The following is a 69,857-nucleotide window of genomic DNA, read 5'->3' as shown; positions in this document are numbered from 1 at the left end:
GTTGGATAAGCCAGTCATGGCCAAGGAAAAGTTCCTTGGTTCCAAGGTCTGTTACGGCCAAGTCGATCCTCTTGGAATGATCCCCGATGGTTAGTTGGAGTTCGATGTATTCCGTGATTGATCCGGCTTGGTTTTTTGTTCCGTCGGCATTGTATACCGGAATGGGTGCAGCGGTGGATCTGGTGGGCAGGTGGTGCTGTTGGACGAAAGTCCGGTTGATGGAGCTGCCGGTACATCCGCTGTCGATCAGGGCTGTTACCGAGTATTTTGACCGATTGGTCAAGGTCTCAATTTGGGCTTTGGTGGTTAAATCCTGGCCAGGGGTTTTGGTCCGTTGGACGAACTTTTGTGGTCCTTTTAGCTCGTCTAACCATTTCAAGGCCTGGCTCTGCTCGGCCTTTTGTAGTCTCTGAACGATGTCTATGGTGGCTTCTCCTGTTCTGGTCTGATGTATCCAGCTTTTCAATGTGGCTTTAGCTGCTTCCTCGCTTCCTGCTTCTTTGATGGTCTGCCAGGTCCACTCGGTTTCGAATGGTTTGAGCCAAGCTTTGGGGCTCTCTGCCCCTGTTCAGCCCATAGGCGTTTGAGTTTTTATTTTCGACTCTCTCGGGTGTGCATTACTAATTGTGGGTATATTCAAATGCGTTTTCGATACTACAGAGGCATTATGAGTCTGTACAATGGTTGAGTCCTGCACACCGTAAAGTCCTTTGGCCGATCCAGTGGAGTCGTTCACTGGTCGGCCCCCTCTTTTACCTCCTCGATCTTCGTTTCCTTTCCGAGCTCCTCGTCTTCCTTCTGAAGCTCGGCTATCTGCACCCTGATGTCTTCGCGCGTTCGTTTCTTTTTTGGGCAATCCTTGGCCATGTGGCCTTTGAGCCCGCAATTGAAACACTTCCCTTCTTTCTTCATTCGGTCAATGTCCATAGGTTTGCCAGTCCCGGTATAAGTTGTTCCTGTTCCTGTCTTCTGGCTCCCGTAGCTGGGTGTCTGAGTGGATCCCGATGATTTCCCGGCAGTTTGCCCCGGCTTGTTCAGGGTTGGCGGGGTTGGTTTTTTGGAGTACTCCTGTAGAGTGGATGCCTCTGCTTTCTGCCTTTGTCGCTCCTTGTACATCTCGACGATCCTTTCTTTCCATTCGTCATAGCCGACGGGCATCAGCATTTTGACGCCCATGGCCGAGATCATCGTGAGGTACGAGGAGGGGACCCCTCGCTTAAGCGCTTCTACCATTCTTCCATCATTTGCTGTGTCGTCCCGTATTCCTGCGAGTTTGGCGAGTCTCTCCAGCTCGTCGAAGTAGTCCATTGCCGCCTTATCTCCCATCTTGTATTCCTTGATCTTCTGCTTATGTACTTCTTGTACCGCAGGATCAATGAATTTGTCATTTAGCATTCGTTTGAACACCGGCCACGAGGGATATTGGTAGTGTTCCCTGCTGGTGGACCGGAAGTTCGGGGAGATCAGGATCCACCAAGTCTTGGCCTTGTCTTCTAGGTAGGAGGTGGCGAATGCGACTTTATTCATGTCGGTCCCAATATATCCAATGTATACCTCGAAGTATTGTTCACAATCGACGAGGAAGCGGTCGATGTCATCTGAAACCCCTTTAAAGGGGCGGGGCTTTCGGAGGAGGTCGGGATGGCATTGCAGGACATTGGCGTTGTGGGGCAATGCGCCCATCGGGTTGGGCCATCTATCGAATGGCGGTTGTTTCCATTCTGCTGGTGGTCCTGGGAATGAGTGTAACGATTGGTCGTCAGCGACCGGACTCCCTTTTGGAGCTTCGATGCAGACAATGATGCTATCCCGCACTGTAAACCCAAGGCGGACCGCCTCGGGGTCGTCTCGAATGGGCTCCTTCCTGCTTGATTCGGCTTGGTCCAGGGGTGGTTGTCCCCTGAGGAGCCAGCTTTCCTTGCCGGTCCAGGGGTTTCGGGTTTCGGTGGCTGAGAATGCCGGGCGGTTCCTTGACCGGAGGAGCCGAGAGGCCGTGCTTCGGGTTGAGAGGCTCTCATCGGCCCGTTGCTGAATTGAAGGGGCGACATAGATGGCTCGTCTTGGTGGGACAGGGGGGGTGTGTGGCATTGGTGCCGGTAGTTTCGGCTTGTTTAAGTTTTGATATGGGGGTATCGGCGTGAGTGGGTCTTCTGAGTGCCACCGGCTATACTCCTTCCATGCGTATTCGGTCGCGGCGTACTGCAAGATTTTTTCTTTTTCAGTTTTTTCTGCGTACCGATATTCCAGTCCCAGGGATGTCGCTTGCCAGTGCACGTCCCACCATAAAAAGTTCCTCCCCTGCTTGTACAGCTCTTGATACTCTTTGTTCCTCGCCCTCTCCAGTTCCTCTCTCAATGCTTCTTCGTCTGTGTCTTCTCCTGCTCATTCTAGTCGTCGTTGGTAGGGGTCATCACTGTCCTCGTCGTCCTCGTCGTCGCCCTCGTCCCCACTGTCCCCTTCCCCGAGGAGGGAACTGACGGGCGGGTCGTAAATGGATGGCACGACTGGACGAAGGGTCGTCAGGGACCCTTCCATTGATCTGAGTACTGGGCCCGGCGGCTTCTCGGTCATTGGTTCAGATGATGGAGGGATTTCGGAGCCGGCTATAGTGCATTCCTCCTCGCACTCTCGTCTCCTCCAGTTCTTGGCTATAGCTGCTGAAGTTTCACTGAAACTCGGGATTGAGGAACTGTCGAGCGACCCTGCTGCCCAGGAATCGCTGGAGGGCCCGGTCGGAGACGTGGGCATTGTCGGGTACTCGGAGCCCGTAGGCTCCGAGTACGGAGTCGGCGTCTGAGGAGATGGTATCAGTGCAGGCAGGATATTCGAGGACGACGGGTCGGGGTTCCGCTGCCCTTCCTCGTCTAATGGCCTCATCCCAGCTGATGATGCTGGCGGGTCCTGTCCATGGGTCGTCTTCCAAGTCGGGCTCCCTGAAGGGAGATCCTTCCTCGGTGCGGGGTGCGTATTCTCTGGGGGAGGCTGACCCCATTCTTTCGATCTCCTCCCTTCTTCTTCGGGCTCTCCCTTGTCTGTCGTATTCTGCGGCTTTGTACTGCTCTCGGGCCTCTTCTCAGACGAAATCAGCGAGCTCTTCCTGGGTTTGCCTAATCTCCTCCTGCTGGGCTTGGTTCTGCTGCTGCTGCTGTACTGCCTTGTTGTAATCAAAGGGGACCGTGAGGTCCCAATCTGGGAATATGCAGTGAATAATTCTGTCTCGGGCTGCCCTCCCTCGCTCGCTGGCCGTCCCGACCTCGGGCTCGCTGCCCACATGGAGATGTCGATAGGGGTCCCCAGCTGCGGAGATGGCAATCTCCGTGTTTGCGTAGTCGGAGTGGATGGTCCTTCCGTGTGGGTCCTCGACCCCCATCCTACTGATGGACCGGCTGGAGCCGGAGTTGGGCTCGGTGGGGGTCGCGGGGGGGTTCTGGGGGGAGTTATGGCTTTGGCGGGATCTCGTAGCCATCTGAGTGGCATCAAGGGAGTCCCGAGCACGGTTTCCAATCCCTGAGGGAATTGGGGAGGTGGAATGCTTGGGGGAACCTGCTGGAGTGACATAGTTGGAGACCTCTGCGGGCTCCTGAGCGACGTTCGTCGTCCACAGGTTCCGGAATCCTGTGAACACAGAGTGGTGGTCTCTGCCGTCTCGTCGAGGGGGGTACTGGGGTCCTTCTTCCTCATGAAGGCTCCTCATATCCGAGTCGTTATTCCAGGTTTCTGATAAGGGTCGCCCTTGCGGGAAGAAGGACGTTCTGACAGAGGGGGGGATGTCATGGAAGGGGAGGTCAGGGATTATGTTTCGTAGAATTCTTTGTACCTGCTGGAAGGCTTGGTAGTGCCTGACTATCCAAGCTGTTACTGATTGTCGTCCGCGGCAAAGGGTGATGATGGCTAGAAGACCGAGTAATGTTCCGATGATGGAAGCTATCAACTCGAAGAAGTCGTGATTTAGGTCTGCGGTTGTTGCTGGCGGCATTCGGTTTCTCAGCACAATTGGGCTTGAGAAAGGGAAGGTGAGAGCTTCGAGCTAATTGTTAAGCCCAAGCGACACGTGACAAGACAACACGTGATAGACAGGTGTCCCTTCACACTTCGAGGGATCACCTGAATCCACTTATGATGTTATCGACTCGGTGTGTCACAAGGCCACGAAGTGGCTCGAGAGTAGAATGGTATGAATATAAACTTTAGCTCGAAGCTGGGGTTTCTCCAGCAAGAGCACTACTCCTTAAATACTGTGCTATCGTTCCTAATTATATCGCTACCTATTATGCGTGTCTGTGTCCATGGTGCCCGTTGTCCTTGAGCATCGTTACCATACATAAAAGGGCGATTGTGTGTTTCTGATCTTTGTTTATTGGGCGGCGGGTTATTGTGGCCATGCCTTCCCATGGTCTTGTGTCTTTATGACTAAGCATAAATAGGGGGAATAAGGGAGAAAGAAGGAAAAATCGTAACAGGCACTGGACTCAGCATCCATAGTCTGAGGGTTGCACCATACTTCAGCTGATAGGTCAGCAATGCCATCATCTGGTGTCCTAAATATCTTTTATTATAAATAAAAATGGCCTGCTCAGTGGCTGCATATTGTAAAATTTTAGCATGCTTGATATGATTGGCAGTGGTATGCCTTCATCCCAGCAACACCAACCAGGTGTCATCTGTCTATAACCTAGCTGTATCATCCTAGTACAATTCTAAAAAGTCCTTCTGGTGTGCTTCCCATGCCTGCTCCTTTGTCCTTTCTTCATGAATGTGTATGTTCCATGAACTGACCCAGTCAGTTGGAGGATCCTTGACTTCCTCATCAAGATCCTCTTCCTCCTTGTCATCTGCATTGTTGATGGTCTCGCTCACATTCCCCTCAAGGAGGGAACTGTCACACAGGTTGCAAACCTCCAGGATGACTGTGCTGGGGCTGGGTACTGGGTCCAGCATCATCAGGTCCAAGTCGAGAAGTAGGCTCCTGCTCTTGCTGCTGCTATTGCTCTGCAATACCAGTGGAAGTTTCAATAGAACTGAGGGTTGAGGAAGAGGGCAGCAAATTTTCTATTGAGAAACCTTCTAATGTTGCAGATGGAGTTGATATTCTCATCATCCCCCCTGATTTCCCCTTGGTCAGCTGGTATACCATCTCCCTAGATGGGGATATCAATAGTTTCTGTGATGGTATCAGTCCTATAGGATATTGGGCAGTTGTCACTGGGGTCAGATGGATCTGCCCAGGGATCAGGCTTGGTGGAGGGAGTGCTAGGTTCCTGGAACAGAGTGTTGGGTATGCTGTTGGTGGTAGTACCAATGAGTGTACTGGTTTGGAGGCTTTCAGAGTCTCTCCCCCTCTCTGCCTCTCTTGCTCAGAGATACTGCCCAAAGAGGGTGTTCTCTCTCATGATTTCATTGTTGATCTATGCCTGCTCCTAGATGTACTTGGCAATGGTGTTGGCACATCGAATTTGGTCCTCTTGGGAGAGGACTGGGTCGATGTTATTGGCTGGTTGTGCTATCATTGGAACTGCTCATATACTCTCTGCTCAGCTAGTATTACTGCTAGCTGTGCAGTGCTCCAGCTGGTCAGCCTCTCTGGCAGCAGCTTGCCAGTACTGGTGCTCATCACTGTCATCATTGAAATAGAGGTCACTGCTGACCCCTGTCCTATTGTTAGTGCTCCTGCTTCATGCTGACATAACATATCAGGATCCTCATGTGTTGGTATTTCTGGTCCCTCGAGCCATTCATGTGGTATTAAGAGAGTTTCTAGCATGGTGCCCAAGGCCAGTGCTAGGGATGGGGATTGTTGTCCTCATTGCAATACTGTGGTCTGAGCACTTGGGGGACAAGATGGGGGTGTTGGGTCTGGGTCATCAAAATCCTGTAGGCCAAGGGTTTCCAGGATTCTGAACAACTGCTGTCAGAGGTCATGATGGGTATTGGTGCTGCTGCTCTTCTTCTTCCCTAGTACTCTCTTCAGCCAGGCTCCCAGAGTCAGCTTCAGGTATGGGTCCTTCCATGGGCTGGAAGGACTGTTGGGCAGTGGCAGAGATGTTGTGGAGGGGGAGGTCTGGTGTGATATTGCAGAGGATAATTCTGATACATTGGAATTCTTGATAATAATGAATGGCCCAGGCAATAATTGATTAGAATCCACAGCACAGCTGTATGATCACCAATAAGCCTATCAAAGTTCCAATGATCAAAGTAAGGAGTTTAAAGAACTCATAAGTAAAGTTGAGTTAAGGGCAGGGGGCATTCAGTTCCTCAGCACAATTGGGCTTGAGGAAGGGAAGCTAGAAGCTTTGAGCTAATTGTTAAGCCCAAATTCCATGTGACCAATAGCATGTGATAAACTAACAGAACCTTGCACCTCAGGTTATACTGTTAGAGTTCACTGATGCACTATCAGAGTTGTGTGATCAAGGCAGTTGCAAGTTGCTTGAGAGTAGATGGTGAAGAATAAACTTTAGCTTGAAGCTAGAGTTACTACAGCAAGAGCTATGCTACTTAAATACTAATTCCTTATCATTCTATAAATATAACTATCTAATTGTCTTTGCTGGTGCTGTGTAGCATTTGTTCAGCATCATCTAGATACCTTCAAAAAGTATTGTCCTGCTGTTGTGCTGTTACTGCTGTTACTGCTGTGCAAAGATAAGAGAGACTTCTCTGTTATTGTGCTGTTGCGTGACTTCACAGCAGCAACCAGGATTGGGGCAATGCTTGTTCCCATGATCTTAAGCACTGGATTTAGGCACTCTGACTAAGCAGAAATAGGGGTCAATCCCAAATAAATCAAGAAGAAAGGAAAGAAAAATAAGAAAAATCATAACAAGTCATACCTGATGCAGACAGATATGAAATGATTGTTTCACTCAGACTTCTGTGCACTATCTCTATTGCCTCCTTACACTTATCACATAGTGCTTTCAACAATGATAAAAAGACTCAGACAACAACACCATCAACAACAAGAACAATACTGGCAGTGATAATAATGATAGTAGCAGTTCATAATAATGACAATGGCAGGAGTGGCAATAATAACAACAATGACAATGACAATAGCAGTAATAGCAGCAGCAGCAGCAACAGCAACAACTATGGTGATAGTGGCAGCAGCAATAATGACAGCAAAATGATGTATGTACAATGGCAGAACAATGATAATGCTAGAACAATAATAGTAACAGTGGTGCATTATTGTCTCTCTACATTAGAATAAGCTGCTAACTCCAAGATCACAAGAATAGTGTCACAATAGACTTGACATGGTCTGGACTATTGACACTGCCTCTATGGTCACACCTCTTTCCATCCTGTTGCTTGGTACAGGTCTACTATCTTGTCTGATCCTGACTGCATGTTATATCACTTCTCTTTTCAGTATTAGCATCAATACATGGCTAGACAGCTGGAATATCTCAGTTTTGTATTGTATCACATACTCTCTATCTCTCAATTAAGTGTTTTCAGTTGTGCTAATACAATCTTATTGTTGTTCATTATTATAAATAATATCCTTCTTTGTTTTAGATTTTTTCACTATTTAATATAAGTCTCTCCAGTGCAAAAATATCTACATTAGTTGCTCTACTTTTAAGATATATTCTAAGTCACCTTATAAGCCACTGGATCTAATTTGATTCACCAGCTCATATTTGCTGGAAATTTGGTCAGAGGTCACTTATTTAGACAATATGAGTGTCTTATTATATTACTATTATTAATCTATTCTTATAAGACATTTTACAACTTTCTGGTATAATGCACAGCACAATAGTTACCAATCCTGATGGCAAGTCTAGCAAGTGTGGTGCTTGTGATAATTGACACCAAAAATAGCATAAACACCTACAGTCAACTCTCTAATAACTCATAGTGGTCAGTGGACTCTCAGAGCTATAAGATATGAGAGAGTATGAGGTTGGAGAGAGGATATTATAGATCAACTTCAAGGCCCCCATAGAGGCTTATATTTTGTTAATAGGCCTATAATATAACTTGCTTGCTATTTAAAAGTGAAGTAGCTTATAATCTGGCTGTCCTGAAGTGAATTAGCCTCATCAAGTCTTTTTTTTATCTAAACAAAGTCAAGATACTTTCCAAGTTCCAAGCAAATGGATCATTCATGATCTCAATGTACTTTTGAAGAGTTCTGATAGCTCAAAGAGCCTTATGCTACTTAGGATGAGATTCTAACACTGAATCATCATCACCATCAACATCATCTCTGAATCCATTCTCATCCATGCCTTCTTCTGCACTCTGTGATGCTATCACTGCATCAAAGATATCTTTGTCTGTTATCTCTTCCATGTCTATGTTCTCTATCTTTAGATTCAGCAAGGATTTGATATCCATATAATTATAGCATTGCAATACATCTGTGTCTTGGAGATCATTGAGGAATTCCTCCAGCTGCTTTTCTATGTCTGTGATAGAATTCTGACCAAGCAAAGTAATAGGAATTGATATTGACACAATAGGAGCAAGAGAAGTATCAGGTAAGATTTCAGCTTTCTGCTAACAGTGCTTTATTGTGAAAGTATCCACTGATTTACATGTGGCATCAGCAAGCCACATAACCTTGAGTTGATTGATATCATAGATTCCAGCAGGAGAGATATCACTATCATAGCAATCAAAAGCCTGCCAGATGTAGCTTCATCAGTAATAGGCTTTAAAGCAGTGAATGATGCCAGCATCAAGTGGCTGGATATGCAAGATCATGTTAGACTTGAAATTCTCAACAGTTATGCACTGCAGATCATCTTCAGGAACAATGTGTGCTGAGAAATTGTCTTGTAACAGCAAGATATTTCTTTTGTTCATCTATAGCTCTGCATCCCATTCCAATATCTATTCCTTATAAAGAGCTATTGTCATTCAGACTTTTGCATTATTACAGTAGTAGAAGCCCAGCTGCATGTCTGACTTCTTTTGAAAAGGATGAGGTTTATAGGCTTTTCTGATGATGAAAGGCTCTTTCTTGTCAGAGCCATTGGCATTTACAGTAAATGCATATGTCAAGCAAACTTTGCTTCTCTTGACACTGGAATGCTTTTTGTCAGCAAGGCCATGATCAGAAGGCATACTGTGTTTTGTTTCAGTCAGATATTTTTGCAAAGCCAGTGCACTTACCTATAGAACAAGCCTGTTTCATCCATGTTATAAATATTGCAGAGCTTGTATTTAGCTAGGATTGTCTTAATGTGCTCTTATTCTACATCTATCTCAGTGAGATCAGCAGATCCAGTTTCACCATGTCACTTGAATTCCTTTAAATTGGTCTGCTTCTTGAATTTTAACAGCCATCCAGAGCTCAAGCCTAGTCTCTCATCCTCTGGTACCCCCTTCAGATCTGCAAATGTTGTCTACTTTTCACACAAGACTTCATCATTCAGCAAGATACTATCTGCCATTGCTTTTGTGACCTATAAATCCATCATCTCAGTTATCTCTGGGTGCTGAGTTTAATGCATGCACTTCACTTGATGGCCATTTACCCCACTCTTTTTGTGCTCCTCCCTCTACTTGTCTTCTGCTTTCACTCATGCACTGATAAGTGGCTGTTTGATTTTAAGATGCAGATATTTGGCATTGAAATGCCTTGCCATCTTGGATTGATTTCTTTCATTGGCAAGATACTAGTCAAGAATCTTAATGCACTGCTGCAGGGTTGCAAGCTTGCCATGCTGCTCACTAGTCACAGTAGATCCTTCTTTCCTTTTTTTGGCTTGTGCTTTCCCACCATTACTGTGATGCTCTACATGCCTTTCCAGTGCTGCATGATAAAGAATCAATGCATGCTGCTCAACAGTTAGAGCATGGCTTACTTTTTCTCTTCAGAGATGGCTTATTAAAATTTTTGATTTGACTCTCAAGTCAGTTGTATGCATGCCTCTGGCTCATATTGAAATTCTTGAATGCAGCTGCAAAATCTGATGCTGACTTGAGCTTCTTGATGATGTCCTCATCAACAAAATTTCCTGCTTCATCTAACCACACTTCTTCTTCTGAGACTGATCTCTTTTCAGTGAGCCTAGCAAGAATACTTGTTCATTTTGCCTCAGTTTCATCTTTGCAGATTTGGATGGCTTTTTTCAATTCATGAATGGTTGGAAATGTCATACTAGGACTTCTAGCACAACAGAAAGGGCAGTAGAGGGAGTTGATAATGGCACATAAGAGTTTTTACATTTCTCTAACAACAGCCCCAACATAGCAACTATTTGGCTCTCTTAAATTGACATCACTAGATGCTACTGTCAGCACAATGACTAAGTATCTATAGGATACCAGAGAGGGGATTCTTGAAAAAAGCTATGGAATATGAAGTATGGGTTTATGGCATCAATTTTCCTGTGAATGAGGTCAGTGGATCCAAAAATCTATGGGGTATGGGGGAGTATGGGTTATGGGAGGTATGGTTCATAAGAGAGTTGGCTGTAATATGAAGTCTATGAAGCTAAAAAGGCCTTTAGACCTACTTGGATCAATTCACTCTCATGCTTCATATTTCTTGTGAAAGTCTGAGCATCCATATTTAAGTAGATCTTTTTTAAGTGTGACCCATCTCTTCCTGCTTTAAGACACTGTGCTTTTTCCATCACAATGATCACATCATTGTTTCTCTGGGAGCCCACAAGTGAAATGGTATGTAGACAGAAAATTAACTCAAACATAACAATATCATAGTGGACTTCCACATGGTACAGAAACAATCAGCTGCTTCAAACCATATCACAAGAGTAAGGCTCATGAGTTCCAGTGTCTTATAATTTTAGCCAATGTTCTACCTTCTGTGATAAGCTGGAGAGAGTGAATCTTGAATTCCCTCAAAGAAGGTACTATTTTCAAAATGATACCTGCTCTTTTGAATGTCAGTGTTAATTCTGTAGAGCAGGAAGATGAAGATGGGATATGAGTGCCATGATTGTTTCCAGAATTAAAATGGAAAGCCATTCAACAATGCTGAGGTTTCTTAAACATGTATGTCCAATCATAGAAATTTGAGGTCAATGCCTTATGAAGGGCTCTAGCATGCAGATTCCACCAATTTTGCTCCATCCCAATGCAAGAGTAAAGCAACATGCACTGGCATCATGACTGCATGTAATTTTCAGATTTCTTCCACTGGTAAAGTGAATGAGTTCAAGAAGCTGATAGGCCTGTGGTAGCCTGCACAAGGCTCAGTGAGCAAAGGCTGGATACATGCCTGAATCCATTGATAATATGGGACACTACAGGGTATGTATCAAAAAATTGAGAATGTCATTGGATAACACCTTCAAGATAGGTAGGGAATGGGACATATTACTGAAGGGTAGGAAGGCATGTATTGGTGCTGCGATACAGAGCTCAGTCCATCAGGTCGATGTGGACAGAATCATGGCAAGAACTGGATAGTCACAGATGTCAGAGTTCACTATAATACCAATGGTGAGTGGATGCTCCCTTGTTCTTGCCAGTAGAATACCCAAACAGATGACGGATTTCATATGGTTCACATATTTGTTCATCTCCAGCTCGATGTAAGACCATAATTTAGCTCTCTCCAATGCACTCCTTTTCCAAATCGTGCAGACCTGGGATAAAATCCATGGCATTGCCTTGGGACTAAGCGAGTCGAAAGCGCCTGTAGGTGTGTCGATCTGATTGTGGTGGTGGATGCACATGGAAAAAATTTCCATGAACACATCTGCTGGTAGGATTCAAACAGGATTAAGGATTTCCGTGTCTGAAACACGTTTTTTTACGAGAACTACTCCTAGAGGAGTGCCTGGAGGGTATTTCTTGTAACGGAAATGGCTATTGTAGAATGGAGAGATGGATGTTACTCCTACAAACAATAGCCTCAAGTATGGCAACTTCTGGATCGAGAGGGGCGTCATTGCAGGGGAGGAGCTCAATAATTCGAGACGGAGGGAGACCAGGGGGAAGGGGCACCTCTGTCAAATAGAAACTTAGAGGAATACACTTACAGAAGGGTTGTAATCGCTTGAAAACCATCCCTCTCAGAAGGCCCCATCTAACAACAAGGCAATTGGCAATAGATCATCATGTTACTTTAGGCAGTAGTTCAATGACAAATGCACCATATTGCGACTTATGAAAGGTGGGACTTACACGTAGTTATGGTATAAATAAGTAGAGAATCTGAAAATCAAGTATCAGCTTGTGATCCAATGAAACATATTCCTGTTGAAATTCATAGGGGGACATTCACACTGTCAAATATCTGAGCTTCGTCTAGTATCGGTAATGACTTTTGTTTCAGCAACCTACATGATATATTGATCCACATCCAAACAAAGGTATAAAATAAAACGCTGTAAATCTACGGCACCAACTTCACCACACTGGTCTTTCCAAGCACACGAAACACTCAAAGGCGTCGTACAGGATGGAGTGACTTCAATGCATCCTGGCATGTATTCTTCTCGACATCTTCTCCCCTCTCACTAAGATCAGGCGGTGTCTCTTGCATATCAACAACTGTCATATCCACAATTCTGAGCACGCCGTCAGTGGCTTCTGACTCTCCTATCTCCCCTTTGTCATTAAATGGGTTTGGGTTGAAGAATCCTTGCCCTTCTACGAGCGAGGTCAATGGTCCTGTACCGTATTCTGAGAATTAAGCATGAACTTCGTCATAAATACAGAGCGGATTTGAGGCCACACGTACCGAGAACATACCCCGTTGAATTCCTGATGGTGTTAGTAGTTCCGTGGTCAGATGCGCGCTTGAGGGTCAGCCAGGCTATATTTGTAAACTGGAGTGCCTCCTCAGAGTCTGCTGATGCATTGAAACCAGGTCTGAGCAATCCCCCCAAAAGAGATGCCTCGACAACGAAACCTACTTCACCTCCTTTGTTAAGGATATGGTATCTGCCGTAGTTCATAGTATCTTCTGGGGTTCGATGGGTCCAGTCATTGGGATGCAGATAGGATCCGAGTGCATGTGCCAGTTCATGGTAGATCGTAGCCACTAGCATGATAACAGGAGCCATGTTCACATCCGGCAGTGAACGAGATTCACCTAGCGCCTTCTCCGCCTTGGCCATCGCTTCTTCTGTAGCATACACCAAGTGACAATTCAGGAAGATTGTGTTTCCATATCATTCGATGCGGAAGACCTCACCGGCAGTCCCAATATCAAAAGAGTTTGGGTCAGCGCCAAGATAAATATTGGGGAAATGGTCTATGAAATATTTTTTGAGGCCGAGTCGCTCTCCCTTTGGAATATCTTTGGGATCTAAAGGCGGGATAATAATCTTGTTTCGCAGAACGGAAATGTAATGTTGCCTCATATAGTCTTCGTGTTTATTCGATATGGGCTCTCCTCCTGTTGGCTGGTCACACTGAAGGCCTTTCTTTATCAGCGCGAAGACTTTGTCGAAGTGTGGAAGTGCCACATTTGTATATTTCGCTGTTTCTAGCCTGATTTTTTCAGGAGTAACTGGGCGGTCTAGAGAATGGTAAGTAAAAATTGAACATGATTTAGCATGGATTCATACCAGTATTCCATTGGTTGAAACTCTGGTAGCGAGAACCTAATCATAGTGCAATGAGTATTTCTTACTCCATGATAGCTGAGTGGATGCTAACTCACGTGGAGTTTCAGAGTACAGTCGAACCATTAGAATTTCTTGTAGAGTGTATATAAGATGCAGTGAAAGAAGAGGTGTGAAGCAATGAGCCTAAGTGAATGTCATAATGCATATTTATACCATCTCTTCCGTTGCTGTTGCTTACATGCAGAACGATACTCAGCTGGATACATGAGAGAAAATACACGAAGGCATGCATCCAGATGAATGCCCCCAGTTTCCAGAACCAGTTAATCTATCAAGAATCCGTACATATCACTTACAGGTAACATATGGTCTTTGATCGTGAGAGCCTAACTAAACCTCTAAAATTTCCTGCTATTGTAGTAATTCGAATCCTATCAAGTCTCGGTTGGTGGCTAACCATCGATAAGTGATGATTAGTCTATTTATTGTTATCACTTCTAACAAAAATGACTACAGAGAACAATTGAAAATAACGGTTACAGAGCCACCACACACTTTTGGATAGCATTCTCATGGCGATAGCGCTTATCAGTTGGCAAGCAGGAGAACATTACTTGAAAGAATGATAATGACAGCCGTTCGTTGATATTTTTCTCTGTCTTATCGAAGCATCTAGTATAAATTTCTCATGCTTCGAAGGATGTTGCAGCGAATCAAACGAATAGAAGCCGTTCGCCTGAACTAATTTTCTAGGTAATCATATGCCTATTTACAACTGTTTGCGTTCCATCACAGGCTATAGAAAGGCTGAAGTTGCTTGATGCTGGAGCAACCTGATCTTTGATGTCTATCGAACCTGACTTCCTCTATATTGCTTTTATCGTTGCGGCGCGACAAGATTATCGCTTCCCAATGTTGGGATCTACTCCTTCCGATCATGTCACCGCAGGACAGAACCGCGCTCGAAGAAAAAAGCTCTGAGCTTTTATCATTCCTCACTGGCTCAATCCCACCAGTTATATCTGTACTCAAATATGATGAACAAGCAGCTGGTAATCCACTTGTCTAGATTCGCATTGATGCACATGTCACTTCCGCTTTAGAACGTGGCTCCCCAGGGCTTCCGTTCTTTGCTCTGGCATTACTCATTCATGGGTTAGCCCATGCAACGAATAAAAGATATCATGGGGGCAATCCGGTATCGACTCGTTGTGATGTGAAGGAATTTTACGATCTTGGATATCAACTCGAGACAGAGTTTTTTGGTGGGATAATTGGCATAGTCTTCAAGAATGGTACTGTCAAAGACCAGCAGCTCCCAGAGATTTCGTATTTCACCCTCCTTTCTCCTGAGAAGAAGATATACAAGATTGATATGTTTTGTGCTGAGTTAACACCTTACCGATTAACACAAATTTATGCAGATATGGATGATGCAGCGACTTGGGACAGTAGAGCGGATGGAAAACTTGCCCCTTTTGATTTTGACAGGCTCGAGGACCTGAGCATGACCGTTCTAGATTTCTTTGCTCAAACGTGTACCGCTGTGAACACTTCATATGCGCCTGTCAATATTCGTCCCCATCGGCGTCGTCCGCGCCTTGTTAAAATCGGAAACCTGTATATATTTCCTACCCAAGGCTGCATGTGTCGCTAGATCGATGGCTATATCGACCTCAGTGAACACATGGCCGTTCCAGAGGCAAAATAATGGGCGAAATTGGTGATTGTTTGAGCCTTGGTTGAAACTAAATTATGATGAATCGCTGTTATATGTATGACATTTTGAATGAGGGAATTGCGAGGTTCAGACATTGCAGATTGCCATTCGAAGAACTAAACGACACATTCAAGTTTGTCCAAATCTGAGTACGATGGATTTCTAGGTAGAAATCGAAAGCGCCACTACAAGAAAGGTGGCTTGAGACTGGCCTCATTGAGAATAGCCAAAGAACATCTTGAGAAGAAAAATTCGAAAGTTCTAGCTAGTCTCAATGCTGTCTGCTTTTCTCTTTCTCTCTGTGGCATTGTCCCTGTATAGGAATCCCCAGCCCGTCACAGGATTTCTCCCGGATTCTTTCAAGGGACGAGCCCCAGCTGCATATTTGCAAAAGATGGCACTCGGGAGAATAGATCCTGATAACTCTTCGCTTTTTGACCATTCTTTCCTTCATTATTCATCTGTGTGATCTGTGAAAGTGTAGTCTCTACCCTGCTGGTACAGAAGCTTAGACGAGACCTACCTTTATCAATTATTGTCGCATACTGCACCTATTTTTGACTCCTGCCAGCCTCTTCTGTGCTCTTCGTCCTTATGTTCGCGAACCCTTGAAGAGATTACTCTATTGACGCCGCTCCTCTCTTGTCTGCTTTCCTCAACAATATCAGCCAAATACGGACACCAGGTAATGGTCGAGGTCGAGGCATCTCCCGCCTTAGCCTTCCTGGTGTCTGGCATTCGACGACGACCACCACGTCAATCATTCAGTTCCGCTTTTCAATATTTCATTATAGCCGTTCCTGGCTGCGGCCGCCTCTTTCCTGAATCGAACCCTTCTGGACGACACCGAGTTTATTGCGAATCTTACTCACTGCGCCCGTTCGAAGGGATGATTGAGATGGTAATTTTATTTCAAACGTTCGAACTAGCACTTGCCAAGGATACCGTGCGTTCTCGGTTGGTGTACAAACGCTAGTTACGATCAGTCATCCAATGCGTTGCCACATAATAGTTTCTCGTTAACCAAGTGACACCGTTTGTTGTAGGTGGAAGCATTGTTAGTTTGAGACATAGCCACTAAGTCAATAATGACAGCTCTCTTGTTTTCTCCTCAGAGATGGCATATGAGTCACAGTGCGGTCGCCGAGAGAGGTGTCAGGGAAGAGTGGAAAGCTCTTATGCATTATATCCACAGATGCACGCGAGCTCCAATTGAAGATGCAGATGTGAATCGTTGATTTCGATTCTTGGGCGGATCGTGCTGATAAGATGGCTCCTCGGAAAACGAGGTCCCGCTATTTGAGAGGCAGCGAGGGTATTATATTGATCGAAGGTACTAATGGCAGGTAGACTTACATCCATACCCATACTTCCATTTAAAGCGGAGTCATGAATAGGCTCCGGATGAGGGGGAGTAGGGGGGGAAAGGATAAAGTGTGCTGAATGATGGTGGATCATTACTGACTACAAGATATTGAGTGCCAGCTAATGACGTAGCCCGGAACTTGTGCGTCCACGCACCCAGGTCGGAAAAAATTAGCTTACAGATACCGACTCGGATGATGATCAGCCCGGAGAGTCGGACTTGGTGTTGTTACGACGGGTCAGAATCAGATAGGTAGCGCGTTTAGATCAAGAGCGTCATGTGCAAGACGTTAGCTCATAAGGTATACTGCGAAAATTATGTAAACCGGGATGACATACTTTTCTTCTTCTCAAAGGAGTGCATGAGAGGGAAAAAAAAATTCTGTCACCCCCTTCAGCGTAGTTTGAGCGTGAGATACGACCGTTCCAGTTCAAGTGGCGCGAAATGACGTCATCAGAAAATTTGCTCTCACTCTCGTCCAGCTTATTTCTGGATAATCTTACTGGCAGCGCCACCTTCCTCCTTCTACGCGATCAGGCTCCCCAGCCTCGACCCTGCATTCATAGACCACCTTAATAATTGTCGCCTTTCCTTCCGAGTGCTGCCCTTTTCCGATGCTTCTTTCGTCCTTATGCTCATGAACTTTAACCTTGCAGCCACAATCTGAATAACGCCACTGCTTTCCTTCCTCACCTCTTGACCCCAAGCCTGGTAGCGAACGGCTCGGGTGGGTCACAGAGAGAATCTTCCCCGATTGACGGGCGCCACTCTCTCCAATTAGCCACTGTCAGTAGGACTCCACCTTGCGTTTTAATTGACTCATCTTCATGGTCAAATTTCAATTTCACTGATTGGCTTCCTCCCACTTTTTGATGGAGATGATTTGCGGTGCAACACCGGGTACTCGGAACCGAATGGTTGTCAGGCCCCACGCATATGTCATTGTCAATCACCTGATGTTGTATCGTGTCCCTGCGGGGAACAGGATACACCATATAGACTTCTCTTCGTTCAAAAGACCGCAGTCCACTGTTCCCATGGTGAGAAGGATAAGAACCGTATATCGGTGTTGATACTATCCCGGACAAGCACTGTCGTTACATAGAGAAGTAAATGAGTAAGTATCGAACTAGCCAGGGGCGCATAGCAGCCGGACTCCGAGTCGGACAGTGATGACAGACAAAACAAGCTAGTTCTTTAACCAAGCACCCGGTTTGATGTGTGACTTAATGACATTGATTGACGAAGAACGTGTGATCCCTCCAAATAAAACGCGAAAGAAGAAGAAAGACAACAGAACAATGCATAGGACCTCGGTCAATGATCCCTCGAATGCGGACCGACGGCATGATTGGACTCGACCCCGGTGGTACGCACATCACTTAACCTGTGTGTATCAAAGGCTCCCTCATCGTACCCACGAGATCGATTCTCCTCTCATGCAAGTCGAGGCCTGTGTGGCAACTGCTCCTCATCATCATCAGAGGACATACTCGACGAAGACGTATTCTCGAGTTTGTTTATGCGGCGTTTCTGGTAGGGATGGTATGAACGCACCGAAGACGCTAAGGAGGGCGACGATGAGGAGGAAGTTGGGATGAGAGATGCTGTTCCAGGGTTAGCATGGTTTCGGTAGTGGTGGCGCATGTTGGAGTTGATGTTGAATTCCCTACCGCATCCGGGGAATGGACAACGAAATGCTACGAAAAATATATTGGAAACCAACTGAACGTGTAGAATGCAACTCACGGGTAGCACCCGTATGCGTGTGAACGTGTATCCTGAGGCTACTCGGCCTATTGAACGACTTGTTACAAGTCGTACAAATATACTTCCTTTCCTCCCTGGTCAGGACGTCATCGTCCTCTTCGCTTGACGTGGGAGTTGACGTGCGACGTCGTGATGAAGACGACTGTAGTTGGTCTTTGGAGGGGGTGGAGGGAGGATCGGACCGGAGCACCTTGAGAGGGGCTATGTTCGTCGGCGGCGTGTGGCGAGCATGGGAAGTGATCAATGTCGGTGGGGGGCTATCCAGCAGGTGCTCTGTAAGCCAGCGACTGGTTAGCTCATCATTAAAGATGACCAAGACGGAGAGATGTTTACCTGGAAACATTTCGTTTATACTGGGCAAGGAGATCATAGTAGGTGGCGGTGGGTGGAAAGACGGAACGCCAATCAGCCACAGTAGTGTCTCTTTTCTAGTCTTCGGCAACTATCCGCAGGGTCGATCTAGATGTATTTTAAACATCTCCTTTCGTAGCCTCATTATACGTTCGACGTGAACGCTCGCGGGTACGCCGGATCTCTAGGCCAAGGGCCTATGGCGTCGGGTGAGAGCCGCAGTCTGAGTCAATGTAACGCAGGCGACTTTTCAGTAGACATCTAATAGAAAGTAAGCAAGACACAGGTAATGGAGAAAATATGCCAAAGGTGTAACGTACCAGTTATTAATCAACTTTGATGTCTTGCCTTGCTTCGTCACCCGCGGGGACCGAACACATCATGGAAACTGCAACCTGCAAGTTTTCCCAGTAAACCCGGATATATCTGTTCTCAGCCTGTTATACCCGCTAAACAACGCAGGAAAATATACGTAACGAACCGACCTGAAAAGAGTTACACAGACGTGAAAGAACTTCGAAGCTGATATGAATTTCCTAACTTCCAATCAGCAGCGAGACAAAATATTCAATTTGTGAACTGCCATTGATACCGAATCCTATGAAAGCTGGTATTATTCCAGGGCCCGTTTTTTTACATTCCAAAGGAGCAAGGTTCAAGATGTACGAGGAAAGTTAAGCAAAGATTTTCACGGGCTGAATGATATAACATGGAATAAGACCCAAAACGGCGTGATGTATGTCGACATTTACCATGCTTTGGTGCTGTTTGGTGCTTTCATCGAAGTTCGAAGTTCGACTATTCTCGTTCAAAAGCAAGTTCTGTCGCGTAAGTCAACGTCTAACGGAGACTTTCATTCACCTCTCTTCATGATGCTCGTCGAATAGCCTTCTTCCGCTATCTCGGTCCTTTGTTCAAGCAGACTTGCGCGTATGTGAACACTACGTATGCACCTATGAACATCGGGCCTCATCGATGTCGTGATGCACCCTACAGGATCGGAACACGATAATTTTGCCTTAGGCTACATGCGTCGATCTAGTCTATGTCCCAGTTCTCTTCTAGCTACGAGTTTGTGAATGTATTGTTTAGCTGTGTGGTGATAGAAGTGGTGGCGTAGTTATCAGTGCTAAGGCCAACGCGAGAGAAGGCCCGTATGATATCAGACTGTGCCCGAAAGACCAGCAGTGTCAGCCTAGATCATGACAGACGATCACAGTCACGGTAAAGAGCAGCTCCTGCAGCTCCTGTATGCAGCTATTTGGCCTTAGCCTCTTCTTCGGCCGCCTCTTTCCGAGCACCTGCTAAACCGCTTTCTGTGCGAGCGTCATTTTGTAACATATAACTGTTTTCGATGCGCAAGAAAATCTCTGCCCTGAGATAAAAAAGAGGACATCAAGAACGCGAGTCACGTTGCCCTTCCACTCCCGTCATTTTCGCTGATTCGTTCCTTTCCTTTTCACGACTCTTAGGTTTGTCAGATATTTTTTTGGTGTGGGTCTATCTTCCATCGTAGTCTTTTCTTAGAAAAAGTAATGTATAGCTTCACCCGATATTCCTGACTTTTCATTCATAGTTCCTGTTGCTAGCTTACTTCCGACGTTCGAAGCATGCAGCCATGCATACGAAGATCGTCAACGGAAATCCTTCATGAAGGTAGAGCACATGTTCCGGGCTTTCTTTCTTTGGGGGCCCCAACTATCCTTAATACGGCGGCTGGTTCGAAATGAACGTCCACCTACACATTCATTTTCATCTGGATCTGCCCCTCTCCGTGGCCTTATGATCTCCGTGTGTTTCTTTATTTGCTCTGTGTCCTACCTACTCATACTTCCACATTCCAGTCCGTTCTACTTTCTACACTGCCACGAGTGTCTACGATCAATTTAGTTCCCTTGTTTCATGTTTCATGTCTAATATCTTTTCTCGTGACTCGGGCGATACACCACCAGGTAACGAACCCGAGTGACCAAGTACGCGTTACCAGGGCGGACCTCGGATAGCTAACCGCCTACTTTAACATTTCGTGCTGGGATCTTTTGATTTTAGTCCTGACATGCTTCCTCATCTAACTGGGACCCAATCAGCTCTCTCTTCAAACGGCGGACTCTTCTCTAATCATCCCCATCCCGCCCTACGCGGACACACATTCGATTTCTATTTCTCGTGAATAGCGGATTTCCCGAGCGGGCATGCCGCCTGTAAAAACTTTCAAGTTACCCATTGGTTTGTCGTTGCCAAATTTTCCCATGTCATTCACTAGTTCTACCCAAAGGTACCGAATATAGGCTTGCTATCTGTCCGTCCGTGAGGTCGTGATGATGAAAAAGGCAGACGAGCCCGTGAGCGGCCTTTCGATCACAACCTCGACGGAATAAGAATTATAATCGCCAAAGAACCTGAAAGATCATTGAGGGCATAGAGTGCCAATGAACAAGGCCAAACGAGAATTGAAAAATCCACACAATTCCCCGGGCCCCGTCAGATTTCAAAGAGCCGGCTGCTACCTTCAGTAGTAAAGAAAGAGAATACCGACTAGTCTGAATTTGACACGGCAGAATGAAATCACATCATGCTGGGTTTTGTGTACATTTGGTATTCTACGTCGCCGTCGGTGGTGATAGTTTTCCAGCTTGCTTTTGGTCATGATTAATGGATGTCATATTGAAAAGATTTTTTTCCCCCGGTGGAAGCTCGACATGAATCAGGACTTTCTTCTTCCTTCTCTCGTACTCGGAGGTTGAAAAAAGCGTACCATCCAAAATTTCGCCGGAAGGGAACAAGAGGGTAATCTAACCCGTCGTGTCATTTAGCCCCAAAGCCCTACCATACAGTTTGTTTGTCCCATCAACTCGAAAGTATACGAAAAGCCCCCTACCACACCCACGTTTGGAAGTAAGAAGAGAACGCCACACCAGCCAAACCTGAATGGGACCTTCAAAAATTAGAGGGTTGCCCTAAAGTCTACGCGTGATCGGATCAGGTTCAGGTTCATTGTTCTCTCGTCGAAAAGTGCGTTGGGGGTCTAACATCCCAAGTTTAAGTACGCGTTCTCGGCCACGCGAAACGGTAGGGCTAACCTATCTCGCCGTTTAACTGACTCTCCGCGTAATCCAATTTGTTTGTCCCCATCGGAATACCTGACCTCAACCACGTTTGGAACTCACGACAAAGTAAGAAGAGAACGAATAGGAACCACTGAACGGACCTCACAAAAAAAACAGACCGGTGCCCTAGCTTTGGGTGGTAAAGGTATGGTTCAGCTCAAGTTAAGTACCCGTATACAAAACTCGAATGAATATACGGAGAAAGTTGTCGAAGAAACGGGGATAAAATGAACGAAGAATCATGCAGAATTTTGTCTTTGTAAACTATAAATGGTTTGTCTCCTCTAAAATGCTCTGGTGTTTAACACACGTTTAAGAAGCGACCGTGGGCACGTGCCAAGGTCGATTGATAAACGAACGAAATGGTAAGTCACGTGTCTCGCCGTTTAGCCGATAGCCCTACCTCCTAGATATCCGCTTTCAGCTGGGACAAGCTGCGCGCCACCAGCATTCGTCCCGACCAACATAGTCATGCACAAGATTCGCCTTTGGATAGCCTGAGTCGAGTTACTAGCCTGATTGGCTTTCAAAGTTTCTATCCTTTGTTGGTGTCCGTCACATTGTGGTAGCAAAGAAGCTGCCAGCCTTCCAAGAAAATGCGGCAGTCGATTAGCTATGTGCAATATTCATGCTCAATGATGGATAATATCTAACCTAAATCGTTATAGTTGTCTCTTTCGTGATGTCGCGATCGGTTATTTCGTAATGTAGCACTGGTCTTTCCGGATTATCCTTCTGGTACCACAAAGAAACTATCAGAAAGAGCATAGTGCGTACACTCATGTATCTTATTATATAACTGACCTTTAGCCGATGTGGCGGTGACATGAATACAAGAGCATGACTTTGGTCACGTCCCCTTCCCTCAGCCTCGATACAAAACGTCATCAGAGATAGACTTCCCTTTCTCCGAATAGGAGTACACATCTCATTCTTCCCACGGAACATCTCTCTTCTGTCATTCGCTGCACTATGTCAACCATTTGTATGCGCTTCAGACTGCTAAACGACCTTTCGGTATTCTCATGCACCAGTCTGTAGAACGTCCCGCATCCATCAGATCTCTCGTGCAACCCAACACTGGCCCCAATCACACCACTGTATACAACTCCACCTGTCGTATGTTTTCTTCGGTGTCGTCCTCGAAGCCCATTATCAGTCAATTAAGAATGCGAAAACAGGCGCCCTATTTAGTCTCCAGGTGCAGACCTGCCTCTTATCGTAACCATATATCCGTTATTATTTTTTTTTGGACCATAACCTCCACCTTTCACGCTGGATGACGTCAAAATCTCTATGAATCTAAATCGTACTCTTTGACTATATTCTCTTTAACCTTAACTGAAAACTCGAAGCTCTCCCGACATCTGCTCAATTTAGGGGCGTGACAGAAATCGAGAGCGATCCTAATTCACTCCCCTGACTCGAAATATAGTTTGGCCCTCTGATTTGCGGATGTGGTCGGGACTGACTGGTTGTCAGGCACGTCACTATTCTCCACATCGGCATATTTATGTTTACCGTTTATCCGGTGCATAATATCTGTATCATTCTTCTTCTCCCCGTCCGCACCGAGGGAACGACATTCCTCCCACACAGGCCGGAACGTGAAACTTGGCGCCTCCTTTGCCTCTTCGTCATCAGAAGAAGACGTCGAACTCTGGGGCGTATCCGTTCTGCGTATCTGGACTTTGTGGTCGGGACGCGATGGGTGGGGGGAGGGCGGGCGCGAGGACGAGGTATTGGGATGGTTTCTATAATGGCGGCGCATGTTGGATTTCACGTTAAATCCCCTGCCGCAGCCGGGAAATGGACGTGTAAAAGCTAAGATGGATTCAAAGACGAAATAAGAGGAAAGGAGGAATTGTTGAGTGGACTCACGTATAGCACCGGTGTGGATGTTAGTGTGTGTTCTGAGACTGCTCGGGCTGTTGAAGCCTTTATCGCACTCTGTACAGACGTGCTTTTTTCCTCCCTTGCAGCGGTCATCTTGACTGCGTATGCTAGCGGACTTTCGACCTCGGACTTGTTGATTGGTGAAAGTGGTGTCTGGGAGGAATGGATATCGTGGGTTTGTCCTTGCGCATGATGTGTGGGGACGGTTAAGAATCGGCCATAGTGTGTGTTCTGTCAGCCATCCATTAGCTAAATTACATACACGATGGACGACTACTACCTGGAAACACCTCATGGATGCTCGGGAGGTTGGTCATCGAGAGTTAGGGGCACTGAAGGAAATACCGACATGATAGTATAAGTTATGGTCTCTGTGCCTAGATTATAAACTGTACGCATTTTCACGGTAGTATCCCTTGGTGGACCCAGAGCTGTTTCTGAGATCGGAAACATCGAGGTCTATGGAGAAACATGATCGATGAGGAGCAAATCAGTATGAGTATGAGATTGTCTCATATTCCAGCCAGGGGTGGATGCACAGACTGGATACCAGTCTGATGTGCTGGTCAGCTGCTAGGTCCATTGCCAGGAGGTTGAAACCTCTAGAAAGAAACAAGGAATCACATGAGGAAGGACACAGGATATCATATGAGACAGCATGTGGTATGAGGGAGCTGCATGCCAGTGGGGACCCATGATAGTCTCATGATAAAGAGGGGATGGTATGGAATACACCCTCTTGGACCTAGCGAGATGGTCCCACCATCTTTTTGTTTGGATAATATTTACAATTTTCCTTCATATAATTCATTCCAATTCTTTCTGCTGCTCTCAGAGTTTGAATGATGTAGCATAGGCTTTGGCTGTGGGTGAATCATTCACATTCTAGCAGGAGGTAATTCTTTCCTGATTTATGGCTGCCTTCAATTCTTATCTATACCTAGAACATTGTGCCCATCCCTGTGTATGTCTGCCCAAATTGTAATCTTCCAGGTTTCCAAGATGCTACTCACTCCATAAGAGTCTGTTACAATTTTTCACCTTTTAACTTCTCATTCACTGAATTAACCCCTATTTATGCTTAGTCAGGGCACCTAAGACCAGCGCTTGAGATTGTGGGACAGGCTTAGTCAGCACAAGCCTAGTCAGTCATTGTCTCTCGACACAACCACAGTTGCCTGATGATGCACAACAAACCTTTTGTGAACAGTAACAATGCTCAAGGACAATGGACACAGACACTTGACAACATACAATAGGCAGTAGTATAATTAGCCATGACCTGTACAGTATATAAGATAGCTCACTCTCACTGGTATATCCCCAGCTTCAAGCTAAAGCTTATTCCATCTCATTCTACTCTTGAGCTATCTCTGCAAAGGCCTTGAAGCATATTGGTCAATAAAGCACAATAAGTGAACTCTAGTGGAAGTCTCAAATGCAAAGGCACACTAGTTTGTCATGTGTTACTGATCACATGCAGCTTGAGTCTAACAGAGTCCTGGAATTACACCTCCCCAATGGACCATGAAAAGGTGGGATCTTCAACCACTGTCTCCTTGTCTGACAATCCAGACATCCTATCTGTTCTTAACTCCTTTGTGAGTTGAAGTTCATATCCAGGCCACCAAGAGTATCCTTCACCCAATCCATTGCCTTCCAGATGCAGCATGTGCTGACCAGCGATCATCCTTCATTTGGTGACTCTCAATGTACCAAAAGGATTGCAGTGGGAATTATTGCATATGTCTAGTTATTAGTGCTGGATACTGCTAAGCCATGACTTTGGTATGAATAGTATGTGCAATTACTGTACATGCTCGGGCTCATGCTTCAAAGGCCTCACATTCATATGGTGATATGTAACAAGGAGGATAACTCTTTGTAGAACAGGCTTCCTGTTCTCCTTGCACATGTGGAGATTTGGACTGTATCCAGAGTACATACCTTTAGTCTTTGGGTTACAAACTCCTGAGGAGTTTCCTCATTGACTTCTCATATTTATACTAGACTACACCTTTTCTAGTGATTTCTATCTAATTCCTTCAATTTCCCTTGGATTCTTTCCTTACTCAGCATGCTGGAATGCCGGAATGCTCGAATTCTCTCGCAGATTCCAACAGCACGGAATTGACTTTGTTCAGTTCCTGCATCTCCCTGTCTGCCTTCCATTTTCTGAAGCTCCCTATCCCTGTTCCGACATCTCTTTCTCAAGTTCCACCTGATGTCTCTGAGGTCCGCTTTTCCAATATTTCACCTCTGCTGCGATGTATCATGGAGTTGACTTTCGTCGGCTTTCTTTCCCTTCCGGATCAAGTACTCATCTAACGATATGATCCTTGATGTACTCCAGAAAGTATCCTCAGCCGAGACTGTCACCATTATTACCAATGGTCCTCCCACTGAACTTCTCCAGCCAAGTTGTCGAGCTTCCTTACCTGGAAAACCTCATTTCGAGAAAAATCATATGATGCACTCGCCAATGGTCCATCTTGATAGAGTCGCATCGGCATGACATAATATGTACGCGACAATCTTTCTACTTTCCTGCCATCTACCCGGCGCTGTCATTGACACGGTAAAGGGTTTTATATTGTCGCCATTGCAGGGATACAGCACAATGCGGATGAGCGCTTTTCTCTGGTCATATAGCGCACCAATGGCAATATTACAATTGCTTATCCGAAGTTGTTTCCGCTCGGTACTTCGTGTCATAAACTCCATTTCCAGCGGCTCATGTTTTGGTATATTAGATTTAGGAATTAGGATATTTCCGTTGACCGGTGAATCATCAGCAAATTGGCTATCTTCCTTGGCCACAAATGTGTTAGATTTGGAAAGCACACTGACTGCGGCACGGTAACCTTTGCTAAAGTCATGGTAAATGACTGTAACGTGTATTTTACACAACTCAGCCTTTGCCTGAGTCACCGTCCAGGAGGACAGCCGTTACTTTCGCAGACCAAAGTTACTGATAGATACCCATTCATAATTTACTCCGACACGTAGGGCCGCTCTTTGATAGCGCCAATCTATCCTTGATCCACTGGAATCCAGTGCGCTTCTTCAGAGTTTAGATCTGATGGCTCGATAGCGATGCAAAACTCGTTCTGCCCATCGAACGCGTTAGGCTATTTCCACATACAATCGGAATAGCCCTCTTTTCAAAATGCTTTCCCATCGCTCGCTCCATTGAATGCTCCACTTTTTTTTTGGCACCGTCCTGAACTCTTTCGGACTGGGTCTGCAATTTTGTATGAGTACTCTCGCCGCGAGATCGCTGAATGAGAATGAGTGGCTCTGAAAGCATCCTCGGAACTGATATGATTATCTGTCGTCGAAGGTGGGTGATCCTTCATATCAGTAAACGGGTACTGACTACAGCCACCGCGCGGAATTACGGCCGTCTATATCAACCTGTTTCAAGAGATGTTATTTTGTTTCAGAGACGCGGTGCCATGTTGAAGGCATCCGTATTTGATGTTAGTTATTTTTCCATCTCTGGGCCTTCCATGCTGAAACCGTCTCGTACTGCAGTCCACCACCCATATTCAGCGCCTCATGTGTATCGAGAATACATTGATGGATGTTGAGTATTCATCACATCAGATTCCTTCTGAGGTTGCCCATGTGGACACACGGCAGCAAAAGATCGGGTTTATCGATGAACAGCCAGTGGATCAGGTGATGAGGCCGCGAACGCAGTTGCTTCTCCCAATTTACTTTCCGCCTTCAGCGTCAAGTTCAAGCGCGTTGCAAGGAAATTTCAGCCCCCCCCCCTCCCTACTTTCTCACCAAGTAGGACTCCGAGGCAGGATCCTATCAGTTCCATCAATTTCTTGTGCGTCATCACTCAATCACCCAAACGTCAGACAGCCGATTTTATTGGTCAGGAAAATGACCCTATACTGGTTTACACTGCCCTTTGATCTTTGAAATTATGATATTGTTCGGGGCGCTTAACGAAATTCATAAATGACCTGGCTGATGAAGACCTCTTGCAATTCCACTTACTCCTCCCTCATGTCGACTCCGGAACTTCCAGACGCATGCGCCGACTATCACAAATGCACACTCACAGCATCGTCCATCACGCAGACGGTTGTCGATTCAGAAGCTGAACGGCCTCTCCCCGAAAGCATACCAAAGACTATTCCTTCACAGCACGAATTCCGTACCTTAGTGCTCTGCTTTGACGGTACCGGGGACCAGTTTGACGCCGACAATTCGAATATCGTACAGCTCTGTTCGTTGCTGAAGAAAGATGATAGATCTAAGCAGATGGTCTATTATCAGGTACGAATTTGATAAATGACTTGGACACAGTTAATTAATGGGTCTTTCAGGCCGGGGTGGGTACCTACTCACCGTCTCAAAGTCCAAACCTTCTCACATCAAAAATATACAAGGTACGAAGGATATGGTTCCTTGCTTGTGTTTGGAGAATTGATCCCAGCGTCGTGGGTAGACTGTTGATCTCATGATAGCTTGGAGCATTGACACTCATGTCAGGGGTACGCCGATCTCTGCCTTTGTATCTACTTTGACATGATCTTAATGCCTTCAAGCTAGATGGTTATCGATTCTTGATGCAAAACTGTACGTCCCTGTTCACCCTTAGCCTGGAGTCCGTACTGATAACATGTGTAGATCATATTGGTGATCACATATGCATCTTCGGTTTCTCACGCGGGGCGTACACAGCCAGGAGGTATGAAGTATCAATCACTGTTCCATGTTAGAGACCATGTTTTTAACGCCATGGCCAGTCTCGCCGGGATGATTCACAAAGTAGGCTTACTACCGCCGGATAATTGGCAACAAGTCCCTTTTGCATACAAAATGTACACTCGGGCAGACGAGATTGGATGGTCACAGTCCACGGCCTTCAAAAAGGCATTCTCTATTGATGTTCCAATAGAATTCGTAGGAGTATGGTGCGGAACGGCCATTTATCGCCTCTGTTCCCGTGCCTGATTTTAGATGTTTACAAACAGGGACACAGTTGATTCAGTGGGGCTCATCCCGAAAGAATTGCCTTTTGTGACCTCCAATACGATCATTCGGACCTTTCGACATGCAGTGTCTTTGGATGAACATCGAGCAAAGTTCAAAGCGAACCTGTGGAATAGGCCGAGTGCGAGAGAGTCACTGTTGTGTACACCGATGTCATGCCCGGTGAACTCCCGTATGAATACGACCAATTCTATCTTGCGTAGACCATGGTATGCACATGGAATGGAGCCAGGGATAGAATGGCGTCCAGAAGATGAGAAACTATTGGAGGAGATGGAAAAGCTCTATTCGTCGTCTTCCGCGCGGCCCACTGATGTTGAGGAGGTTTGGTTTGCGGTGAGTTTTCAGTTTGCATCACTACATATTCCAGATCCTCATAGAATGATCTCTCGCTGCTAAGGGATGCCACTGTGGTATGTAATTTCCCTCCGCTCTTAACCGACACTGGCCACTAACGATTACATTACAATAGATGTCGGGGGCGGTTCTGTGAAGAACTCGACGCGCTATTCGTTATCACGAATTTCTTTGCGATGGATGATTCGAGAGTGCTTCAAAGTGAAGACAGGAATCATGTTCGATTCAGAGCGCCTAAGACAGATAGGTCTCGATCCTACAACATTGTATCCTTTTGTTATGCCACGGCCGCCGGCGCTATCGGTGGGGTCTGCTCTGATACCAGCGGGACGGACGAAGAAGTCGCTAGTGAAGAGGATCATATCTGGATTTCATTGTCGAACTCAGCCAGTGCCCGGTGGTTCCGACAAGTGTAAAACTTTAGTTCAAGATATTGATGATCAATGTCTCCCAATTGGAACCGAAGAAGAGGAGGAACTTCAGGACGCATTGTCGGTCATATACGATCAACTCAAATGTTCGAAATCGTGGTGGATTCTTGAGATCATTCCTATGGTCTTCCGACAGCAGAAGGAGAATGACGAGTGGGTGTCCTGGTTTGGGTACGTGCCAGGATTTTATCGCCTACCATTCTGACTGAAAAATGAATTTCTAGGGTGAATCTCGGACGGCCTCGAGAGATTCCAATGCCATACAGAGTCAAGGTCCATCGTAGTGTCCGTATGCGGATGGAGGCTTTCCATGAGCATGACTGTCGAAAACAGTATAAACCGAAGGCTCATTTCGAAAAGCCAATATGGATAGATGATGATGTACCTTTGCAAGCTGAACAGAAGAACTGAAGTCTACTATTCTTTTTGCAGTGCTGTACTTTAATTCATAGGTCAGTCACCTATTCCGTTTGAACGCAATTATGAGAAGACTAGGAATGCATTGTATGGCTCAGATCATACATAGTAGTTGCCTGGATGGTGGATAGATTGGTCCTAGTAGAGAGGGCGGGAAGTAATTCTGTGTTGTCCTTAACTGTGTTTGCGGAGGTGCCTATAGATGTGCTGCTATCTGGCATTTACCAGGACGCTGATGGGAGAGAAGGACGATGAGATGCTTTGCAGACAGTGGATTAGTGTTGACTTACCACGAGAAATTCCGGGGAATAAAATTCGCCATTTTAGATGGGTTTCTAGCGGCATCATTACTCGTCAGGACGTTCTATTTGTGAAGGAGAGTACGGCCTACCTGGTCAGGGTACTGTTTTGGCTTTAATCTGAAATTGAGTACAGTAAGATACCAGGCGGGCAGGTGATTGTTTCTATGAAGAGGACAACTGCATTTGCTTCGCTACTCGTATTATTAAAACCTCAGAGTTGGTTGACTATTGATCTCCAGGCCGATTACGGACCAAGGCGCGACCATCTCAATGCGGATGTCTGGGCTATCAGAGGCGCGATATTCATGAGCCATTTCGATAATTCTAGTATCAAGAAAGATTCAGTTGAGATCCGATGACTGGTTACATCATATCTGGCACAGAAATAACATGCTAGCACTACATCGTTTCAATGAGCAGTACTTATGCCTCCATCTACACCTTTAATGCATCCACCTGGGCTTGAAAAGACTCGGCTATATCATTTCCGAGCGAGTCCTTCACTATGCTTGCCAGCGGCCATCGAATGTCTCCCTCGACTCATAATACGATTTGCCTTATCTGTCACAGACATTGTCTCCGGGGTTATAGTATCTTATATAGTAAGAACAAATATATGTAAATACCAGGTATTGATATAACCGGTGTATAACCGGAGCGTACCGGTCTTGTATTCCATGCCGATTAACTCCGCAATTTGTGTGCACCGGTCCACATTCTGTCAGACTTGCAACCAGGCCCGAACAAGGTCTAAATTGAAAATTCTCCACAATACCCTTTTTGATCTACCAAGATGCTTCTAATGTTGAGACCTGTGCTTTATAACGACGTAAAACATTATCGTTTGGCAATTTGGAGAAATTTTACTAGAGTCCTGTCCAAGGATGATTGCAGATCAGTCAGTAATACCAACTCTAAGATATTCTTTCCCTGCCTGACATTCTGTCATGATAGATGCGGAGCAGTGTATATTCGAGGTCGCTCTCAGACAGTGGACCTCCTTCACGATGCTGTATATCCATATCGTCCTATAGGACTGTTCTCTTCAGAGCAGAAGGACCAGCCTTTGCTGTCTTGGCTCACAGCGCTAGCCTCTTTGCTTTGATTTTACTCTTCGATTTGCTAAACCCCGGATCAGTCAAGTCACATTTGTTTGAACAATCTCTTCATCTCTGGTTTAGACCTGTGAGTCACGCATTATGCTGTTGGATTGATTTGCATGGAAATTTGGTGCTGCGAGAATCATTGGACTGTTGATCTAATTTTATGCTCATTCAATAGCATGCGATGTCATTCTTGATCAATTTGATCAATATTTCTAGGCCAGTTCCCGCGAGCTCGCCAGGACCGTATTAGCAGAAGGTCATTTCATTTTATTTTAATGCTGGACAGGATTGGGATGATGTATGTAGCCCGTAATTGCAACGCCTTGTCTGGGATGGCTCATAACACTCGGCAGGATACATCATGACCTTACATCAAAGTAGCGAACAGAAGCAGACTTAAATTCGGGCCGACACTACAGATGAATAAGCGTCTGGTCATGGGTGGTTTCTGTGGGAACGTTGAGAGCCGATGATTAGTGATAAACATGACGAGATTTTGAATAAGCAAGGAAATCGTGGGCTTAAGAAGTTGCCGCCTCCCAGCAAGAGAATACAAAATGTCTCTCCACAAACCTGCCAGCGACCCCCCGACGAATTTGGGTGTCTATCGCGTACTCTCGGCCCAAGCTGGCGTGAGGGTATCCCCTATCACGCTTGGTGCGATGAGCGTTGGCGATAAATGGGTACACTTCCTGTTGTGAAATACTGGTTTTGGTCTCACGGGTGCGATAGGAAGAACTGGGGATGGGTTCGATGAACAAGGAGTCCAGTTTCAAGCTGCTGGATGCGTACTTTGATATGGGTGGAAATTTTATCGATACGGCTAATGGCTAGTACGTTGATGTATTTTGTGCTTTCTATCCTTCCGCTCATGATAATGCCGCCAGTCAAGATGGCTCTTCTGAAGAATTCATCGGGGAATGGGCCGAGAAGCGAAGTATCCGGGACCAGCTCGTCATAGCAACGAAGGTGTTTCCATTCGCTGTCTAGCATGAACCTCGTCCTTATAAATCACAGTACACGTCGAACTACAAACGCGGCGACGATTCAATTTCCCAAAAAGTCAATTATATTGGGAACAGCTCCAAATCCCTATACCTCAGCGTCGAGGCGAGCCTCAAGAAGCTCCGTACGGACTATATTGACATACTCTACCTGCACTGGTGGGACTGGGAGACGTCTGTTCGCGAAGTAATGGATAACCTCCACCATCTTGTCGCGCTCCGCAAAGTCCTATATCTTGGCATATCCGACGCACCCGCATGGGTCGTAGCTCAGGGTAACCAGTATGCAGTCGATCATGGGAAGACTCCGTTCGTTATATACCAAGGTCGGTGGAATGTAATGGATAGGTCATTTGAGCGGGACGTTATACCCATGGCGAGGGAATTTGGGATGGCGCTCGCTCCGTGGGATGTACTCTCATCTGGGAGATTCAGGACGGATGAGGAGGAGCAGAGACGAAGGGAGACTGGAGAGAAAGGGAGGACGATAACTCGTCCGAACTGGGAGAGGACCGAGGTAGAGGTGAAGGTCTCTAAAGCGCTTGAGGTCGTTGCTAGTGAGGTTGGTGCTCAGGGAAATATCACTGCTGGTGCGTTTCGTTATTATATTGCAGCGATTCTCTCACTGTTGTTTATGCTAGTCGCTATCGCGTATGTTATGCACAAGGCCCCGTATGTGTTTCCGATCATTGGAGGCAGAAAGGTCGAGCACCTCAAAGCGAATATTCAAGCACTGGGCGTTAGGTTGACGGAGAAACAAATAGAATATCTCGAGAGCATGGTACCATTTGATCCTGGATTTCCATCGTCGATGATTGTGCGTTTTTTTTATGATGAGGTTTAATCTCTCTGACGTATTCCAGGGCGATGGAACAACCCATGGTAGGATGTTGCAAGCTGCAGCCAAGATGGCGAAGCTACCAAAGCTGCAACCTATTCTACCTTGAGCATTTGAGCGTTGAAGGAGATCGGATTAAACTGCTGTTCCTATGCGAAATGTCGACTCATATTTCTTCTCATTTCTGTTGAAGAAATCCTGGTATTCTTGTATTTTTATGGAGTATCATTTGTGGTGGAGGACATGCTGTATAAAGAAGTGAATAACTGAAACTATACGCATGCTCGATGGTTATTACAGGAACAAGTCCCACAGCACAATTTGTTCTAGGATATATCCATACTTTCTTCCAGGACTGAAATGTTTTGTCGCGGCATCTGCTTTAACCTCCACCTTCATTAATAGCGTCTGCGTGCATGAGGAAACCAAATCAACAAATGTCTCATCAATACATTTAACGGTGATCAAAATCCGATTCATCCTGTTGTTTCGGGGGACGATTGCGAAGGACAACTCTCGGAGATTGGACTAACTGTGTTCCGACATCATTGACGTCCGTCATTTGTTGAAAAATGATGCGGAAACACATCCTCTTCGTTCTCCTGATTCTCCCAATGAAACAATTGGAACCTTAGCCCGTGAGCGCCGGGACCAGAGGTAGGACATCCAATATGTGACTCCTAATCAGAGCATGGGAGATCATAAGCTTAGAAAGACTCCGACAGTCATGAACAAGTCACAGACATTTTCAAGCGAGTTGGTGGGACAGGATTTTTGGCTTGCAGGATCCAAGTGGCCGGTCTCCAAGTTCGGTGTCGCGATACTTTGAAACAAGTCTCTGTATGATCCTCGGAAGTGTTGTAGTCCTTTTAAAAACAATACAAGACGTCGCCGCATGCAATGCCAAAAGAGTGTGTGTGTGGAAGCTTGTGAATGTCCGCAAGTGGTGGCCTGAGTGAAGAATTGTGAGATACAAGTCAAGAATCACTGTCGGCGGCGACCTGTGGTCTTCTTACGGAACAGGGCAAGGATTTCACGAACCAAGGACTACATGGAAACCGCGATGTATCTTCACTATGCGTAAGTCAGGATTAACTTCGAATGTTGTAGTAGGTGGTGCGCTATGAGGGTCCGCGGTTGATGAGTGATTCGTTAGCTTCGGAAGACCCCCGCGAACATTATTCAGAAGCTTGTGGATCTCCAAAGACTGGTTTGAGAATTCAAAAGTGGGCCAGCACTCGGAGTGATCTATAGGTTTTCGGAAAATGGCACGCTTGCAAGATAGAGCAAGGCATATCCAGAGAAGGACGACAGGTTCGTTCTTCCGTTGGTATAAATGCCGAGTATCCGTCTCGTAATGTCTGTGGAACCAGGCTTGAAGGCTTACATTGTTAATGGTTCAGGCGTAATTTAAACATCCATGGCTAAACTGAGGATAGGTTTGGCCCCAGGAACTATTTTCATTCCGATGAACACTCGATACTGCAACAGCAACTTCCTACTTCTCTCTGTTAAATCTGTATTTCCTTGAAATACAGTCGTCTTGTTTCTGTATGATGAACATAACAGTTCAAAGTTCAACCTTCGAGCGACGATGGTAAGGCATGAGCGGGGATATCCAATAAGTTATTGCAATTCCTCCACAGCAAGTCACCGCAGCACTCAAATGTTCGTCTCCTTAATTGTTCCAGGCCTATAATATTTCAGCTCATAATTGTAGCGCCGGTTTTCCCACACAAGTCGACGTATGTCTGGAAAATATTCAGGTTATGTACGCATCAGGGAAGGAAAGTACTAATCACTGAATATTTCCGGTTAGGTTTGATATTATCCAGTCGAACCGAGGGTTCCAGTAAGTGGTCGCCATATGAATATGAGCAGGCGCAAGTTAATCGCGTCGTTCTATGGAAACAATAGGTGAGTTAACAGACATAGAAACCTGAGGTGCTACATACCGTTATTTGTTTACTGGGAATGAATCGAAGGTACCACTGTGCTGCTGTGTTTTCGAGAGAAGAGGAGAGGACCGACCGATGCGGGTTAAGAAGAAGACAGTCTAGACCACCAGAATTAGCACTGAGGCATCAAGGAAAATACACATACAATCAGGACGTTATTTCGGGGTGCGGATAAAGAGATCATCGACACAGGATGATGTTCACAGTATTTCATCAAGTTTGCCTGATGATGGATGAAAAAAACCGGCCCGAAAATGAAGGTGTGGAGCGATACATGGGGATCAAAGTTTTAAGAATAAAGACTGGCAAGAAAAAGACTAGCACACTGCATGGAAGGAAAAAGAAAATTTGTTGTGGATGATGCTGATGGATTTTTCGTCACATAGCAAGTTCTTCCGCCATCATCCCATCCTTCTTTTCCTCACTCATGCCCAATGTCACATCCAACTTTGAAGGCAAACCTGTGGAGACTGTTGTCAAAATTTTCCACTGAGAGAATCTGGACCAGGAGCTAAACTGAGGTTGCTGTCCATTCCCAAATCTATCTGGGCATGATTCATCCACAAAAAATACAGATCATCATTGAAATGCACTGCTCTCACTGAGAACTTTGAGGTTTCAAGACAAGCTCTCTGATGGCTAGGTTTGAGGGATGAGGACTTCATTGAGGAATTTTGCATTTCTCATTTCTTGTCTTCTACTGTGCTCCCATCATGGCATCTGTGTAGGACTCTTGATCTGGCTGCTTATTTATTACCGCAAGCATGCACCATAATTTCAGGGTCCATTCACCATGATTAAGATGTGGAATTTGGCATTCTTCTGTTCTCAACACCCAATGATTTCAAAATTTTCCTTCTCTATTTTTTTTTAATGCAGCTGATTGCAAGTCCTAGGGAAATATGTCAGTGTGAGCCCAATGAGGACATTGATAGGAATACAAAGCAAAACCCATAAGATTAAGTGGCTCCTAATTATCTGTTACTAGTTATGGATGATATCATGAGGCATACCAAAGAAACAACTGTATGGGTCACCCTCTAATATGAGAAGCTATAGCATTTTTTTTGCTTTCCAGAAATAGGGCAAGGATCCCCACTGCAGAGAGGTCAGAGGTGATGTTTCATTTTCCTTGTATGCTCAGCCAATATCCTCATGAACACAGGGATTATGAGCCATGTATATTTTGTTGTTCAGTCTCACAGTCAAAGATACACCTGAAATTATGAATAGCAGTGAGGACCTGAGAAAAAGTTCATGTGGTGCAAAATACAGAGATTATGAAACATACTCCATAAGTAGGTTGGCCTTTAGGTAGGTGCTATGGAAAAGTAGACAGAAATATATGTGCATACTGTCAAGAGACTGTAGAATAGTACTGATGACCTACATTATGAATGGGGATGAACCTCCATATAGATCTTGAACAGTTGTTACCCATATCCATGAATAAACAAGTGCTACCTCTTCCAGGAGAATGATTCCAAGTAATGGTATCTAGGATCTATTTAGTAAGTGTAGTTTTTGCTGGCCCAGCTATTGTTTTTGATGCAGATCAATCATTACTAGAGAATCCTTCACTGGTACTCTAAATCTGGTTATAATCAAGATACCCAATCTGTCATCATGTGTGAAGAACAGTTAGATGGTGATGGAAAATATGAAGTGCATCAGAAAGCTGCCTGATAATGAATGAAATATTAGACTAGTATTCTGGTGGATTCTAAGGATGGTGAGGGGTTTGAGTATTACTAAATCATGCAGAGTAGTAGAAGGGAATGAGATACACTTGCTAAGTCAAGAAACAAAACTAAATATTAAAGAATATCCAAGTTGAGGCTTAATCTCTAACAGTTACAAAGAGAATGTATTTCAACTAGAATCAGAAAATCATGAGAAAATCATGACCATCACTGTGTGGAATGCAAGTGTAAATACATGACATATTTGTGCCCCAGCCTCTGGATTTAGGTTGTAACTTTGGGTGAGAGAATAGACCTGTATTGATATTATTTCCAAGTGATTTGAGTATCACATGAGGTATCCAAAGCTAATGCAGGAATCTAGTCTGATTTAATAGATGGTTTTGACTTGCAATCTGGCCTGAGAATAAGAGAAAAGTGTTTTGAGGACACTCTTTTGAGGTATTTGTGACATGAGGCACTACAGGTGGCAGAGGTTCAAACCCTTTGGATCTGTGGATGGCATTTTATTGTGTCTTGTGTTTCTCTAGATCACATAGATTCAAACCCTGTGAGTCTACAATTATTTTAGAAGCTTGAGCACATAGTTTTAAACTCTGTGGCTCTTGTGGACATATTTGTGAAGTGTTTCTGCTTAAAGTGTGAAGATTTAAGTCATGGGTTGTATGTGTTAAGGTCTTTGAGTTTGGTCTGAGCATTGCTTGGGACTTATTAAGAGTTTTGTGAAAGTGTTTTGAAGTAGTGTGTTGTGTTACAATGCCTTGAGGCCCAGCAACATCCATTGCTTCTCTTGTTACACAAAAGCTTTGAGACTTAGAGAGATCTTGATTGTATATATATGCTATTGCTACTTGTGTATTGTATATTGTTGATGACATGATTGTATTAGCTCCAGCTATTCCTATCACATCAGAATTCTCCAATGAACTTAGAGTGTTGTCTGTGTGTGTTGATGTAAGTGTAATCAGTGTATAGTTCTATGCTGTGTCAGTTTCTAGCTTGTGTATGCAATCACCTCTTCAATGGCTCAGGGGTGGCAGAGACATGGTATGCAGTGATGGATGATATGATGAATGGTAGAGGTAAGGTTTTATAGATAAAAGCAAGGATGGTGCACATTCAAGTTTGAGTTGCAAAATTCTCACAGCCAGAAAAAAAAATTGTTCTATATGCTCTCTCACTGACTATCAAAATCTGTGCTCTTGAGAGCAAGAATGCTAAGAAGGAGATACTTTTACATGTGTGTTGACAGCCTCCATCTCACACTGACTCCAACTCTATGATTCAAACCATCATCAGCCATCAGATTCAGTGTTCAGATTCAGAAAAACTGAGATGTCTCAAGATTAGAAGATATTTCTCCTGACCAATAAAGATGCAGGAATAATTATTTCTTTCTCTCATCATCTTGATGAGCAAAATCCCTTGATCCAGATTTGAGGTAACAAGATGCCAAACCTCATATGATGATAATTCTTGATCAAGAGTCTTCTGATCATCCACTCTCTATCTTAAGTAGGAGAGAGGCCATCCTATGGAATATAAGACTTATACACTCTAGTTATACACTGGTTACATCAATACTCAGTATTTACATATATTTATTTTTATAATATAACATATTATAATCCCAGAGACAATATCTGCAACAGATAAGACAAATTTAATTTTTATTATTGCTATTTCTATCTTAATAGGGATTATTAAAAGTCTGCTCAATCTTAGGCAGTTACATCTCTGTTGACTCTATGGAAGCCTTTCCAAGATGCTGATACAAATATATATAAACAATTAATGACTGAAGTTGTTTATTATTTGTCAAACATCTTATTTAAGGTGATAACCAGGTGAAAACCATTTTACAGACACTTGATATAGTATCAGCCTTTTAAGCTATGACAGAAAAGTAGTGGCTAAAAGAACATCATATACAAGTATTATGAGCATAATTGTGATAGTCTATATAACAGTGAGTGTCTGAAACTTGTATACTACTTTTACAGTGCAGTATTTAACTATTCTACAACAGCACACTTTAATACAATCTAATATAGTATTTTTTGCATGTGAAACTCCTACTTAGAGTCTCACAATAGTCATTTTCACTTGTGTGCAGTTTAATGCATGTGTTCTGCTCTAACTCAGAATCAGGTCTACTGTTTTCAAGTGACTTGACATTGGCTAACTTGGCTAGTCTGTTTACTTGCATGTCTCTTTGTCTTTCTTATCTCTTTGGAGTAATTACACCATGCATGATATCTGTTTCAGACTGCCAGATTTATCTCTTATGACAAACACTCCAACTTATTCTTATATCTTTTGGCTGATTGTCCAAATATTTAGGTTTATCTTGTGCATCATGTCTCTGGTCTAGAGCATGTCTTTTTATCTGGCATATGTCTATGCATCATCAGTCACTGTGATAGTGATACAAAGTTCTGATTTTAGTCCTGACCATAGTTTTGATCATGTTCTTTCTATTTTTAGTGCACATCTCTGTGATGATATCAGTGCATTCAGTGCCAAGTGCTGAGACTTCATATGTAGTGAGATCTTACTGGTATCACTCTGCTACTAACTCATACACTTCACCAATCATCACTCAGGCAAGATATAATGCTGAGTCTTGTTTCATCATGCACTAGTTGTAGCATTTCTTAGACACATATAGAGTCAAATACAATTAATATATTCTCAGATTTCACAAAATTCCATGCATGAACACATTGAGAGCATGTCATACCTCTCTCACTAAGATCTGAATCTTCTGTAGTCCCTCCAGTAGACTTCTGTGTGTCTACATAGACTCTTATTATCATGAAAATACTCTATTTTTATTATAAACATGCATGAGTAATGCTGAAGCACTTTTTTGCTTACATTGGACCAATTTTTGAGCTTACATGATATCATAATGTCAAACCAATTATCACACTCTTGAAAACTCAGTTGCCTGTTATCTTCCTCTGTTTTCTTTCTTTCTTTTTCTCCCACTTTTTCTCTTCTTATTTCTCTTTCTATCTGTCTTGTCCCTCTCATTATGACCATCTTTATTTCTATGCATCTCATTTCTATTGAAGACCTCATAATCAATCTCATTGGCATATGCATGTTTACTGCTGCTTATTTCAACTCTTCTGTGGCTGATATTATGCCACATCAGCACCTCATGAACACTATCAACAAGGCTAATCTTTACTTAATGCACCACCATTTTTTCATTCTCTGGTGCTTTACTTATGCATTTTTCTCTCTTCACAGCTGGTCTATTATGCAGGCTTCAACTATTATCATTTGTATAACTCTGATTACAGAGTCTCTTTCTGACTGGAGCTGGCAAAGATTATCCAATGTATTCTTTTTTGCTTTCAGAACAATAAGTAAAAGTCTTGGGTGGTTATTAAGATGGAGTATGACAGCTGCTTGGTATGCCTTCTTACCTTCTGCCTCTCTGGTCTCTTTCTCATAAGCTCAATCTCTAGATGAAATACAATCTCTCACTCCTCTTATCTGGCAAGAGTAATTATGAGGATGGTAGTTTGTTCTCTCTTTCTCATAGACTTCTGCTCCCTTTATATGTCATTCTGGCCCCAGCTACACTAATCATTATTGTCCCTATCTTTTTACTTTTTAAAGCTGTAGTATCTGAGGCAGGCTCCTCCTGGTGACTTTTACTCTTCAACTTCCTTTTTCTTTTGTTTAATACTGTATCTTTCCAGTTCTAGAATCCTGTGCCTGACACTTATCAGAATGTTCCAGATCTCTAAGAAGCCTTGTAAGTCACATGCTATTTCATGTTTTTCAGCCACCATCTCATGTCCTTCAAAGCTTTCATGCCTTCTCCTAAAAAGATGGCCTCTGTGGTTCTTTTAATGTCTATTTCTGGCTCTATGTCTTTCTCTCATATCAGATTTTTATTTTTATGGAGCTCCTATTACTCAGAAATGCCAATGTGAGAGAGGCCTCTGTCCCTGTGAGTCAATTGTGTTCTTGCTCTCTCATATATTTACTTGATACTGTTTATCTCTATAGACTCCAATGGATTCAACCTTCAAAAGGGTAAAGATTACTTTATATGTTATTTATCCTGTGCTTGATCATGTTTTCACTCAATTCTCATTTTCTTTGTGTGGCTAGTTCATTCCAGTCTCAGGCACAACTCTCAGTGCCTCCTAGAATGAGTCTCAAGGTCACATCAATGAGGAAACCAGCACCTTCCCTAGTCAGAGCTACTCTCTTTGTCAAAAGTCTCATCTCACATTGATATGCTCTCAGTATGTTCACATATGTAATTTTGCAAAATATACATGAAGTGTATTCAAGTCTACTATGTGTGCAAAGGCTGTTACAGCTAGCTTGTGATAAAACAAGACTCAGCATTATATCTGGTGATGAGGTTTTGTGCATGTGCAAGGTGAAAACAGATACAGCAGAGCACTATTCATTGATCACACTCACATCAACACACACACAATACTCTTAGTTCATGGGAGGATTATAATGTGATAAAAGTAGCAACAGCAAATATAATTGTCTTCCTCAATGAATCCACTTCACATGAATGGCAATAGTGTGCATACAACTGTCCTAGGTTTCTCTAAGTCTCAAGGCTTTTCATTCTATCAAAACAAGAGGTGGCAACAGGTGTTGCTGGGCCTCAAGGCAAAGGGTACTGCAGCTTAATACAATACATCAAAATGCTCCCACAAAGCTCTCAAAAGGTCCCAAGCACAGCTCAAATCAAATCAAAATCTCCAACACACACAATACATAATTCAAAGCTTAGCAGAAACTAATTACAAACACATCCACAAGTGCCAAAGAGCTCAGATCTCTGAACACAAGTTTCCAAACTGATTGTAGACCCACAGGATTCAAACCTATGCAATCCAGAGACACAAAACACATATAACCCCATCTGAAAGGCCAAAGGGTTTGAACCTCTGCCACCTGTAGTGCTGCATGTCACAAATACCTCAAAAACTCAAGATAATGCCCTTCAGACACTACTCTCTTATTCTCAGCTTAGAGCACAGTCTAAAACATCTTATCAAATCAGACTCAAGTCCCTTGTGAGCTTCTATGTCTCACATAGTTCTCAAATCTCTCTTGATGATATCAATAATTAGTCTATTTTCTCATCCAAAGTTACAAACACAAACCCAGAGCTAGGGTGTAAGGCTTTCTGTGTCTAATACACTGCAACTGTGGGGGTTGGAAACTTGTATTTTAATCATATAATGTGGTATTTAAATACTCTACTGTGATACTTACTAATGCAACCCTATTATAGTATCTTCAAAGCTTGAGACTCCATCCTGAATTCTACAGTTATTATTCACATATGTATTACAGTTGCCATGCTTTGTTATGATGTTTTCTTTTTCTTTTCTATTAACTCCTATTTATGCTTAGTCAGGGCACCTAAACCAGTGCTTAAGACTGTGGGACTGGCTTAGTCATCACAACAAGCCCAGTCAGTCATTGTCTTTCAATGCAACAGCATTGCCCAATAATGCACAACAATACTATTATAGACAGCAGTGATGCTTAAGGACAATGAGCATAATAGCTAGCACAGACATAATAAGTATGAACATTTATAGTAGTACCATGATATGTATATAAGTAGGATAGCTCTCACTGGTATAACCCCAGCTTCAAGCTAAAGTTTATTCACTCTCATTCTACTCTTGAGCTATCTCCTAAAGGCCTTGAAGCATTTGGTCAATCAAGCACAATAGTGAACTCTAATGGAAGTCTCAAACACAAAGGCACACTAGTTCATCATATGTTTCAGATCATATGCAGCTTGAGTCTAACAATTAGCTTAAAGCTTTATCTTCCCTTTCCTCATACACTATAGTGTGGAGAAAACTGAATGCCATCTATCAACCCATCAGACCCTAACTTCAACCATGAGTTCTTTAAACTCCTTGCTTCCATTATCAGAATATTGTTAGGATTATTGGTGATCATTCAGCTGTGCTGAGGATGCCAATCAATCACCACCTGGGCTATCCACTAATATCAACAATTTCAGTACATCTGACATATTCTACAAAATGTAACCCCTGATCTCCCTCTCTATGACATCCCTCCCTCTATCAGACAGTCCTTCCATCCCATGAAAGGAACTATACCCAAAGCTGACCCTGGAAACATGCCTCCAGAATATCCTAGAGAAGAAGAAGAGCACTGATACCCACCCTGACCTCTGACAGCAATTATCAGAGATGATAGCAACCCTTAGGCTACAGAGTTTCAAAGACCAAGGCCTGACATGTCCATCTCATGGGTCAAGTGAGCAGATGTCTCCAGTGGCATTCATATAATAAGGGCCACCCTCTCAACTGCATCCTCTGAGCCTAGCATTAGATGCTATGCCAGAGACTCTCTTGATACTCCTAGAGTGGCTTGAGAGAGTGGAAGTCCCTCATCTAATGACAACCATGGATCCCTATATGCAACACAAACAGGCAGCAGAGAGAGCCTTTCTGCTGAGCTCTACATTGGGAACCAAATTACCAACAGCAAGAGGAATAGAACAGGGGTCATCAGGACCAATGACCCATACTTCACCTATGATAATGAAGAGGAGAAATGATACTAGTGAATGGCCACCAGAGAAGCAGACCACCTGGAGCACCACACAGCTTGCAGAGCTGCACACATATGAATGCCACCAGGCATACCATAACCAACTGACCCAGTTGACCTGGTTCTCCCTGCAGAGGATGAAATTTGATATATCAACTCCCTTGCTGAGCACCTCTAGGAGCAGGCATGTATCGAGTATGAGACTGCTCAGGAGAATGCCCTCTTTAAATGCTATCTCTGAGCACAAGACAGGGCAGATTGAAGAAGGGGTTCAGGGAGCCCTGAAACCTCCACTGTTGACTGAACCCTCATTGACTCTCTTCTGCCTTTTCAGGAACCTACCACTCCTGCCAACTCTGAGTATGACCCATAGGCAGAGACCCCTGAGGGCATTGTCTATGTAGATGATGTCCACTGATGAGCATTGCTTGACCTTGATGATGACCACCCATTATCCTATGGGACCAATTTGATTGTTGAAACTGATGAGATTCCAGGCTGAGATAGAGACTTACTTAGTTACAGGGGACATGAGGAGCACATTGACTCTATCAGAGACCTCAAGCAGGTCTTGGACAGATGCATCATGTCCCTCTTCCTTCAACTCTGATTCTACTGAAACTTCTGCTGATATTGCAGTGCAGTGGTGGCAGAAGCAGCCAGAGCTGAGGAACTTGAGGAGCAGTCAAGAAGGCAAGAGCCTTCTCCTTGCCCCAGACCTCATAACACTGGACCCAGCATCCAACAATGAGGATGTCCTGGAGGTCTATGACCTGCTCAATGACAGTTCTCTCATTGAGGAAACTGAGGCCAAGGAGGATGATGGGGAGGAGGATCTCTTCTCTGAGTAGGAAAACATATTCACAGCATGTCCAACAGAAGAAGAATTGGCCAGAAAGATACAGGAGGAGCACCAAGGAGAGTTTTTATGGCTGTACCATGAAGGGGCAGCCACAATCTGAAAGGACAGCATCTGGTTGGTGTTGCCCTTAGAGCTAAGGTATATTGCTGCTGACTGTGTCAAGCACACAGATATTATTCAATATGTGGCCACTGAATGAGCCATTTCTATTTACAATAAAAAATATTTAAGACACCAACTAACACCACTACTGGCATATAAGTCCAGATTCAACATCAAGCTGATATCATAGATGCTGAGCATAGCATCCAGCCAGGCCATCTATACAGCACCATCAATCTGAATGACATCTTCCAGGTACATATTCACCATCTCCACTGTCTGCAGTGTGGCATCTCAGCTTACACAGAGCCAACCTCAGCTCAGAGATCCCTACCATAACCTATGGGCTCAACCAATGCATTGACCATTCATCAGACAACTACTGCCTGATGAAGCTGAAGGCAGTGGAAGCAGGAAGGCTCCTGCAGCACCCTCACCCAAAGAAGATGATCCTGAAGCACTTGAATTAGGGTTCACTATCCAAAATGGGCACACAGTATGCAAGAAGGTACTGCCACTGGGAAGCCTCATGGTGGATGATGAGTCACTCTACTCCTTCCTCAGACTCCCAATGTCCTGGAACATCCTGCCATTTAGTGGGATCCTGAATCCCATGACTGCACTTGCAGCAGACACAACCATCCTAAACTGCAAACAAGTTCTTGTTCATGAACCCTGCTCCTTCAAAGGAGCATCCAAGGACATCAATCAATTTCTCACTGACTGTGACCAGTACTTTCAAGTATTTGCCTCATACTTTCTCCTCAACATGTACAAGGTGACATTTGCTATGATACACATGGAAGACAAGGCAAAAACATGGTGGGTGCTTCTCACTCCCATATTCTGGTCAATCACATGACAGCATCATCAGATGCCCTTATAGCTGGTGCTCAAACAAATAATCATTGACAAATTTACTGACTCAGCTGTGCAAGAAGTGCACAAACAGAAGATGAAGGAGTATAAGATGGCTGATAAACCAGCCACCAAGTACTTTGACAAACTAGAGTGATTCAGCAAACTTGCCAAAGTCAGAGATGACATTGCAGACACAGGCTGCATGATTGAATACATGAAGATGGGAGTATCACCCTCCTATCTAAAGATCATCTTGGATCTCACACAGAACATTCCCAAGGATTATGATGCATGGAAGAAATGTATCATTATCATGTATAGGGAATGACAGTGACAGAAGCATCAGGGACAGGGCACAAAGTCCATCTCTCCTAAGCTGACCATGTCTGCCAAGCCCAGCAGCTCAGCCCCAACTTCCTCCTATAGCAAGAAGAAAACCAGTATGGGCACAACATTTACCAGAATGAGTAAGCCTATGGATGTAGATCAGCTCAAGAAGGAAGGTAAGTGCTTTAACTGTGGCCAGAAAGGCCACATGGCATGAGACTGCCCACAGAAGAAGAAAAAGCACACCCAAGAAGACTTATGGATGCTAATTGCTGAGCTACAGAAAGAAGAGGAGGGCCTTGGGCCAGAGACAAAGGTTGAGGAAGTAAAAGAACAGGCCAAGCAGTGAGTGATTCTGCTGACTCAGCCAAAACAAAGAGTGGTGTGTCACAAACAGGTGCTGGACAGACTGATTCCACCTCTGTAGTACTACCTATGTCTAAATTATGCATGCATTTGAATATACCTGACATTACTACTCAAACTCAAAAATTGCCTAAGGAATGAACTCAACTGCCTATGGGCTGAACAGAGGCAGAGGGCCCCATTAACTGGCTAAAGCCATTCAACACTGAGTGGACTTGGCAAGCAATCAAGGATGTGAAGAATGAAGCAGCAGCAAAGGCTGTGCTTAGAAACTGGGTCCATAAGATCCAAGCTGAAGAAGTAGTCAATGAAATGATAGAAGGAATGAGAAAGGCCAAACATTGCTGAGCCCTGGAATGGCTCAATGAACTTTGAGGACCACAGAAATTCATCTGGCAATCCAAAACCCCAGGATGGGATCTCCTGGCCAAGGCTCAGATTGAGATGCTTACATCTCAAAGTACATATGCAGTAACCACTCTGATCAACAGCAGTTGCATTGGCAGCTCAATCAATCATGCTTTTATCACCAAGCATGATCTCCCAATCTGAGCCACTGCAGCATCTATCTCCATATATAATGCAGGTGATACCAAGAACCAGGCTGGTTGAATTATCGAGTTTGTGAAACTTAGACTCACAATCAGTGACCACTCCAAAAGGATCAACCTAGCTATTACCAATTTTGGAACCAAGAAAATCTTCCTTGGTTATGACTGGCTGATTTGCCACAATCTGCTAATCAACTGGAAGACCAGTCAAATCATGTTCACAAGATGCCAATGCCAGAAGATCCTATTTGAGTTACCTGACAAAGACCCAGAAGACCAATGGGATGAAGAGATGGAGGATGGCAAGACAATTCTCACCATGGACCTGCAAAAGGTGATGCACATTCACACCATGCACCACACCAGTGACTTGGCAGTGAAAGTCAATGCAGGAAAGGAGGAGAAGATATTCAAGGAGCTGATACCTGAATGGGCACAGGACTACTGCAACCTATTCAAGAAGAAAATCTTTGATGAGCTACCAGCCCTGAAACTATGGGATCATATGATTGAACTGATTCCTAATGCCAATGCTAATCTGGACTGCAAAATGTACCCCCTTGGTAACAATGAGCAGCAAGAGCTCAACAAGTTCCTCGATGAAAACTTGTCCAGTGGATGCATCCAGCCATCAAAGTCTCTGATGGCCTTGCCCTTCTTTTTTGTCAAAAAGAAGGATGGCAAGCTACAACCAGTGCAAGATTACTGAAAGCTCAACAAGATGACAATCAAAAATCATTATCCACTTCTGCTAATCTCTGAATTGATGGATAAGCTCTACAGTGCCCACTACTACACCAAGCTGGACATCCAATGGGGCTACAATAATGTATGCATCAAAGAAGGTGATAAATGGAAGGCTGCTTTCTGTACAAACCAAGGACTGTTTGAGCCTATAGTTATGTTCTTTGGACTAATGAACTTGCCAGCAACCTTCCAATGGATGATGAACAAAATATTCAAGAACCTCATTGCCACTGAAAAGATTACAATTTACTTGGACAACATTCTCATCATGTCCAAGACCAAGGAGGAACACTGACAGCTAGTACAGCAAGTACTAGCCCTTATAAGAAAACACCAGTTGTTCCTCAAAGCTGGAAAGTGTGAATTTGAGGTACTCAAAACTAAGTACCTCAGAGTCATTATTAGTGAAGGCAGTATTTGAATGGATCCCATGAAAGTAGCTGGAGTAACTGACTGGCTGGTAATATGCAGGTAACATGTCCAGCTCTATAATTTGCAAATTCTGCATAATACACTAGAATATGCTAGTAACTGAGGATCATTAGCCAGTAAAGGACTATGGCTGAGGCTCTGAGCTGATAGTCATGCTAGTCACTAATACTAAGTCTAAAAGGGACTTTGTAAAATAACATGGCCTAAGGATAAAAATCCTAAGTCAGGTTTGAACTTAGAAAAGTTCTGCACCACACCTAGAAAAATACTAAGTCCAAGTTGGACTTAGAAATAGTATCTCAAATAGGGCCAATTCTACATGCCACTAAGACAAGTATATTCTAAGACAGCTAGGGGCATAATACCATAGCCAGTTGTGGAGTATTGAGTAGAGATAGCATCATCCAGAAGCAGTAAGAAGAGAGACCCAATGATCTGTGGCTAGCACTGTGAGTTTTGATTCAAATGCCTAAGTTCAAATTTCCTAGGTATCAGGTGACCTAAGAGACTTAGAATTGAAAGGAATAGAGCAGATAAGACTGGTTGACCAGGCCTGGCTGGGCCTGATCGATCAAGCTGCTAAAAATAACTCAGAGGATTAAAACTCTGAGTAGACAGAAAGGAGTTAGGTACCCACAGCCACTGTAGGCTTAAAATAAAGCTGTGCGGTGGCCAGGCAGGTCTGGAAAAGCCTAGGGGAGTCCAGGAGTGCCACCATTCTGGAATAATGGCATGATTCCACTTTAAACAGGAGAAATATTATTTTGAATGATTTATTTATAGATTCTGTATCTGTTGTTGGTGTATAAAAGAAGGAAATGGGGGGGAAATAGCAAGCAAGTGACCCACCCCCACATTCAGGCCTTCTAGCCCACTGTAGCTAGTCCTTGGGACAACAGATTTTGAGTTCTGCTTTAACTTAGTGATTTATTTAAGTTGCTTTGTCACTTAGAGAGGATTGGATTGGAATATTAACTGTATTTTGGGTTTTGGATTAATTTGGGTTCCAAACTATAAGGGTTTCAGCATCAGAATACAAGTTCTTCAGTTTTGAGGACTGCTAGCCTGCCAAGAGTGCAGCTAGTCAAGCCTAAGTGTGTTATGATTTTTCCTTCTTTTGCCCTTTATTCCCCTATTTATGCTTAGTCAGAAAAGCACAAGACCATGGGAAGGCATAGCCACAATAACCCGCCGCCCAACAAAACAAAAGATCAGAAACACAATCGCCCTTTTATGTACAGTTACGATGCTCAAGGACAACGGGCACCATGGACACAGACACGCATAATAGGTAGCGATATAATTAGGGACGATAGCACAGTATATAAGGAGTAGCGCTCTCGCTGGGGAACCCCAGCTTTGAGCTAAAGTTTATATTCATACCATTCTACTCTCAAGCCACTTCATGGCCTTGTGACATACCGAGTCGATAACATCATAAGTGGATTCAGGTGATCCCTCGAAGTGCGAAGGGACATCTGTCTATCACGTGTTGTCTTGTCACGTGTCACTTGGGCTTAACAATTAGCTCGAAGCTTTCACCTTCCCTTTCTCAAGCCCAATTGTGCTGAGAAACCGAATGCTGCCAGCAACAACCGCAGACCTCAATCACGACTTCTTCGAGTTGATAGCTTCTATCATCGGAACATTACTCGGTCTTCTAGCCATCATCACCCTTTGCTGTGGACGACAATCAGTAACAGCTTGGATAGTCAGGCACTACCAAGCCTTCCAGCAGGTACAAAGAATTCTACGAAACGTAACCCCCGACCTTCCCTTCCATGACATCCCCCCCTCCATCAGAATGTCCTTCTTCCCGCAAGGGCGACCCTTATCAGAAACCCGGAATAATGACTCGGATACAAGGAGCCTTCATGAGGAAGAAGGACCCCAGTACCCCCCTCGACGAGACGGCAGAGACCACCACTCTGTGCTCACAGGATTCCGGAACCCGTGGACGACGAACGTCGCTCAGGAGCCCACAGAGGTCTCCAACTACATCACTCCAGCAGGTTCCCCCGAGCATCCCGCCTCCCCAATTCCCTCAGGGATTGGAAACCGTGCTCGGGACTCCCTTGATGCCACTCGGATGGCTACGAGATCCCGCCAAAGCCATAACTCCCCCCAGAACCCCCCCGCGACCCCCACCGAGCCCAACTCCGGCTCCAGCCGGTCCATCAGTAGGATGGGGGTCGAGGACCCACACGGAAGGACCATCCACCCCAACTACACAAACGCGGAGATTGCCATCTCCGCAGCCGGGGACCCCTATCGACATCTCCATGTGGGCAGCGAGCCCGAGGTCGGGATGGCCAGCGAGTGAGGGAGGGCAGCCCGGGACAGAATTATTCACCGCATATTCCCAGATTGGGACCTCATGGTCCCCTTTGATTACAACGAGGCAGTACAGCAGCAGCAGCAGAACCAAGCCCGGCAGGAGGAGATTAGGCGAACCCAGGAAGAGCTCGCTGATTTCGTCTGAGAAGAGGCCCGAGAGCAGTACGAAGCTGCAGAATACGACAGACAAGGGAGAGCCCGAAGAAGAAGGGAGGAGATCGAAAGAATGGGGTCAGCCTCCCCAAGAGAGTACGCACCCCGCTCCGAGGAAGGATCTCCTTTCAGAGAGCCCGACTTGGAAGACGACCCATGGACAGGACCCGCCAGCGTCGTCAGCTGGGACGAGGCCATTAGATGAGGAAGGGCAGCAGAACCCCGACCCATCATCCTCGAATATCCCGCCCACACCGATACCATCTCCTCAGACGCCGACTCCATACTCGGAACCTACGGGCTCCGAGTACCCGACAATGCCCACATCTCCGACCAGGCTCTCCAGCGATTCCTGGGCAGCAGGGTCACTCGACAGTTCCTCAATCCCGAGTTTCAGCGAAACTTCAGCAGCTATAGCCGAGAACTGGAGGAGACGAGAGTGCGAGGAGGAATGCGCTATAGCCAGCTCCGAAGTCCCTCCATCATCCGAACCAACGACCGAGAGGCCGCCGGGCCCAGTACTCATGTCAATGGAAGGGTCTCCGACGACCCTTCGTCCAGTCGTGCTGTCCATTTACGACCTGCCCGTCAGTTCCCTCCTCGGGGAAGGGGACAGCGGGGATGAGGGCGACGAGGAGGACGACGAGGACAGTGATGACCCATACCAACAATGACTAGAACAAGCAGGAGAGGACACAGACGAAGAAGCATTGAGAGAGGAACTGGAGAGGGCGAGGAACAGGGAGTATCAAGAGCTGTACGAGCAGGGGAGAAACTTTTTATGGCGGGACGTGTGCTGGCAAGCGACATCTCTTGGACTGGAATATCGGTACGCAGAAAAAACTGAAAAAGAAAAAATCTTGCAGTACGCTGCGACCGAATACGCATGGGGAGAGTATAGCTGGTGGCACCCAGAAGACCCACTCACGCCGATACCCCCATACCAAAACTTAAACAAGCCAAAGCTACCGGCACCAATGCCGCGCACCCCCCCTGTCCTGCCAAGACGAGCCGTCTATGTCGCCCCTTCAATTCGGCAACGGGCCGATGAGAGCCTCTCAACCCGAAGCACGGCCTCTCGGCTCCTCCAGTCAAGGAACCGCCTGGCATTCTCGGCCACCAAAACCCGAAACCCCTGGACCGGCAAGGGAAGCCAGCTCCTCAGGGGACAACCACCCCCCGACCAAGCCGAATCGAGCGGAAAGGAGCCCGTTCGAGACAACCCTGAGGCGGTCCGCCTCGGGTTTACAGTGCGAGATGGGGTCATCGTCCGCATCGAAGCTCCAAAAGGGAGTCTGGTTGCCGACGACCAATCGTTACACTCATTCCCAGGGCCACCAGCAGAATGGAGACAACCGCCGTTCGATGAATGGCCCAACCCGATGGGCGTGCTGCCCCACAACGCCAATGTCCTGCAATGTCATCCCGACCTCCTCTGAAAGCCCTGCCCCTTTAAAGGGGTATCAGATGACATCGATCGCTTCCTCATCGATTGTGAACAATACTTCGAGGTATACATCAGATATATTGGGACCGACATGAATAAAGTCGCATTCGCCACCTCCTATCTAGAAGACAAGGCCAAGACTTGGTGGATCCTGATCTCCCCGAACTTCCGATCCACCAGCAGGGAACACTACCGATATCCCTCGTGGCCAGTGTTCAAATGAATGCTAAATGACAAATTCATTGATCCTGCAGTACAAGAAGTACATAAACAGAAGATCAAGGAATACAAGATGGGAGATAAGGCGGCGACGGACTACTTCGATGAGCTGGAAAGACTCGCCAAGCTCGCAGGAATCCGGGACGACACAGCAAACGATGGAAGAATGGTAGAAGCGCTTAAGCGAGGGGTCCCCTCCTCGTACCTCACGATGATCTCGGCCATGGGCGTCAAAATGCTGATGCCCGTCGGCTACGACGAATGGAAGGAAAGGATCGTCGAGATGTACAAGGAGTGACAAAGGCAGAAAGTGGAGGCATCCACTCTACAGGAGTATTCCAAGAAACCAACTCCGCCAACCCCGAACAAGCCAGGGCAAACTGCCGGGAAATCATCGGGACCCACGCAGACGCCCAGCTACAGGAGCCAGAAGACGGGAACAGGAACGACTTATACCGGGACTGGCAAACCTATGGACATCGACCAAATGAAGAAAGAAGGGAAGTGTTTCAATTGCGGGCTCAAAGGCCACATGGCCAAGGATTGCCCGAAAAAGAAACAAACACGCGAAGACATCAGGGCACAGATAGCCGAGCTTCAGAAGGAAGACAAGGAGCTCGGAAAGGAAACGAAGATCGAGGAGGTAAAAGAGGGGGCCGACCAGTGAACGACTCCACTGGATCGGCCAAAGGACTTTACGGTGTGCAGGACTCAACCATTGTACAGACTCATAATGCCTCTGTAGTATCGAAAACGCATTTGAATATACCCACAATTAGTAATGCACACCCGAGAGAGTCGAAAATAAAAACTCAAACGCCTATGGGCTGAACAGGGGCAGAGAGCCCCAAAGCTTGGCTCAAACCGTTCGAAACCGAGTGGACCTGGCGGACCATCAAAGAAGCAGGAAGCGAGGAAGCAGCTAAAGCCGCATTGAAAAGCTGGATACATCAGACCAGAACAGGAGAAGCCACCATAGACATCGTTCAGAGACTACAAAAGGCTGAGCAGAGCCAGGCCTTGAAATGGTTAGACGAGCTAAAAGGACCACAAAAGTTCGTCCAACGGACCAAAACCCCTGGCCAGGATTTAACCACCAAAGCCCAAATTGAGACCTTGACCAATCGGTCAAAATACTCGGTAACAGCCCTGATCGACAGCGGATGTACCGGCAGCTCCATCAACCGGACTTTCGTCCAACAGCACCACCTGCCCACCAGATCCACCGCTGCACCCATTCCGGTATACAATGCCGACGGAACAAAAAACCAAGCCGGATCAATCATGGAATACGTTGAACTCCGACTAACCATTGGGGATCATTCCGAGAGGATCGACTTGGCCGTAACGGACCTTGGGACCAAGGAACTTTTCCTTGGCCATGATTGGCTTATCCGACATAATCCGCTCATCAATTGGAAGACCGGACGGCTTACTTTCGCTTGGTGCAGATGTCGGAAGATTCCATATGAATTGCCAGACGAAGATCCAGAAGACAGATGGGATGAAGAGATGGAGGATGGGGAGACCATTTTGGCAGTCGACCTGCAGGAGGAAATCCACATTCGTGCGATACATCATGCCAATGACCTGGCAGCCAGGGCCAACGAGGGGAAGGAGGAGAAAACCTTCGAGGAACTCGTACCGGAGTGGGCATGCGACTTCTGTGACCTCTTCGAAAAAGAAAGCTTTGACGAGTTGCCACGCCCAAAGCCCTGGGACCACGCCATCGAGCTGACCCCCAATGTGAATGCAAACCTAGATTGCAAAACTTATCCCCTCAGCAATCAGAAACAACAGGAGCTCGATAAGTTCCTCGACAAAAACCTATCCTCGGGATGGATCTGACCATCCAAATCTCCCATGGCTTCACCCTTCTTCTTCGTAAAAAAGAAGGACGGCAAGCTGTGTCCTGTACAGGACTATCGAAAGCTAAACGAGATGACCATCAAGAACCGGTACCCCCTACCCCTAATCTCGGAGTTGATGGACAAACTCCGAGGGGCTAAATACTACACCAAGCTTGACGTCCGGTGGGGGTACAACAACGTCCGAATCAAGGAAGGAGACGAGTGGAAGGCAGCGTTCCGAACCAACCGGGGACTCTTCGAACCAACAGTAATGTTCTTTGGTTTGACAAACTCCCCGGCCACCTTCCAATGGATGATGAACGATATATTCAAGGATCTCATCACCACTGGAAAGGTTACCATCTATTTGGATGACATCCTCATCATGTCCAAAACAAGCGAAGAACACCGCAAACTGGTCCGCCAGGTACTCACACTCATGAGGAAGCACAAATTGTTCCTTAAAGCAGAAAAATGCGAATTCGAAGTACAAAAAACTGAGTACCTTGGGGTGATCATCAGCAAAGGAAGCATCCAAATGGACCCGATCAAGATTGCAGGAGTGGTGGAATGGCCCACACCTACCAAAAAGAAGGAACTACAGTCCTTCTTGGGCTTCACAAACTTTTATCGGAGGTTCATACGCAACTACAGTAAAATCATCCGCCCCATGACACAACTCACCAGCAATGCCCCGTGGAACTGGGGGACTCCCCAACAGCACGCATTCGAAGACCTAAAACAACAACTGGCAGAAGACGTGATTCTCGCCATACCATCACAAGACGGCAAATTCCGTGTAGAAGCCGACTCGAGCAAGGGCGCCATCGGCGCTGTACTATCACAAGAGCAGGAAGGGAGATGGCGACCCGTCGCCTTCCTCTCCAAAGCCCTAACAGTAACGGAAAGGAATTATGAAATATACGATAAGGAGTTACTCATGATAATGCTCGCCTTGGAGGAGTGGCGGCATTACCTGATCAGGGCAGCCGAGACCTTCAAGGTGTGGACAGACCATCAAAATCTCAGATACTTCCAGCAGCCGCAAAAGCTAAACCGCCGCCAAGCCCGATGGGTCACCGAACTCGCCCAATATGAATACACCCTGCATCACAAAGCCAGGGTTGCCAATAAAAAGGCCGATCTCCTCTCTCGCCGGGCGAACCATGACCAGGGCAGGAGCGACAACGAGGGCGTCATCATTCTTCGTCCCGAACACTTCCGGGCAATGATAATGCCCACAGAGGAAGAAATACATGAGCGCATTAAGAGTGCCACTCGAGACGCACATCAATGGGACCAAAGAATTGCCGCCTCACTCAATCACGAGCGGGGACTGATAAAGAAAGGAGGAATGATCTATTATGATGAAAGGATCTACATCCCATGAGTGCAAAGCCTACGAGGCGATATAATCACCATCCACCATGATCACGCCACAGCAGGGCACCCCGGCATCGCCAAAATGAAGGAACTCGTTTTATGAGAGTATTGGTGGCCAAAACTCGGGAATGACATAACCGCATACGTCAAAGGTTGTGAAACATGTCAAAGGGGAAAATCATCCACCCAAGCAAAGGCAGCTCCATTGCACCCGAATGAAGTACCAACACAGCTATGGACCCACATATCAGTAGATATGATCACCGGTTTACCGGATTGCAATGGGTATGATGCAATCCTCGTCATAGTGGATCGATTTTCCAAAGCCATCATTCCGATCGCCTGCTCCACGGAATTAACATCGGAAGGATGGGCGAAGATCCTACGCGACGAAGTCTATGCCAAATACGGGATGCCACAAGTGATCATTTCAGACCGCGGTCCCCAATTCGTCTCAAAGTTCCTCGATGACCTATACAAATTGTTGCATATTACATGCAATGCATCTATGGCGTATCACCCGCAGACAGATGGTCAAACGGAACGAGCAAACCAGGAAGTTGAAAAATACCTACGACTATTTATCAACTACCGACAAGATGATTGGATTGAATGGTTAGTGCTCGCCGCCTTCCAACACAATAACCGAGTACACTCCGCTACAGGCAAAACACCCTTCTTCGTCAACTACGGCAGGCACCCACATCTCGTGCAAACAAGTCATCACAAAACCACGACACCAGCATCTATGAACTTCGCCAACACCATGGAAAAAATCCACACAGAAACAAAAAGAGCACTCGAAAAAACCGTGTCAGCAATGAAAATACAATACGACAAACACCGTCGTCCATCACGCAACTACCAAGTCAACGATAAAGTATGGCTTGATACAACCAACCTCCACCTCCCACGTCCAAAGCGAAAACTCGCAGACAAACGAACAGGCCCCTTCGCTATCCTTGCAAAGGTCGGAGAAGCCACCTATAAACTGCAATTGCCCGGGGCATGGAAGATTCATAATGTATTCAATGAATCCCTCCTAACCCCATATGTTGCCCCCGCCTTTCCCAACCAGGAACGCCCACCACCACCTCCCCCAGACCTGATCGACAATGAAGAACATTATGAAATCGACCAGGTATTAAACCATAAACTACGAAAAGTAAAGGCACGAGAGGGTGGTACAACAACTACTGTCGATTACCTCATCAGCTGGAAAGGCTACGGACCGGAATCCAACCAATGGATTAACGAAAAATACATGAATGCCGACACTGCGATTCATGACTATGAACTATCCCTTAATTAAGCCATTGGGACGATGGTCTTAAGCGGGGGGTAATGTTATGATTTTTTCTTCTTTTGCCCTTTATTCCCCTATTTATGCTTAGTCAGAAAAGCACAAGACCATGGGAAGGCATAGCCGCAATAACCCGCCGCCCAACAAAACAAAAGATCAGAAACACAATCGCCCTTTTATGTACGGTTATGATGCTCAAGGACAACGGGCACCATGGACACAGGTTGGCATAATAGGTAGTGATATAATTAGGGACGATAGCACAGTATATAAGGAGTAGCGCTCTCGCTGGGGAACCCCAGCTTCGAGCTAAAGTTTATATTCATACCATTCTACTCTCAAGCCACTTCGTGGCCTTGTGACACACTGAGTCGATAACATCATAAGTGGATTCAGGTGATCCCTCGAAGTGCGAAGGGACATCTGTCTATCACGTGTTGTCTTGTCACGTGTCACTTGGGCTTAACAAAGTGCTTGATAGACTTAGTATTTGAGTTTTGGAGTTCATTGGGTTTTGGAATATTCTAAGTCCTAATTATACTTAAACATTGCTATAAACTACTCTCACAAGTATTGCATCTTTGAAAGCAACATAGAGTTGAATAACTGTCTTTATTGACTGTTTCTTTGATTTTACTTAAGACTGCAAGAGTGCTTTTATCATACTTGAAACAACTGACCTCAACTGTATTTGGTGATTGTGTATTCAGTGGTTAGATGTTGGTGTTTGAGAGTTCATTCCTTATTTGCCTCTCTTAGTCACTTAGCTGTTATCAAGCACATCATCATGGGGGGATTATAATGTGATAAAAGTAGCAACAGCAAATATAATTGTCTTCCTCAATGAATCCACTTCACATGAATGGCAATAGTGTGTATACAACTGTCCTAGGTTTCTCTAAGTCTCAAGGCTTTTCATTCTATCAAAACAAGAGGTGGCAACAGGTGTTGCTGGGCCTCAAGGCAAAGGGTACTGCAGCTCAATACAATACATCAAAATGCTCCCACAAAGCTCTCAAAAGGTCCCAAGCACAGCTCAAGTCAAATCAAAATCTCCAACACACACAATACATAATTCAAAGCTTAGCAGAAACTAATTACAAACACATCCACAAGTGCCAAAGAGCTCAGATCTCTGAACACAAGTTTCCAAACTGATTGTAGACCCACAGGATTCAAACCTATGTGATCCAGAGACACAAAACACAATAAACACCATCTGACAAACCAAAGGGTTTGAACCTCTGCCAATCTGCAGAAATAACACAAAAGTGCACACTAATCAAGCCAAAGGATTTGAACCTCTGCCACCTGTAGGGCTGTGCATCATAAATACCTCAAAAACTCAAGATGATGCCCTTCAGACACTGCTCTCTTATTCTCAGGTTGGAGCACAATCCAAAACCTCTTATCAAATTGGGCTCAAGTCCTTTGTGAGCTTCAATGCCTTGCTTAGTTCTCACAGCTCTCTCAAGGATATTCAATAATACATCTATTCTCTTGTCTGAAGTTACAAACACAAACCCAGAGCTAGAATGCAAGGCTTTCTGTGCTCAATACACTGCAACTGTGGGGGTCAGAAACTTGCTTTTCTACTCATACAATGCTGTATTTAAATACTCTACTGTGGTACTTACTAATACAATTCTACTATGATATCTTCAAAGCACAGGACTCCATGCTGGATCCCATAGGTATTATTTGCATGTGTATTGCAGTTGCCATGCTTATTCTCTTTCAGGCCAGGATTGCACAATGTTTCCTTGCTAGCTGACCTCAGCTAGCTGGCCTAGCCAGATCTGCTTACTTTGTTATTTCCTTGGTGACACATCCCTGACAGCAGTAAACTGTTCTGGACCCCCAGAGTTATCTATCATATCTGGAGTCAGCCACAATAGTTATATTCTCTTTTTTGGTGTCTCAACATTCTCTCCAGCTCATAAAATGCACCACTTCTGGCCTGACATGCATTAATTAACTTACCTAATATGGTATGTGTCATACCTTGGTATGATGCAGAGCCCCTTGCTATGTTAAGCATGCTAAGGCACTGTAAGTATGCATGCAAGTCTCTGAGCAGTACATGTGCTATTCATCTCTGAGGGTAGTATTCCTCTATCTATCCCTTTGTTGCCATCATTTCATTTCTCTGTTCAACACTCAGTTATTCAGCTATCTTTCTTTGGATCTCAGTTCTCTGTTCTAAAGCATGTTCCATCAGTGCATCATTGATCAATGTGATCAGGATTGCCAATCACATTTTGATCATATTCTTTTTATTTTTAGTATGCCCTCTTGTAATGGTATTGGTGCATTTAGGGCCAAGTGCTGAGACCTCACATGCAGTATAACCCCTCTGGTATTAGTCTGCTACTAGGCCATGCACTCTGCTCCTTGTTACTTCAGTTTAGCCTCATGATAGCTAGGTTTCTGTGTGCTCTTATTCTATTCTCAGTTACATGCTTACTGGACTGAAATGTCATCCATGTATTCTCAATTTTTGCAATTTTACATGCTTGAACATGGAGAGGGCATGTCAACAATATTTATGATAAAGAACTGCTTGCAATAATGCTTGCCCTGGAGGAATGGTGACATTATTTGATTGGTGCTGAGGAAGTCTTTGAGCTCTGGACTGATCACCAAAACCTCTGTTACTTCTGGCAACCACAAAAACTAAATCAGCAACAAGCTTGATAGGTAACTGAACTGAGCCAGTACTAATACACCCTGCACCATAAGGCTGAGACTGCCAACAAAAAGACAGATCTCCTTAGCCAATGAGCAGACCATGACCAAGGAGGGGCCAATAACAAAGGCATGACCCTCCTCAAACCAGAGCACTTTCAGGCTATGATCATGCCAACAGAAGAAGAGATCCATGAGCAGATCAAGAGTGCCACTAGGGACAACTGCAAATGGAACCAACATGTGGCCTCATCCCTGAATCACAAAAGAGGAATGGTAAAAGAAGGACAAATGATCTGCTATGATAGACAGATCTACAAGGCAAGATTATTGTGATGCACCATGATCATGCCACTGTTCGACATCTGAGGATTGCAAGAACCAAGAAATTGGTTTTACAAGAATCTTGATAGCCAAAGATGAGATAAGATATCAAGTGATATATGAAAGAATGTGAAACCTGCCAACAAGAAAAGTCCACAACCCAGACATGGGCCACACCACTCTATCCCAATGAGATACCACAGTCACCCTGGACCCACATCTCAGTAGACATGATCACTGGACTCAACTGCAATGGCTATAACACAATCATCATCATCATCAACTGATTCTCAAAGGCAATTATTCCAATTGCTTGCTTAACTGAACTCACTTCCAAAGGATGGGCAAAGATCTTATGAGATGAAGTCTATGTGAAATATGGTATGCCACAAATGGTCATCTCCAACAGAGGACCACAGTTCATATCCAACTTCCTTGACAACCTATACAAACTTCTGAACATCCATTGAAATGCATCCACTGCATATCACCCACAAACCAATGGCCAAACCAAGAGGGCCAATCAGAAGATCAAAAAATATCTCTGACTATTTATTAATCACTGGCAGGATGACTGAGTCAAATGGTTAGCACTCACAGCTTTTCAACATAACAACTGAGTCCACTTGGCAATGGGCAAATCACCATTCTTCATGAACTACAGATGACACCCCAATGACACCCAAGTAACATGATCCCATACTACTACATCTGCTTCCTTCAAGTTTGCTGCCACCATGTCCAAAATACATGATGAAACCCACACCACTCTGGAGAAAGTGGCAACCACAATGAAAAAACAGTACAACACTCACTGCCACTCTGCATACACCTACAATGCCAGCAATAAAGTCTGGCTAGACATAACAAACCTCTATCTTCCATGACCAAAATAAAAACTTTCTGACAAGTGCACTGGACCACTCCCAATATTGGCTAAGGTCAGAGCATCAGCATATCATCTTTGCCTACCAGCCTATTGGAGAATTTATAATATCTTCAATGAGGCACTATTAACACTATATATTGCATCAGCATTCCCAAATCAGGAATAACCTCCACCACCACTGCCTGACCTGATCAATGACAAAGAACACTATAAAATTGATCAAATACTGAATTATAAACTTTGAAAAGTCAAAGCAAAGAGTGATGAAACAACAATGATAACCAATTACCTGGTCAGCTAGAAAGGCTATAGCCCAGAATCTAATGAGTGGATAAACAAGAAATGGATGGATGCTACAGATGTAATACAAGAATACAAATTATCCCTAAATTAAGCCATCAGGATGATGGTCTTAAGGAGAGAGTAATATTATCATTTTTCTCTTTTTTCCTGAAATTAACCCCTATTTATGCTTAGTCAGAGCACCTATACCAGCGCTTAAGACTGTGAGACTGGCTTAGTCATCACAACAAGCCCAGTCAGTCATTGTCTTTCAATGCCCAATAATATTATTGTAGACAGCAACAATCCTCAAGGACAATGAGCATAATAGTTAACACAGACATAATAAGTAGGAATATTTATAGTAGCACAATGACATGTATATAAGTAGGACAGCCCTCACTGGTATAATCTCAGCTTCAAGCTAAAGTTTATTCATACTCATTCTACTTTTGAGCTACCTTCTTATGCCTTAAAGCACTTTAATTACAGAAGCACATCAGTGGACTCTAGTGAAAGGCTCAAACACAAAGCCATGCTAGTTTATCATGTGTTCCAGATCACATGTGGCTTGAGCCTAACAGGAGAGTTGATGCTAGAAGGGTCTCCTAGACCACTAGATCCACTAAAGCCATCAGATCCACCAGAGTTGTTGTGAGGTTCTATTAGACTCAAGCATCATGTGAATAGATACACATGATAGACAGTTGTCACCTTGCACTTCAGATGATCAGCTGAATCCACTGATGCATATTCTGATTGATGTGTTACAAGGCCTGAAGGATTGGCTCGAGGGTAGAATGAGATGGAATAAACTTTAGCTTGAAGCTGGAAATTACCAGCAAGAGTGAGCCTCTTAAATACTGTACAAGTTCTGTTCTAAATATACTACTACTAATTGTGCATTGTCAAGTCTCTTGTGCCCATTGTCCTTGGGTATCGCTACTGTACATAAAAGAATGATTGTGCATTGTCAGGCATGCTGTTGTGTCAAAAGACAATAAACTCAGCCTGTTGTGATGACTAAGCTATGTCCCATAGTCTTAAGCACCTGTGTTAGTGCCCTGACTAGGCATAAATAGGGGTCAGAGGTGGAAAATCATAACATTACCCCCTCCTTAAGACCATTGTCTTGATGGCTTAATTAAAGGATAATTCATAGTCATGTATGGTGTTGTCAGTGTTCATTAACTTTTCATTTACCCACTGGTTGGATTCTGGGCCATAACCCTTCCAGCTGATTAGGTAATCAACAGTAATCATCATTCCACCCTCTTTGCCCTGATTTTTCATAATTTGTGATTGAGAACTTAGTCAATCTCATAATGTTCTTTGTCATTGACAAGGTTGAGGGGTGGAGATGGAGGCCATTCTTGGTTTGGAAATGCTGAGGTGATGTGTGAGGTTAATAACATCTCATTAAAGACATTGTGTATTTTTCAGGTTGGTAGGAGATGTAGCTTGTAAGTGCTGGCTCCAATTTTGGAAAGTATCAGGAAGGAACCAGTGCATTTGTCAGTTAACTTGTGTCTCAGATGTGGGAGATGAAGGTTGCTTGTATCAAGCCAGACTTTATCATTGACAGAGTATATGTATGCAGCATGGCGATATCTGTCATAGTGCCATGTCATGGCAATTGTGGCTTGTTCAAGGGTGGTGTTGGTTTCTGAATGGATCTTGCCATGGTAGTGGCAAAGTCTGTAGATGTAGGAGTTGTGGTGTGGTGTCATTTGGTCTGAGTGATGTTTGGGTGTCAGCCATGGTTGCTAAAGAATGGGGTTTTTCCCATTGCTGAGTGGACTCAGTTGTTATGTTGAAAGGCAGTGAGGGCTAGCCATTCAACCCAGTCATCTTGTCAGTAGTTGATGAATAGATGGAGGTACTTTTCCATGTCCTGGTTTGTGCACTCTGTTTGTCCATCAGTTTGAGGATGATATGTGGTGGATGTGTTTCATTTAATCTTTAGCAGGCAATAGAGGTCATTGAGAAATTTTGAGATAAATTGAGGTCCTCTGTCTGAGATCATGACTTGAGGCATGCCATATTTGGGATAGACTTCATCGCATAAGATCTTTTTTCATGTCTCAGAAGTTAGCTCTGTTGAGCAGGTGATTGGAATGATCACTTTTGAGAAGTGATTGACTATGATGAGGATTGTGTCATAGCCATTACAATCTGAGAGTCCTGTGATCATGTTAACAGAGATATGGGTTCATGGCGATGATGGGATCTCATTTGGGTGCAGCAGTATGGCTCACACCTGCATTGAAGACTTACCTCATTGGCAGACTTTGCATGCTTTTACATATGCAATGATGTCATTGATCATCTTGGGCCACCAGCATTCTTGCAGCACCAATTCCTTGGTCTTGGTGATGCTAGGGTGGCCAGCAGTTGCATGATCATGGCAAGTGGCAATGATCTCACCATATAGTTTCTGATCTTGGGGAATATAGATCCTCTCATCATAGCAAATTAGTCCCTCTTCCCTTGTCATTTCCTGTTCATGGTTGAGGGATGGCACTACTCACTGATCTCATTTATGGTTGGCTCATGTCATGCTCTTGATGCACTCATGAATTTCTTCCTCCATTGGCATTATCATCGCCTGGAAATGTTCAGGTCATAGTAATGTCACCCCTTTATTGTCAGCTCCTCCCTGGTCATGATCCACTCTTCAGCTAAGGAGATAGGCTTTCTTGTTTGCTGTGCCTGCTTTGTGATAGAGCATGTACTGGTATTGACTGAGTTCTGTGACCCACCTAGTCTGTCAGCAGTTTAGTTTCTGAGGTTGTCAGAAGTATCGAAGGTTTTGATGATCTGTCCAGATCTCAAAAACTTCCATGGCCCTGATCAAATAGTGTTGCCATTATTCCAGGGCAAGCATGATAGTGAGCAACCCCTTGTCATAGATTTCATAGTTTTGTTTGGTCACAGTAAGTGCTTTAGAGAGGAATGCAACTGGACACCACTTTCCATTCTGCTCCTGAGAGAGTATGGCTCTGATGGCTCCTTCACTAGAGTCAGCCTTGACTTGAAATTTCCCTTCCTGGATGGGGATGGTGAGTACAACATCCTCAGCCAGTTGTTGTTTGAGATTATTGAAGGCAGCTTGCTGGGAGTGACCCCAAGTCCAAGGGGTGTTGCTGGTCAGCTGTGTCATTGGTCAGATGATTTGCTGTAGTCCCAGATGAAACATCAGTAAAAGTTTGTGAATCTGAGAAACGACTGTAGTTCCTTCTTTTTGACTGATTCTGGCCACTTGGTTACCCCTGCTACCTTGATGGGGTCCATCTGAATGCTCTCTTCACTAATGATGACTCTGAGATACTCAGTCTCAAGTACTTTGAACTCACATTTCTCTGCTTTGAGGAACAATTTGTGCTTCTGCATGAGGGCTAGTACTTGTTGTAGTAGCCTTCTATGTTCCTCTTTTGTTTTTGACATAATTAGGATGTTGTCAAGATAAATGGTGACTTTTCCAGTAGAGATGAGATCCTTGAAGATGTTGTTCATCATCCACTAGAAGGTTGCTGAGGAGTTTGTGAGCCCAAAAAACATGACCATGGGCTTGAACAGCCCTTGATTTGTCCTGAATGTGGCCTTCCATTCATCTCCCTCTTTGATGCAGACATTATTATAGCTCCACTGGACATCAAGTTTGGTGTAATATTTAGTGCCTTGGAGCTTGTCCATCAGTTCTGAGATTAGTGGGAGGGGGTAACAATTTTTGATCATCATCTCATTAAGCTTCTGATAGTCTTAGACTGGTCAGAGTTTGCTATCTTTCTTTTTGACAAAGAAAAATAGTGAGGCCATCAGAGATTTCGATGGTCAGATTTACCCACTGGACAAGTTTTTGTCCAGGAACTTGTCAAGCTCTTGTTGTTCATAGTTGCTAAGAGAATAAGTTTTGCAATCCAAGTTGGCATTGGCATTCAGAATCAGTTTGATCACATGATCCCATGGCTTTGGCTCCAGTAGCTCATCAAAGCTTTTCTTTTCAAATAGATCTTTGAAGTCTTGTGCCCATTCAGGCACCATTTCTTCAAAGGTCTTCTCCTCCTGCTCATTTGCTTTGGCCACCAGGTTATTGGTATGGTGAATGGTGCAAATATGAAGTTTGCATTGGAGGTCGATAGTGAGAATTGTCTTCTCATCCTCCATTTCTTCATCCCATCTGTCTTCTAGATCCTTGTCTGGTAACTCAAAAGGGATTTTTTCATATTTACAGCAGGCAAAGGTTATCTTCTTAGTTTTCCAGTTGATCAGTGGATTGTGCCTGATCAGCCAGTCATGGCCAAGGAAGATTTCCTTTGCTCTTAGATTGATTACTATAAGATCAATCCTTTTAGAGTGATCACCAATGGTGAGTCTGAGTTTGATGAACTTGGTAATTGAGCTGGCTTGGTTTTTTGTTCCATTGGCATTATAGACTGGGATGGGTGCTGCTATGGTCCTGGTGGGAAGTTTGTGTTGTTCAACAAAGGCTTAATTGATTGAACTGCCAGTGCAGCTGCTATTGATTAGAGCAGTTACCATATGTTTGAAGTGGTTTGTTAGCATTTTGATTCAGGCTTTTACAAGGAGTTCCTATCCAGGTGTTTTGGAATGGCAGATGAACTTCTGCAGTCCTTGCAACTCATTGAGCCATTCCAAGGCTTGGCACCTGTCTGCCTCTTTTAGTCCTTTAATGGCTTCATCAACCACCTCTTTCATCCTTGTTCTGTGGACCCAGTTTTGAAGCATGGCTTTAGCTGCTGCTTTGTCTTTGGCATCTTTAATGGCCCTCCATGTTCATTCGGTATCAAATGGTTTGAGCCATATGGTGGGGCTCTCTGCTCCTGTTCAGCCCATAGGTGGTTGAGTTTTAGTGAGTGATTCTTTGGTGTGCATAGGAAGATATGGTATATTTGAATGCATAAGTGGAGCAGACATAGGGGTTACTATAGAAGTATTATTAGTCTGCCCAGCAGCTACTGTTTGCACACCATAAGATTTCCTGGCCAGTCCAGTGGAATCACTCACTGGCCAGCCTCCTCTTTTACTTCCTCCACTTTGGTCTCTGTCCCAAGTCCCTCTTCTTCTCTTTGTAACTTGGCAATCTGGGCCCAAATGTCTTCTCAGGTCCACTTCTTCTTTGGGCAGTCTTTGGTCATGTGGCCCTTCTGCCTGCAGTTAAAGCACTTGCCTTCCTTTTTTAAGCAATCAATGTCCATGGGCTTCCCTACCCCTGTATACATAGTTCCTGTTCCTGTTTTTTGTGTTCCATAAGTGGAGGCTGTTAAGGATCTCAATGATTTCCTGGCAGTTGTCTCTGGCAATTTAGAGCTCCCCAGGGTTGGCAGTGTTGGCTTTTTTGAGTACTCTTGCAGCATCATGGACTCTGCTTTCTGCCTTTGTTGCTTCTTATACATCTTAACAATTTGTTCCTTCCATTCATTGTACCCTACTAGCATCAAGGCCCTGATGCTGATGGCTAAGATCATCATGATGTATGAGGAGAGGACTCCTCTCTTGAGGGCCTCCACTATCCTCCCATAGTTGGCCATGTCATCCCTGATTCTTGCCAGCTTGGCAAGCCTTTTAAGTTCATCAAAGTAGTCTGTGGCCACCTTTTTCCACATCTTGTAGTCCTTGATCTTTTGTTTGTGTACTTCTTGTACCATGGGATCAATGAACTTGTTATGCAACATCTGTTTGAATACCAGCCATGAAGGGTACCAGTAATGTCCCTGAGTTGTCAATCAGAAATTAGGGGAGATGAGGATCCACTAGGTCTTGGCTTTTTCCTCAAGATAGAAGGCAGCAAATATGATCTTGTTCATGTCAGTTCCTAGATACCCAATGTATATCTCAAAGTATTGTTTGCAATCGACCAGGAATCAGTTGATATCATTGGAAGCCCCTTTAAAGGGGCAGGGCTTTTGTAGGAGGTCAGAGCAGCATTGCAGTACTGCTACATCATGAGGTAGCATGCCTATCAGGTTGGGCCAATTAGAGAATGGGGGCTGCTGCCATTCTTGCAGTGGTTGAGGAAATGAATGAAGCAAGTTGTCATCTGCAACTGGGCTTCCTCATGGCAGTTCCTCCTTTCAGAGTATGACACCATCTCAAATAGTGAACCCAAGCCATACTGCCTTGGGATCATCCCTGATTGGTTCCTTCCCTGTGCCACTTCTGCTTGCTTCATCAGGTGGGGGCTGGGCCCCTAGCATTCTGCTTCTCTTGCTGGTCCATAGATTTTGGTATGAAGTTAGTGGATGGCTGGATGGGGCTCAGCTCCATGATAGCCAAGTTGCTGTGGAGCAGGATGAGGGTGCTGAGTACAAAAATATACTTTAGATGGATGGGGCCATGTATACAGCTCACTTCAGGGTGACCAGAGGTGTCCTTGGCATTAGTTGCATGGGTTCCAGCATTTGATAAGCTGGTGGTCATTGAATCTAGTCTTCAGAATGTTTTTTGTTGTATTGTGCTGCAGCATAATCAGTGGCTGCATGCCTTAGGATCTCTGTTCTTTCATTAGTCATTGAATGCAAATATAATTGTCCCATTTGTGATGCTACCCAGATAGCATCACACCATAAAAAGTTCATCTTCTGCAGGTAAAACTCCTGGTATTCCTGCACTCTTGCTTCCTGTATTGCCTGCTCCAGTTCTTCTTCATCTGTATCATCTTGTAACCCATAAGCAAGCTCTCCACCAGTGTGAGGTGGGTTACTGCTCTCAGTTTCTTCCCCCTCATCCATGTCATCCTCTTCCTCCTCATGGAGGAAAGTGGCAGGCAGGTCATAAAAATTCTCCACACCCTTTTGCAGTCATGCCATTGATCTGCTGCTCTGGCTGGATACTGGGTCCAGCTGTGGGGCCTGAAAAGTCTGAGGCATTGAGATAGGTGGAAGCAGGTTGACTTCTGATATTGCAGTCATACCAATTCCCTCCTGTCACTCTCACCACCTCCACTTGCTCACAATAGAGCTGAATATTTCTTTTGTATCCATTGTTGAGAAGTTGCCTGACCACCTGACTCCCAAGGAACCCTCAGAGGGCACAGGCAGAGATGTGGGTGGTGCTAGAGACTCATAGTCCATAGTGTCTAAGGATAGACTCATTGTCCTCAAACATGGTGTCAGCACTGAGGGTTCTTTGGGGAGGGGGATATTGTGGGGTTGGAGGGTGTGGAGTGGAATTGGTTGTGCTTGGCTCCCTGAAGACTGGGGTTGAGAGGGAGCAGTCAGCATGGACTGGTGCAAGTACTGATGTGACTTCTGGTCAAAGCCTGTATCAGTTGGATATATTGGCCCTCGCCAGCCAGTCCCTTTCAATATTTTGCTGCTGCTCTCTGTGCTGTCAATCATGCTCAGCAGCCCTCCTGGCCTGACCCTGGAGTATGAGGCACTCCTTGAGCTTGCTACAGGGTGGCTGGGGAATGTTTCACTGTCTTTGCTCTTTTCTGAATGGGACATTGAGGTCCCATGCAGGGAAGAGCCAGTGGATGATTTCATTCCTGTTTTCTCAGATCTGGTGCTCATCATCAAGCCAGTCTGAGAGAGACTGCCTCAGCCTACTGCTGGTTCTGACTGAATGGTGGATGGAGAGGGTGGGGCTGTCAGGCTGGCTTTGAGGTGTCATGTAGTGGGATCTTGCAGTCATCTGAGCAGGACTGAGAGAATCTCTGGCATGGTTACCAATTCCAGAGGTTCGAGAGGCTCTGAAAGAATCAGAGGAGGGAGACTGCTGAAAAAGGTCCTCTGGGAGGCCTTCATCCTCATGGTCAGGGACAGTGGGAGGCTGCCAAGAGTTCCTGAACTCTGTGAGGCAATTGTTGCTGTTTCTGCTGGGTCAGAGGAGGGTACCTGTGTCCTTCTTCTTCTTGATCACCCTCCTGATGCATGCTGCTAGGCCTGGCTTCAGGTAAGAGGCTGGTCAGGGGCTGATGGGATGTTTGTCAGGAATCTGGGATGTCATGAAGTGGGAGATCAGGGGTTACATTTTGTAAAATCTGTCAGATGTGTTGGAACTCATTGTAGTGCCTGATTGCCCAAGCAGTGATTGAGTGGCATCCCCAGCACAGCTGGATGATCACCAATAATCATAACAATGTTCCAATGATAGAAGAGAGGAGTTCAAAGAACTCTCAATTGAAGTTTGGGTCTGATGGGGTGACTGGAGGGCATTTGGTTTCCTCCACACTATAGTGCATGAGGAAAGAGAAGAAGAAGCTTTGAGCTAATTGTTAGACTCAAGCATCACATGAACAGATACACATGATAGACAGTTGTCACCTTGCACTTTGGGTGATCAGCTGAATCCACTGATGCATATTCTGATTGATGTGTCACAAGGCCTGAAGGATTGGCTCAAGGGTAGAATGAGATGGAATAAACTTTAGCTTGAAGCTGGGGATTACCAGCAAGAGCAAGCCTCTTAAATACTGTACAAGTTCTGTTCTAAATGTACTACTACTAATTGTGCATTGTCGAGTCCCTCATGCCTATTGTCCTTGGGTATCACTACTGTATATAAAAGAATGATTGTGCATTGTCAGGCATGCTGTTGTGTCAAAAGACAATGATGAACTCGGCCTGTTGTGATGACTAAGCCATGTCCCATGGTCTTAAGCATCTGTGTTAGCACTCTGACTAAGCATAAATAGGGGTCAGGGGTGGAAAATCATAACAGGTTCATTGGAAGGCCTTTCATAATCTTGCAGACCATTGAGAATTTGAGTAGAAGTGTGAGGATCTCTGTCAGAGTCATCATTACAGCTGTCAGGCTCTGGATTAATCTATTGTTATTATTTAAAGGATGGAAAATCATAGGTCCTCTTGGTCTTGTCCACTCAGAGTTTTGATGAAAGGACTAGGAGAGTCAGATCAAGATCTATTTGATTTCAATTATAACATATTAGAAAAAGCTGATTCATCTTTAGGATATAAACATACAAGTGATTGAATAGACTGACAGTGGATAAAGCCAGAATGGTTATATGTTTCTTTATAAGAGCAGACACCTCCAATGGACTGTGATTCAAATTGGTCTGAAAACTTTCTGGAGGCCAAGGCTGGGATGTCTTCTATAGAATATATTGGGGTGCAACAGGAGGATTTCTCTGTAGCATTGAGTTCAGTGAAGGTGGTTGACATAGTGAAAATGAAAAATATTTGACTTGAGAATTTGAGTTTGAATATACTGTTAGGAATGTGCTAATAGAAGAGAGAAGGTTGCATGTAGTGGGATGTGGAATGTGCATTAGCTTAGGTGAAGCTATTAGA

General features: G+C 44.8%; 9 protein-coding genes across 9 annotated transcripts; 5 read left to right on the top strand and 4 right to left on the bottom strand.

The window, feature by feature from the left end:
* Positions 1 to 12,382: 12,382 nt before the first annotated feature.
* BT62DRAFT_923601 (uncharacterized protein) lies at positions 12,383 to 13,879 on the bottom strand (the record flags this gene model as incomplete). Its single annotated transcript, XM_043184532.1, has 7 exons — positions 12,383 to 12,624; positions 12,683 to 13,069; positions 13,139 to 13,465; positions 13,515 to 13,550; positions 13,610 to 13,697; positions 13,753 to 13,842; positions 13,871 to 13,879. The coding sequence occupies 7 exons, from the start codon at positions 13,877 to 13,879 to the stop codon at positions 12,383 to 12,385; spliced, it is 1,179 nt and encodes a 392-aa protein (XP_043034519.1).
* A 572-nt stretch (positions 13,880 to 14,451) lies between these two features.
* On the top strand, positions 14,452 to 15,171 carry BT62DRAFT_1012054 (uncharacterized protein; the record flags this gene model as incomplete). The annotated part of the gene is made up of 2 exons (XM_043177870.1): positions 14,452 to 14,566; positions 14,618 to 15,171. 2 exons carry the CDS (start codon positions 14,452 to 14,454, stop codon positions 15,169 to 15,171), a joined length of 669 nt encoding a protein of 222 aa, XP_043034518.1.
* A 2,736-nt stretch (positions 15,172 to 17,907) lies between these two features.
* On the bottom strand, positions 17,908 to 19,131 carry BT62DRAFT_956311 (uncharacterized protein). The gene is made up of 4 exons (XM_043188370.1): positions 19,042 to 19,131; positions 18,704 to 18,982; positions 18,350 to 18,643; positions 17,908 to 18,300 (listed from the first exon to the last, which is right to left on the bottom strand). The coding sequence occupies exons 2-4, from the start codon at positions 18,738 to 18,740 to the stop codon at positions 18,038 to 18,040; spliced, it is 594 nt and encodes a 197-aa protein (XP_043034517.1). The 5' UTR covers positions 18,741 to 18,982; positions 19,042 to 19,131; the 3' UTR covers positions 17,908 to 18,037.
* Positions 19,132 to 19,455: 324 nt separating this feature from the next.
* BT62DRAFT_1080392 (uncharacterized protein) lies at positions 19,456 to 22,059 on the top strand (the record flags this gene model as incomplete). Its single annotated transcript, XM_043179580.1, has 8 exons — positions 19,456 to 19,549; positions 19,609 to 19,666; positions 20,311 to 20,512; positions 20,566 to 20,694; positions 21,535 to 21,616; positions 21,705 to 21,733; positions 21,766 to 21,894; positions 21,946 to 22,059. 8 exons carry the CDS (start codon positions 19,456 to 19,458, stop codon positions 22,057 to 22,059), a joined length of 837 nt encoding a protein of 278 aa, XP_043034516.1.
* A 1,516-nt stretch (positions 22,060 to 23,575) lies between these two features.
* Positions 23,576 to 23,797, bottom strand: BT62DRAFT_829758 (uncharacterized protein; the record flags this gene model as incomplete). Its single annotated transcript, XM_043182397.1, has 2 exons — positions 23,576 to 23,652; positions 23,710 to 23,797. Coding segments are annotated over 2 exons (165 nt in total), but the record flags the coding sequence as incomplete, so codon positions are not given.
* A 3,664-nt stretch (positions 23,798 to 27,461) lies between these two features.
* Positions 27,462 to 30,281, top strand: BT62DRAFT_956306 (uncharacterized protein). The gene is made up of 11 exons (XM_043188369.1): positions 27,462 to 27,565; positions 27,618 to 28,020; positions 28,071 to 28,133; positions 28,193 to 28,238; positions 28,297 to 28,323; positions 28,375 to 28,435; positions 28,494 to 28,661; positions 28,722 to 29,076; positions 29,141 to 29,153; positions 29,213 to 29,699; positions 29,753 to 30,281. The coding sequence occupies exons 2-11, from the start codon at positions 27,700 to 27,702 to the stop codon at positions 29,937 to 29,939; spliced, it is 1,728 nt and encodes a 575-aa protein (XP_043034514.1). The 5' UTR covers positions 27,462 to 27,565; positions 27,618 to 27,699; the 3' UTR covers positions 29,940 to 30,281.
* Positions 30,282 to 31,032: 751 nt separating this feature from the next.
* On the top strand, positions 31,033 to 31,841 carry BT62DRAFT_937451 (uncharacterized protein). Its single transcript, XM_043187323.1, has 4 exons — positions 31,033 to 31,145; positions 31,202 to 31,432; positions 31,529 to 31,651; positions 31,707 to 31,841. The coding sequence occupies exons 1-3, from the start codon at positions 31,041 to 31,043 to the stop codon at positions 31,601 to 31,603; spliced, it is 411 nt and encodes a 136-aa protein (XP_043034513.1). The 5' UTR covers positions 31,033 to 31,040; the 3' UTR covers positions 31,604 to 31,651; positions 31,707 to 31,841.
* A 26-nt stretch (positions 31,842 to 31,867) lies between these two features.
* BT62DRAFT_989060 (Aldo/keto reductase) lies at positions 31,868 to 33,621 on the top strand. The gene is made up of 6 exons (XM_043190136.1): positions 31,868 to 32,036; positions 32,086 to 32,186; positions 32,241 to 32,322; positions 32,371 to 32,947; positions 32,999 to 33,174; positions 33,221 to 33,621. Exons 1-6 carry the CDS (start codon positions 31,911 to 31,913, stop codon positions 33,302 to 33,304), a joined length of 1,146 nt encoding a protein of 381 aa, XP_043034512.1. The 5' UTR covers positions 31,868 to 31,910; the 3' UTR covers positions 33,305 to 33,621.
* Positions 33,622 to 34,228: 607 nt separating this feature from the next.
* BT62DRAFT_1012048 (uncharacterized protein) lies at positions 34,229 to 35,337 on the bottom strand (the record flags this gene model as incomplete). Its single annotated transcript, XM_043177869.1, has 4 exons — positions 34,229 to 34,569; positions 35,037 to 35,097; positions 35,151 to 35,251; positions 35,295 to 35,337. 4 exons carry the CDS (start codon positions 35,335 to 35,337, stop codon positions 34,229 to 34,231), a joined length of 546 nt encoding a protein of 181 aa, XP_043034511.1.
* Between the last annotated feature and the right edge of the window lie 34,520 nt (positions 35,338 to 69,857).

Source organism: Guyanagaster necrorhizus (assembly GCF_019112545.1).
Source record: "Guyanagaster necrorhizus MCA 3950 unplaced genomic scaffold BT62scaffold_42, whole genome shotgun sequence".
NCBI classification, from domain to species: Eukaryota; Fungi; Basidiomycota; class Agaricomycetes; order Agaricales; family Physalacriaceae; genus Guyanagaster; species Guyanagaster necrorhizus.
The sequence above is the reverse complement of the archived record's forward strand: the minus strand, read 5'-3'. Positions and strand labels throughout refer to the sequence as shown.

Excerpts from the sequence above, each read along its gene's own strand:
- BT62DRAFT_956311 (XM_043188370.1), bottom strand. The coding sequence starts at position 18,740 with ATGATCTCCTTGCCCAGTATAAACGAAATGTTTCCAG. Across the intron at positions 18,644-18,703 it reads TATAAACGAAATGTTTCCAG|AGCACCTGCTGGATAGCCCC; the intron begins GTAAACATCTCT and ends GCTGGCTTACAG. Across the intron at positions 18,301-18,349 it reads CACGCATACGGGTGCTACCC|CATTTCGTTGTCCATTCCCC; the intron begins GTGAGTTGCATT and ends TATTTTTCGTAG.
- BT62DRAFT_956306 (XM_043188369.1), top strand. The coding sequence starts at position 27,700 with ATGACCTGGCTGATGAAGACCTCTTGCAATTCCACTTACTCCTCCCTC. Across the intron at positions 28,239-28,296 it reads CATTGACACTCATGTCAGGG|ATGGTTATCGATTCTTGATG; the intron begins GTACGCCGATCT and ends CCTTCAAGCTAG. Across the intron at positions 28,436-28,493 it reads GGGGCGTACACAGCCAGGAG|TCTCGCCGGGATGATTCACA; the intron begins GTATGAAGTATC and ends CGCCATGGCCAG.
- BT62DRAFT_937451 (XM_043187323.1), top strand. The coding sequence starts at position 31,041 with ATGCTTCTAATGTTGAGACCTGTGCTTTATAACGACGTAAAACATTAT. Across the intron at positions 31,146-31,201 it reads CCAAGGATGATTGCAGATCA|ATGCGGAGCAGTGTATATTC; the intron begins GTCAGTAATACC and ends CTGTCATGATAG. Across the intron at positions 31,433-31,528 it reads TTCATCTCTGGTTTAGACCT|CATGCGATGTCATTCTTGAT; the intron begins GTGAGTCACGCA and ends CTCATTCAATAG.
- BT62DRAFT_989060 (XM_043190136.1), top strand. The coding sequence starts at position 31,911 with ATGTCTCTCCACAAACCTGCCAGCGACCCCCCGACGAATTTGGGTGTC. Across the intron at positions 32,187-32,240 it reads ATCGATACGGCTAATGGCTA|TCAAGATGGCTCTTCTGAAG; the intron begins GTACGTTGATGT and ends TAATGCCGCCAG. Across the intron at positions 32,948-32,998 it reads TCAGGGAAATATCACTGCTG|TCGCTATCGCGTATGTTATG; the intron begins GTGCGTTTCGTT and ends TGTTTATGCTAG.